Source organism: Spea bombifrons, chromosome 2, assembly GCF_027358695.1.
Source record: "Spea bombifrons isolate aSpeBom1 chromosome 2, aSpeBom1.2.pri, whole genome shotgun sequence".
Classification (NCBI taxonomy): Eukaryota; Metazoa; Chordata; class Amphibia; order Anura; family Pelobatidae; genus Spea; species Spea bombifrons.
This window is the reverse complement of record NC_071088.1, coordinates 137,607,472-137,679,560: the sequence shown is the minus strand read 5'-3', so window position 1 is coordinate 137,679,560 and position 72,089 is coordinate 137,607,472. Positions and strand designations below refer to the sequence as shown.

At 42.5% G+C, this 72,089-nt stretch overlaps 6 protein-coding genes and 9 non-coding genes across 17 annotated transcripts in view; 2 read left to right on the top strand and 13 right to left on the bottom strand.

Annotated features, from left to right (window-relative positions):
* Positions 1-2,196, top strand: part of PCF11 (PCF11 cleavage and polyadenylation factor subunit) — a 12,277-nt gene extending 10,081 nt beyond the window's left edge. For 2 of the 3 annotated variants that reach the window (XM_053456685.1, XM_053456683.1), the window contains 5 exons: positions 102-257; positions 543-635; positions 739-774; positions 1,305-1,585; positions 2,061-2,196. In XM_053456685.1, the coding sequence (XP_053312660.1) occupies positions 102-257; positions 543-635; positions 739-774; positions 1,305-1,529 (510 nt within the window). In that variant the 3' untranslated portion in view covers positions 1,530-1,585; positions 2,061-2,196. Of the gene's footprint in view, positions 1-101; positions 258-542; positions 636-738; positions 775-1,304; positions 1,667-2,060 lie in introns of those variants that run through there. The other variant, XM_053456684.1, reaches the window with a different exon arrangement.
* Positions 2,197-33,575: 31,379 nt separating this feature from the next.
* SERPINH1 (serpin family H member 1) lies at positions 33,576-36,796 on the top strand. The gene is made up of 5 exons (XM_053456674.1): positions 33,576-33,630; positions 34,775-35,454; positions 35,552-35,650; positions 35,877-36,109; positions 36,345-36,796. The coding sequence occupies exons 2-5, from the start codon at positions 34,809-34,811 to the stop codon at positions 36,645-36,647; spliced, it is 1,281 nt and encodes a 426-aa protein (XP_053312649.1). The 5' UTR covers positions 33,576-33,630; positions 34,775-34,808; the 3' UTR covers positions 36,648-36,796.
* Positions 36,797-41,949: 5,153 nt separating this feature from the next.
* Positions 41,950-42,095, bottom strand: LOC128476006 (small nucleolar RNA SNORD15). Its single transcript, XR_008347036.1, has one exon. It is a non-coding gene; the product is annotated as a small nucleolar RNA SNORD15 (small nucleolar RNA).
* A 41-nt stretch (positions 42,096-42,136) lies between these two features.
* LOC128475402 (40S ribosomal protein S3-B-like) lies at positions 42,137-42,433 on the bottom strand. The gene has a single exon (XM_053457898.1). The coding sequence runs from the start codon at positions 42,402-42,404 to the stop codon at positions 42,141-42,143; it is 264 nt and encodes an 87-aa protein (XP_053313873.1). The 5' UTR covers positions 42,405-42,433; the 3' UTR covers positions 42,137-42,140.
* A 72-nt stretch (positions 42,434-42,505) lies between these two features.
* LOC128476011 (small nucleolar RNA SNORD15) lies at positions 42,506-42,650 on the bottom strand. The gene has a single exon (XR_008347041.1). It is a non-coding gene; the product is annotated as a small nucleolar RNA SNORD15 (small nucleolar RNA).
* Positions 42,651-42,878: 228 nt separating this feature from the next.
* Positions 42,879-43,023, bottom strand: LOC128476010 (small nucleolar RNA SNORD15). The gene has a single exon (XR_008347040.1). It is a non-coding gene; the product is annotated as a small nucleolar RNA SNORD15 (small nucleolar RNA).
* A 1,786-nt stretch (positions 43,024-44,809) lies between these two features.
* On the bottom strand, positions 44,810-52,086 carry LOC128475401 (40S ribosomal protein S3-B-like). Its single transcript, XM_053457897.1, has 3 exons — positions 51,942-52,086; positions 45,375-45,583; positions 44,810-44,848 (listed from the first exon to the last, which is right to left on the bottom strand). Exons 1-2 carry the CDS (start codon positions 52,006-52,008, stop codon positions 45,375-45,377), a joined length of 276 nt encoding a protein of 91 aa, XP_053313872.1. The 5' UTR covers positions 52,009-52,086; the 3' UTR covers positions 44,810-44,848.
* LOC128476005 (small nucleolar RNA SNORD15) lies at positions 45,183-45,328 on the bottom strand. The gene has a single exon (XR_008347035.1). It is a non-coding gene; the product is annotated as a small nucleolar RNA SNORD15 (small nucleolar RNA).
* LOC128476013 (small nucleolar RNA SNORD15) lies at positions 45,738-45,882 on the bottom strand. Its single transcript, XR_008347042.1, has one exon. It is a non-coding gene; the product is annotated as a small nucleolar RNA SNORD15 (small nucleolar RNA).
* On the bottom strand, positions 46,111-46,255 carry LOC128476008 (small nucleolar RNA SNORD15). Its single transcript, XR_008347038.1, has one exon. It is a non-coding gene; the product is annotated as a small nucleolar RNA SNORD15 (small nucleolar RNA).
* A 1,205-nt stretch (positions 52,087-53,291) lies between the features above and the next one.
* LOC128475400 (40S ribosomal protein S3) lies at positions 53,292-57,569 on the bottom strand. The gene is made up of 7 exons (XM_053457896.1): positions 57,446-57,569; positions 56,469-56,599; positions 55,742-55,835; positions 54,888-54,982; positions 54,425-54,612; positions 53,887-54,095; positions 53,292-53,362 (listed from the first exon to the last, which is right to left on the bottom strand). The coding sequence occupies exons 1-6, from the start codon at positions 57,473-57,475 to the stop codon at positions 53,887-53,889; spliced, it is 747 nt and encodes a 248-aa protein (XP_053313871.1). The 5' UTR covers positions 57,476-57,569; the 3' UTR covers positions 53,292-53,362.
* On the bottom strand, positions 53,695-53,840 carry LOC128476004 (small nucleolar RNA SNORD15). The gene has a single exon (XR_008347034.1). It is a non-coding gene; the product is annotated as a small nucleolar RNA SNORD15 (small nucleolar RNA).
* LOC128476014 (small nucleolar RNA SNORD15) lies at positions 54,254-54,398 on the bottom strand. Its single transcript, XR_008347043.1, has one exon. It is a non-coding gene; the product is annotated as a small nucleolar RNA SNORD15 (small nucleolar RNA).
* On the bottom strand, positions 55,936-56,080 carry LOC128476007 (small nucleolar RNA SNORD15). Its single transcript, XR_008347037.1, has one exon. It is a non-coding gene; the product is annotated as a small nucleolar RNA SNORD15 (small nucleolar RNA).
* An 8,342-nt stretch (positions 57,570-65,911) lies between the features above and the next one.
* Positions 65,912-70,473, bottom strand: LOC128473926 (NACHT and WD repeat domain-containing protein 2-like). The gene is made up of 2 exons (XM_053456147.1): positions 70,285-70,473; positions 65,912-69,655 (listed from the first exon to the last, which is right to left on the bottom strand). The coding sequence occupies exons 1-2, from the start codon at positions 70,471-70,473 to the stop codon at positions 65,912-65,914; spliced, it is 3,933 nt and encodes a 1,310-aa protein (XP_053312122.1).
* Positions 70,474-72,089: the final 1,616 nt, after the last annotated feature.

Below are 72,089 nucleotides of genomic sequence, written 5' to 3'. Positions count from 1 at the left end.
TCTAATTCAATAACCGTTTGTGGTTATTGTGTGATGTGGTTGTAGATGCTTGTATTTTTTTTCTGTAGATTAATTGTATTTATTCTTTTTCCTCCCCACAGGACTGGATTGAATTTGAGGAAATTGCAGATTTGGAGGAGAGGGCCAAGAGCAACTTTTTTGAAAAGGTACACGAGGAGGTCATCTTAAAAACTCAAGAAGCTGCCAAAGAAAAGGAGTTCCAGAGCGTGGTGGCCGGACCCGCAGGGTCTGACGAGGTAGGTGTCCTTCGGGTATACGTGTGTGTATATATAATGTATATGTATATAATTAGATGGTAAGTGGGAGGAGTTACATTATGATTTTGTAATGCTTTGTGTTAATAGTTAAGTGCTCCCCATATCTGTTCCTAGTCTTGCTCCTTGGATCCCGTAACCTTTTTATTCGGGGGGGTGCTGAATATTGGCCCCCCGGCTGTCCTCTCGTGCCCGGGCCGTGCGGGTATCGAGTGTCGGAGAGAACGGTTTCTGTCGCCTGACTTGGTTGCTTGTTTTCCTCCCCAGCTTTGTGACATCTGTCAGGAGCAGTTTGAGCAGTACTGGGATGAAGAGGAGGAGGAATGGCACCTCAGAAACGCCATGCGCGTCAACGACAAGGTAACGATCGCGAGTTCCAGGGGGGGTGCGGATATTTAAGAGCTGGATTTCTCTCAGGGGGGGTCCTCTTATTTATCTAAAATATGCTTTTATCTCTTCACAGATTTATCACCCTTCGTGCTACGATGATTATAAAAACGTAAGTTTGCTTTTCTCTCTATCAGTAGTTTGTATAACAAGGCGTTACATCCACAGATACCGCAGTGTGATTGCCCGTTATGGCAGTATACACGGTGCTTTAGGCTGCTTAGGGGCCACAGCTTCCTCATCCTTACAATAAAGCCGTTTCATCCCTCCCCTGGCTGCTTTAATCGGCTATCAGCTGCAGAAATCCATCGCGCGTCCTGGACGATGCCGGCTGATATCGCGATCCACGTCCTGTTCGGCCGGCTTAGCTCGATTTATAAAACATTTAATCTGCTGAAAGGGCAACCTGGCAGGAATTCCTGTGAATTGTATGATGAAGCTTTTATATCGCTGCTGTATTTCTAATCGGATTATTGAAGCAACTCCCGTGTTGCTTGCCTTGTGCTTCAGTGCCATTGTGTTACCCTCTGCTGCCCTTCCGTCATTGGCGCGTTTAGTCGTTTATTTTGAAACTTTGGTGCCTGGTCTTAAAAAATAAATAAATAAATAAAAAGTAAAAAATGAAACGGACTTTCTTTGCAGACGTCGTCGTTTTTGGATAACACGCCATCGCCTAGTAAAACTCTGCTGGAAAACCCGCTCAATGCCATGCTAACCTTGGTGAAGGAGGAAGAGCCGGAGCCTTTGCCGGCCGTCACCGTGAAGGAAGAGCCATCGGAGGCGCCCGTCACGAGCTGCAGCGAAAGCATCCCGCTCCTCGCCGAAATCAAACCGGAGCCCGCCGAGTCCGACGCGCCGCTGCATTAGCCGAGTCTGCCAAGGCCGACGGCGTTCCTGGAACTGAACTGGGGCAGGGTCCTCAGGTATCATTCGGTTACTGAATACATTTTCGTATTTGAATTTTGTATACCTGCACAGTTTCATGTGTGAATTTTTTTTTTTTTTTTTCCCTATTTTTTTTTTTTTCTTGTAAAATTTGTGCAGTTAAAAAAGATGAAATTGTATTTAAAAGAGGACTTGTACAATTTTCACTTGAACTGTAAATTCTAAATAAAATATTTTTGATATAAATGGAGTGTAATGTTTATGCACGCCATAACAAGCTATAAAAAAAAAATGCGTTTCTTTAATATTTAGGTTTACAGTGTCTTTACTAAAATTCTGAATAATAAAAAATAAAATTGCTGACCTAAGTTGACAGAATAGGCATTTTTTTGATTTATAAAACCTTTAATGAGATCTACATACTATATATATAACCAAAAAAAATTGAAAAGGGTGTTTTTTGTGCGGAGGAACAAGCCTTTTTTTTTTTTCATTTGTCTTTTTTTTTAATAGATTGTAGGTTCAGAGATTCAGGACTGCAAAACATTAAAGAATTTTCTCAAGTATTTGCTTCTGAGTGCGTTAGGCGCCATCTATACTTCAGTTGTTATTTAAGAATTTATTCAAATAAACAGAATAAAATTCCCAATTTATTGTTGTTGTTTTTTTTGTTTGTTTGTCTTGTGTAAAGGTGTAGCACTAAACACCGAGGGTTACTTTGTGTTGTGAGTCCGTGGGTGTACGCGAGGGGTCTGTATTGAGATATTTGGGTGCGTTGCCATAGGAACCCAGGTTTGCTCCATTTTTACCAATTTTTGGGTTGGGGCGCTTAACGTTTTAACAATTTCAGGTTTGCTGTATAGAGATGGGGGAAGGGCTGGAAAAATGGGGGGGCAAGGTTTTTTCTATTGCATGTGTTTTTTGTTTTTTTTTTCTTGCTCACCAGTCAGTGGCTCAGATAGGAATAGCACATCTAAAGGAACAACATGTCCCATGATTCTCAGTCATGCTTAAGACACCCTGGGAATCATGGGAAATGTAGTTCGCTAAGGGACTGATTTGCATAGAATTATAGGCAGGGATATGGCACGTCATTTACAAATGGAAGCGGCGTCGGGTGAGCGCGACCCATGTGACCTGCGCAACAGCAGTGTTGTGAGCTTCGGACGTATACTGTGATCCGGCCGCATCTGAGGATGCTGAAGCGGGGGATGGTGTTTCGGCCGTGGAGGTGGATGCTGGGATTCGCCCCTGGTGCAGGCGGTGATGCAGCTGCGGATGCTGGGATTCGGAGGTGTCATAGGGGTTGATCTGAGGTCTGATTACAGGACGACCTTGATTATAAGATGAGGTTGATTTTTCATAAGGTTTTTTCCTGGAGAAAACCTCAACTTATGAACGGGCAAATACGGTCTATTACATGAAAACCCGCACGGTTCAGCATTTCCACAAAGTCTTCCTTTTATCTGTTAATAAATAAATGTATCATTTCTCTGGATTTTTCTTCCCCGGAGCCGTTTTCATTCAAATTGTGAAATTACGGAGAAGTTAGAACCGTGACCGCCGCGGTATTAAGCGGATCTGTCACTTTTACACATTTTATAATTTTATGCAGTAAAACAACCCGGAAGCTATTAAAAAAAGAAACGCAAAGATATAAGAACTCCTCCCCCCACCATGTGTATGCAGCTGTCCCAACTCCCTGTTCTCCGGATCTGCAGTATTATTCCTCCCCATAAAGTTGTTGATTGATTCAGGCAGCCACTTAACAGGGAGGAATAATACTGTCTAAAACTGATAAAGCTGGCTCTGCCACAGCCTGCCACGATCCCAGTTTCCGAGAGGTGAAACCGTCCCTTCTCTTTTCAACCAAAAATAATTAGGTTAAAAAAAGAAACACAAACTGGGGGGGGATTTAATGAATCTGGAGATTCTAGAAGCCGTGAAAATCACACTCTGCAGGGTTCGATGTGCTGCTGCGGTGACAGACTGAGTGCGTAGCGGCCACCATCGCCGGGTAGCCGGTCTGGGCTTGCATATGACATTCTATCTCACACACTGGGCCACGCGGGACATTTGCTGCTTGCTGGCTGGGGATCTCGGCGTAAAATGCAGAGACTTCAGATCTTTTACTTTATTTCCCTTTTCTTCCTTTTTATTATTTATTCTGATGCCAAGGGCTCCTGGGGGGCGGCGGCACAGATAATGCTGGGGCCCCTGCAAGACTTATGGTGGGGCCACCAAGCTGTTTTCTTCCCATATAAGGCTTGTTAGAACTGCACCAAGCCACGCCCACTTTGCCTCCTAAAGAGTTACATAAGCAGGTTTTCCATATAAGGCATGTTAGAGCCACACCCACTTTACATCATAAAGCGTGGGTGTGTCATAATAGGCGGAGCCTGCAGTGTGTCAGCTCAGAGGTAGGCGGAGGATCATCTGAAGACTGAGCTCCTGACTGATGTTTGTGCGGATCTGTGATTCCTCCCCGATCAGGAAGGATTGTTTTGCTTGGAATCCATGACAACGTTTTCTCCTCCAAGTTTTTCGCCTTCCTCTGAATCACTAGGCAGGCATTTTAAGATCAGCCAATCAGTTACTTGGACGGTCTGGAGACATTTTATATTTTCTATTTATATCTTTTTATATACTGACAGTAATGCGCTATTATATAATAAATAAAACACCCTGTATAATGCATATATTATTATATACTGAGAGTAATGCGCTATTAAATGCATTATACAGGGTGTTTTTATTTATTATATATTATTATATACTGAGAGTAATTGGCTATTGTATGCATTATACACGGTGTTTATTATATATTATTATATACTGAGAGTAATGGGCTATTATATGCATTAAACGGGGTGTTTTTATTTATTATATATTATTATATACTGAGAGTAATTGGCTATTGTATGCATTATACACGGTGTTTATTATATATTATTATATACTGAGAGTAATGGGCTATTATATGCATTATACAGGGTGTTTATTATATATTATTATATGCATTATACAGGGTGTATTTATATCTTATTTTATACTGAGAGTAATGGGCTATTATATGCATTATACAGGGTGTTTACCCGAGTTACAGAAGCAGGTTTTCCATATAAGGAATGTTAGAGCCACACCCATGTTACATCATAAAGCTGTCTTCTGAGGACAGCTCCTGACCAATGTTTGTGCGGATCTGTGATTCCTCCCCGATCAGGAAGCTCAGGAAGGATTGTTTTGCTTGGAATCCGTGACGACGTTTCCTGCCTTCCTCTGGATTACTAGGCAGGCAGTTTAGGATCAGCCAATCGGTTACTTGGACGGTCTGGAGATCTTTTTATATACTTAGAGTTTATATATATATGTGTGTATACTTGGTTTCCCCTGACCCCGTTACTTGGTTTCACCTGACCCCACTACTTACCCGGTACTTGGTTTCCCCTGACCCCGTTACTTGGTTTCACCTGACCCCACTACTTACCCAGTACTTGGTTTCCCCTGACCCCGCTACTTACCCAGTACTTGGTTTCCCCTGACCCCACTACTTACCCGGTACTTGGTTTCCCCTGACCCCACTACTTACCCGGTACTTGGTTTCCCCTGACCCCGCTACTTACCCGGTACTTGGTTTCCCCTGACCCCGCTACTTACCCGGTACTTGGTTTCCCCTGACCCCGCTACTTTGTCACAGACTCCCTAGTCTCCCCTGCAACTGGGCTCAAACACCCTGCTTGTGCTATCTTTGCCTTTCCACAAATCCATTATACATCTATCATACACACAAACATTCACATCATTCATTCACACAATCATTTATTCTCTCACTCATTCACACTCTTTATTTCAATATTCTTACCACCCCCTCACTCGCTATCTACCCTCTCCCCCCTTTGTGAGCGTGAGGCCTCTGTCTCCCTGCTCTGCCGCGGTGTGCGCTGCTTCACTGCCGAGCCCCGGTATATGATGTCATATTCTGGCGCCCAGTATGAAATACCGCGGCCGAGTTAGAAGCTTCACGGAGGAGAACGAGGGACTCCGAGCGGTTGCTGAAAACTTCTCTCTCCTCCGTGTCAAAAAAAGGTTTCAGTTCCGTGACAATGCATCGTCCCGGAATGAGGCTGTCCGGGACCCAGGACTTGAATCCGCATTGCAGTCCCACATGTGGTCACCCTGATTATATATGTTATTATATAGTGATAGTAGTATGCAGTATATAAAATGTATTATGAATTTTATTCTTCAGAGAATTTTTATATGTGATATATATATGTATGTATATGTATCTGTATATGTGTATATATATCTATATATAATGCAGGATATTATTTATATACTGATATTTAATATGCAACTCCATTATGTGTTTATTCTGGGTATTATACGGAGTGTATTGTGTTATATGTATTATGCAGGGTATTATATATGTTATGTATTGAAAGTATTTTACTATATGTATTCTACCCAGTATTATATTTATTATGTATTTTACTGTTTACTCAGAGTATTCAGCTATATGTATTATGTTATATACAGAGAGATATAGATAGATAAATATAAATAAATATAGATAGATATAGAAAGATATAGATAGACAGATATAGATACATAGATAGATAGACAGATAGATATAGATAGATATAGACAGATAGATATAGATAGACAGACAGATATAGACAGACAGATATAGATAGATATAGACAGATAGATATAGACAGTCAGATATAGATAGATATAGAAAGACAGATATAGATAGATATAGACAGACATATAGATATAGACAGACAGATATAGATAGATATAGACAGATAGATATAGACAGATAGATATAGACAGATAGTTATAGACAGATAGATATAGACAGATAGATATAGACAGATAGATATAGATAGATATAGACAGACAGATATAGATAGATATAGACTGATATAGACAGATATAGACAGATAGATATAGACAGATAGATATAGACAGACAGAAATAGACAGACATAGACAGACAGATATAGATAGATATAGACAGATATATATAGATAGATAGATATAGATATAGACAGATATAGACAGATATAGACAGACAGATATAGATAGATATAGATAGATATAGACAGATAGATATAGACAGACAGATATAGACTGATAGATATAGACAGACAGATATAGATAGATATAGACAGACAGATATAGACAGATAGATATAGATAGATATAGACAGATAGATATAGACAGACAGATATAGACAGACATAGACAGATAGATATAGACAGACAGATATAGACAGATATAGACAGATAGATAGATATAGACAGATATAGACAGATAGATAGATATAGACAGATATAGACAGATAGATTTAGACAGATATAGACAGACAGATATAGACAGACAGATATAGACTGATAGATATAGACAGACAGATATAGACAGATAGATATAGATAGATAGATATAGACAGACAGATATAGACAGATAGATATAGATAGATATAGACAGATAGATAGATATAGACAGATAGATATAGACAGACAGATATAGATAGATATAGACAGACAGATATAGACAGACAGATATAGACAGACAGATATAGACAGACAGATATAGACAGATAGATATAGATAGATATAGACAGACAGATATAGACAGACAGATATAGACAGATATAGACAGTTAGACATAGACAGATAGATATAGATAGATAGAAATATATACATATAGACAGACAGCTATAGACAGACAGATATTGACAGACAGATATAGATAGATATAGACAGATAGATATAGATAGATATAGACAGATAGATATAGACAGATAGAGAGAGAGAGATATAGACAGTTAGACATAGACAGACAGATAGATATAGATAGATATAGACAGATAGATATAGACAGATAGATATAGACAGACAGATATAGATAGACAGATATAGACAGACAGATATAGACAGACAGATATAGACAGACAGATATAGATAGATATAGACAGATATAGACAGATAGATATAGACAGACAGATATAGATAGATAGACAGATAGATATAGACAGATAGATATAGATAGACAGATATAGACAGATATAGACAGATAGATATAGACAGATAGATATAGACAGACAGATATAGACAGATATTGACAGACAGATATAGACAGATAGATATAGACAGACAGATATAGACAGACAGATATAGACAGACAGATATAGACAGACAGATATAGATAGATATAGACAGACAGATATAGACAGACAGATATAGACAGATATAGACAGACAGATATAGACAGATAGATATAGACAGACAGATATAGATAGATATAGACAGACAGATATAGACAGACAGATATAGACAGATATAGACAGACAGATATAGACAGATAGATATAGACAGACAGATATAGACAGATATAGACAGACAGATATAGACAGATAGATATAGATAGATATAGACAGACAGATATAGACAGACAGATATAGATAGATATAGACAGATAGATATAGATAGATATAGACAGATAGATATAGATAGATATAGACAGACATATAGATATAGACAGATATAGACAGACAGATATAGATAGATATAGACAGACAGATATAGACAGATAGATATAGATAGATATAGACAGATATAGACTGATAGATATAGACAGACAGATATAGATAGATAGACAGATAGATATAGACAGACAGATATAGACAGATAGATATAGATAGATATAGACAGACAGATATAGACAGACAGATATAGACAGATATAGACAGACAGATATAGACAGATAGATATAGACAGACAGATATAGACAGATAGATATAGATAGATAGATATAGACAGACAGATATAGATAGATATAGACAGATAGATATAGACAGATAGATATAGACAGATAGATATAGACAGATAGATATAGACAGATAGATATAGACAGATAGTTATAGACAGATAGATATAGACAGATAGATATAGACAGACAGAAATAGACAGACATAGACAGACAGATATAGATAGATATAGACAGATATATATAGATAGATAGATATAGATATAGACAGATATAGACAGATATAGACAGACAGATAGATATAGACAGATAGATATAGATAGATATAGATAGATATAGACAGATAGATATAGACAGACAGATATAGATAGATATAGACAGACAGATATAGACAGATAGATATAGATAGATATAGACAGATAGATATAGACAGACAGATATAGACAGACATAGACAGATAGATATAGACAGACAGATATAGACAGACAGATATAGACAGATATAGACAGATAGATAGATATAGACAGATATAGACAGATAGATTTAGACAGATATAGACAGACAGATATAGACAGACAGATATAGACAGATATAGACTGATAGATATAGACAGACAGATATAGACAGACAGATATAGACAGATAGATATAGATAGATATAGACAGACAGATATAGACAGACAGATATAGACAGATAGATATAGATAGATATAGACAGATAGATATAGACAGATAGATATAGACAGATATAGACAGACAGATATAGACTGATAGATATAGACAGACAGATATAGACAGATAGATATAGATAGATATAGACAGACAGATATAGACAGACAGATATAGACAGATAGATATAGATAGATATAGACAGACAGATATAGACAGATAGATATAGACAGATATAGACAGACAGATATAGACTGATAGATATAGACAGACAGATATAGACAGATAGATATAGATAGATATAGACAGACAGATATAGACAGACAGATATAGACAGATAGATATAGATAGATATAGACAGACAGATATAGACAGACAGATATAGACAGATATAGACAGTTAGACATAGACAGATAGATATAGATAGATAGAAATATATACATATAGACAGACAGCTATAGACAGACAGATATTGACAGACAGATATAGATAGATATAGACAGATAGATATAGACAGATAGATATAGATAGACAGATATAGACAGACAGATATAGACAGACAGATATAGACAGACAGATATAGATAGATATAGACAGATATAGACAGATAGATATAGACAGACAGATATAGATAGATAGACAGATAGATATAGACAGATAGATATAGATAGACAGATATAGACAGACAGATATAGACAGACAGATATAGACAGACAGATATAGATAGATATAGACAGATATAGACAGATAGATATAGACAGATAGATATAGACAGACAGATATAGACAGATAGATATAGACAGACAGATATAGACAGATATTGACAGACAGATATAGACAGACAGATATAGACAGACAGATATAGATAGATATAGACAGACAGATATAGACAGACAGATATAGACAGATATAGACAGACAGATATAGACAGACAGATATAGACAGACATAGACAGATAGATATAGACAGACAGATATAGACAGACAGATATAGACAGATATAGACAGATAGATAGATATAGACAGATATAGACAGATAGATTTAGACAGATATAGACAGACAGATATAGACAGACAGATATAGACAGATATAGACTGATAGATATAGACAGACAGATATAGACAGACAGATATAGACAGATAGATATAGATAGATATAGACAGACAGATATAGACAGACAGATATAGACAGATAGATATAGATAGATATAGACAGATAGATATAGATAGATATAGACAGACATATAGATATAGACAGATATAGACAGACAGATATAGATAGATATAGACAGACAGATATAGACAGATAGATATAGACAGACAGATATAGACAGACAGATATAGATAGATATAGACAGATATAGACTGATAGATATAGACAGACAGATATAGATAGATAGACAGATAGATATAGACAGACAGATATAGACAGATAGATATAGATAGATATAGACAGACAGATATAGACAGACAGATATAGACAGATATAGACAGACAGATATAGACAGATAGATATAGACAGACAGATATAGACAGATATAGACAGATAGATATAGACAGATAGATATAGACAGACAGATATAGACAGATAGATATAGATAGATAGATATAGACAGACAGATATAGACAGATAGATATAGACAGACAGATATAGACAGATAGATATAGATAGATAGATATAGACAGACAGATATAGACAGACAGATATAGACAGATATAGACAGATAGATATAGATAGATAGATATAGACAGATAGATATAGACAGACAGATATAGACAGATAGATATAGACAGACAGATATAGACAGATATAGACAGATAGATATAGACAGATAGATATAGACAGACAGATATAGACAGATAGATATAGATAGATAGATATAGACAGATAGATATAGACAGACAGATATAGACAGATAGATATAGACAGACAGATATAGACAGATATAGACAGACAGATATAGACAGATATAGACAGACAGATATAGACAGATATAGACAGATAGATATAGACAGATAGATATAGACAGACAGATATAGACAGATAGATATAGATAGATAGATATAGACAGACAGATATAGACAGATAGATATAGACAGACAGATATAGACAGACAGATATAGACAGATATAGACAGACAGATATAGACAGATAGATATAGACAGACAGATATAGACAGATATAGACAGATAGATATAGACAGATAGATATAGACAGACAGATATAGACAGACAGATATAGACAGATAGATATAGATAGATAGATATAGACAGACAGATATAGACAGATAGATATAGACAGACAGATATAGACAGATAGATATAGATAGATAGATATAGACAGACAGATATAGACAGACAGATATAGACAGATAGATATAGATAGATAGATATAGACAGACAGATATAGACAGACAGATATAGACAGATAGATATAGATAGATAGATATAGACAGATAGATATAGACAGACAGATATAGACAGATAGATATAGACAGATATAGACAGATAGATATAGACAGACAGATATAGACAGATAGATATAGACAGATATAGACAGACAGATATAGACAGATAGATATAGACAGACAGATATAGACAGATAGATATAGACAGATATAGACAGACAGATATAGACAGATAGATATAGACAGACAGATATAGACAGATAGATATAGACAGACAGATATAGACAGATATAGACAGATAGATATAGACAGATAGATATAGACAGACAGATATAGACAGATAGATATAGACAGATATAGACAGACAGATATAGACAGATAGATATAGACAGACAGATATAGACAGATAGATATAGACAGACAGATATAGACAGATATAGACAGATAGATATAGACAGATAGATATAGATAGATAGATATAGACAGATAGATATAGACAGACAGATATAGACAGATAGATATAGACAGATATAGACAGACAGATATAGACAGATAGATATAGACAGACAGATATAGACAGATAGATATAGACAGACAGATATAGACAGATATAGACAGATAGATATAGACAGATAGATATAGACAGACAGATATAGACAGATAGATATAGATAGATAGATATAGACAGACAGATATAGACAGATAGATATAGACAGACAGATATAGACAGATAGATATAGATAGATAGATATAGACAGACAGATATAGACAGACAGATATAGACAGATATAGACAGATAGATATAGATAGATATTGACAGACAGATAGATATAGACAGATATAGACAGATATAGACAGATAGATATAGACAGACAGATATAGACAGATATAGACAGATAGATATAGATAGATATAGACAGACAGATATAGACAGACAGATATAGATAGATATAGACAGACAGATATAGACAGACAGATATAGACAGATAGATATAGACAGACAGATATAGACAGATATAGACAGACAGATATAGATAGATATAGACAGACATATAGATATAGACAGATATAGACAGACAGATATAGATAGATATAGACAGACAGATATAGACAGATAGATATAGACAGACAGATATAGACAGACAGATATAGACAGACAGATATAGATAGATATAGACAGACAGATATAGACAGACAGATATAGATAGATATAGATAGATATAGACAGACAGATATAGACAGACAGATATAGACAGATAGATATAGACAGACAGATATAGATAGATATAGACAGACAGATATAGACAGATAGATATAGACAGATAGATATAGATAGATATAGACAGATAGATATAGACAGATAGATATAGACAGACAGATATAGACAGACAGATATAGACAGACAGACAGATATAGACTGATAGATATAGATAGATATAGACAGACAGATAGATATAGACAGACAGACATAGATAGATATAGACAGACAGATATAGACAGACAGATATAGACAGACAGATATAGACAGATATAGACAGATAGATATAGACAGACAGATATAGACAGACAGATATAGATAGATATAGACAGACAGATATAGACAGACAGATATAGATAGATATAGACAGATAGATATAGACAGATAGATATAGATAGACAGATATAGACAGACAGACAGATATAGACAGATAGATATAGATAGACAGATATAGACAGACAGATATAGATAGATAAAGACAGATAGATATAGACAGATATTGACAGACAGATAGATATAGACAGATATAGACAGACAGATATAGACAGATATAGACAGATAGATATAGATAGATATAGACAGACAGATATAGACAGATAGATATAGACAGACAGATATAGATAGATATAGACAGACAGATATAGACAGACAGATATAGACAGATATAGACAGACAGATATAGACAGATAGATATAGACAGACAGATATAGACAGACAGATATAGACAGATAGATATAGATAGATATAGACAGATAGATATAGACAGATAGATATAGATAGATATAGACAGATAGATATAGACAGACAGATATAGACAGACAGATATAGACAGACAGACAGATATAGACTGATAGATATAGATAGATATAGACAGACAGATAGATATAGACAGACAGACATAGACAGATATAGACAGACAGATATAGACAGATAGATATAGACAGACAGATATAGACAGACAGATATAGACAGACAGATATAGATAGATATAGACAGATAGAGATAGACAGATAGATATAGACAGATAGATATAGATAGACAGATATAGACAGACAGATATAGACAGACAGATATAGATAGATATAGACAGATATAGACAGATAGATATAGACAGACAGATATAGACAGACAGATATAGACAGACAGATATAGATAGATATAGATAGATATAGACAGACAGATATAGACAGACAGATATAGACAGATAGATATAGATAGACAGATATAGACAGACAGATATAGACAGACAGATATAGACAGACAGATAGATATAGACAGACAGATATAGACAGATAGATATAGACAGACAGATAGATATAGACAGATATAGACAGACAGATATAGACAGATAGATATAGACAGACAGATAGATATAGACAGACAGATATAGACAGATATAGACAGATAGATATAGATAGATATAGACAGACAGATATAGACAGACAGACAGATATAGACAGATATAGACAGACAGATATAGACAGATAGATATAGACAGACAGATATAGACAGATATAGACAGACAGATATAGACAGATAGATATAGACAGACAGATATAGACAGACAGATATAGATAGATATAGACAGATAGAGATAGACAGATAGATATAGACAGACAGATATAGATAGATATAGACAGATATAGAAAGATAGATATAGACAGACAGATATAGATAGATATAGACAGATAGATATAGACAGACAGATATAGATAGATATAGACAGATATAGACAGACAGATATAGACAGACAGATATAGACAGATAGATATAGACAGATATAGACAGACAGATATAGACAGACAGATATAGACAGATATAGACAGACAGACAGATATAGACAGACAGATATAGATAGATATAGACAGACAGATATAGATAGATATAGACAGACAGATATAGATAGATATAGACAGATAGATATAGATAGACAGACAGATATAGACAGATAGATTTAGACAGATATAGACAGATAGATATAGACAGACAGATATAGACAGATATAGACAGACAGATATAGACAGATAGATATAGACAGATATATACAGATATAGACAGACAGATAGATATAGACAGACAGATATAGACAGACAGATATAGACAGACAGATATAGATAGATATAGACAGACAGATATAGACAGACAGATATAGACAGATAGATATAGATAGATATAGACAGATAGATATAGACAGACAGATATAGACAGACAGATATAGACAGACAGATATAGACAGACAGATATAGACAGATAGATAGATATAGACAGATAGATTTAGACAGATATAGACTGATAGATATAGACAGACAGATATAGACAGACAGATATAGACAGATAGATATAGATAGATATAGACAGATAGATATAGACTGATAGATATAGATAGATATAGACAGACAGATATAGACAGATAGATATAGACAGATAGATATAGATAGATATAGACAGACAGATATAGACAGACAGATATAGATAGATAGACAGATAGATATAGACAGATAGATATAGATAGATAGATATAGATAGATAGACAGATAGATATAGACAGATAGATATAGACAGACAGATATAGACAGACAGATATAGACAGATAGATATAGATAGATATAGACAGACAGATATAGACAGACAGATATAGATAGATATAGACAGATAGATATAGACAGACAGATATAGACAGACAGATATAGACAGATAGATATAGATAGATATAGACAGACAGATATAGACAGATAGATATAGATAGATATAGACAGACAGATATAGACAGACAGATATAGACAGACAGATATAGATAGATATAGACAGATAGATATAGATAGATATAGACAGATAGATATAGATAGATAAAGACAGACAGATATAGACAGATAGATATAGACAGACAGATAGATATAGACAGACAGATATAGACAGACAGATAGATATAGACAGATAGATATAGACAGACAGATAGATATAGACAGATATAGACAGACAGATAGATATAGACAGATAGATATAGACAGACAGATAGATATAGACAGACAGATATAGACAGACAGATAGATATAGACAGATAGATATAGACAGACAGATAGATATAGATAGATATAGACAGATAGATATAGATAGATATAGACAGACAGATATAGACAGACAGATATAGACAGACAGACAGATATAGACAGACAGATATAGACAGATATAGACAGATAGATATAGATAGATAGATATAGACAGATATAGACTGACAGATATAGACAGACAGATATAGATAGATATAGACAGACAGATATAGACAGATAGATATAGATAGATATAGACAGACAGATATAGACAGATAGATATAGACAGACAGATATAGACAGACAGATATAGACAGACAGATAGATATAGACAGATATTGACAGACAGATAGATATAGACAGATAGATATAGATAGATATAGACAGACAGATATAGACAGATATAGACAGACAGATATAGATAGATATAGACAGATAGAAATATATACATATAGACAGACAGCTATAGACAGACAGATATAGACAGATAGATATAGACAGATAGAGAGAGAGAGATATAGACAGTTAGACATAGACAGACAGACAGATATAGACAGATAGATATAGATAGATAGAGAGAGAGAGATATAGACAGTTAGACATAGACAGACAGACAGATATAGACAGACAGACAGATATAGACTGATAGATATAGATAGACAGATATAGACAGACAGATATAGATAGATATAGACAGACAGATAGATATAGACAGACAGATATAGATAGATATAGACAGACATATAGATATAGACAGATATAGACAGATAGATATAGATAGATATAGACAGATATAGACAGACAGATATAGACAGACAGATATAGACAGATATAGACAGACAGATATAGATAGATATAGACAGACATATAGATATAGACAGATATAGACAGACAGATATAGATAGATATAGACAGACATATAGATATAGACAGATATAGACAGATAGATATAGATAGATATAGATAGATAGATATAGACAGATAGATATAGATAGATATAGACAGACAGATATAGATAGATAGATATAGACAGATAGATATAGATAGACAGATATAGACAGATATAGACAGATAGATATAGACAGATAGATATAGATAGACAGATATAGACAGACAGATATAGACAGACAGATATAGACAGACAGATATAGATAGATATAGACAGACAGATATAGACAGATAGATATAGACAGACAGATATAGACAGATAGATATAGATAGATAGATATAGACAGACAGATATAGACAGACAGATAGATATAGATAGACAGATATAGACAGATATAGACAGATAGATATAGATAGATAGATATAGACAGACAGATATAGACAGATAGATATAGATAGATAGATATAGATAGACAGATATAGACAGATATAGACAGATAGATATAGATAGATAGATATAGACAGACAGATATAGACAGACAGATATAGACAGACAGATATAGATAGATATAGACAGATAGATATAGACAGACAGATATAGACAGACAGATATAGACAGACAGACAGATATAGACTGATAGATATAGATAGACAGATATAGACAGACAGATATAGATAGATATAGACAGACAGATAGATATAGACAGACAGACATAGATAGATATAGACAGACATATAGATATAGACAGATATAGACAGACAGATATAGATAGATAGATATAGACAGATAGACAGATAGATATAGATAGATATAGACAGACAGATATAGACAGATAGATATAGATAGATATAGACAGACAGATATAGATAGATATAGACAGACAGATATAGACAGACAGATATAGACAGATAGATATAGATAGATATAGACAGACAGATATAGACAGACAGATATAGATAGATAGATAGATATAGATAGATAGACAGATAGATATAGACAGATATTGACAGATAGATATAGATAGATATAGACAGATAGATATAGACAGACAGATATAGACAGACAGATATAGATAGATAGACAGATAGATATAGACAGATAGATATAGACAGACAGATATAGACAGATATAGACAGACAGATAGATATAGACAGACAGATATAGACAGATAGATATAGACAGACAGATAGATATAGACAGATATAGACAGACAGATATAGACAGACAGATATAGACAGATAGATATAGACAGACAGATATAGACAGACAGATATAGACAGATATAGACAGACAGATATAGACAGATAGATATAGACAGACAGATATAGATAGATATAGACAGACAGATATAGACAGATAGATATAGACAGATAGATATAGATAGATATAGACAGACAGATATAGACAGATAGATATAGACAGACATATAGATATAGACAGATATAGACAGACAGATATAGATAGATAGATATAGACAGACAGATATAGATAGATATAGACAGACAGATATAGACAGATAGATATAGACAGACAGATATAGATAGATATAGACAGACAGATATAGACAGATAGATATAGACAGACAGATATAGATAGATATAGACAGACAGATATAGACAGATAGATATAGACAGACAGATATAGATAGATATAGACAGACAGATATAGACAGATAGATATAGACAGATAGATATAGATAGATATAGACAGACAGATATAGACAGATAGATATAGACAGACATATAGATATAGACAGATATAGACAGACAGATATAGACAGATATAGACAGATAGATATAGACAGACAGATATAGATAGATAGATATAGATAGATATAGACAGACAGACAGATATAGACTGATAGATATAGATAGACAGATATAGATAGATATAGACAGACAGATATAGATAGATATAGACAGACAGATATAGACAGACAGATATAGATAGATATAGACAGACAGATATAGATAGATAGATATAGACAGATATAGACAGACAGATATAGACAGATATAGACAGACAGATATAGACAGACAGATATAGACAGACAGACAGATATAGACAGACAGATATAGACAGACAGATAGATATAGACAGAAATAGACAGACAGATATAGATAGATATAGACAGAAATAGACAGACAGATATAGACAGACAGATATAGACAGACAGATATAGACAGACAGATAGATATAGACAGAAATAGACAGACAGATATAGACAGACAGATATAGATAGATATAGACAGATAGATATAGATAGATATAGACAGACAGATATAGACAGATAGATATAGACAGATATAGACAGACAGATATAGATAGATAGATATAGACAGACAGATATAGACAGATAGATAGATATAGACAGACAGATATAGACAGATAGATATAGACAGACAGATATAGACAGACAGATATAGACAGACAGATATAGACAGACAGATATAGACTGATAGATATAGACAGACAGATATATATAGATATAGACAGACAGACATAGATAGATAGATATAGACAGACAGATATAGACAGACAGATATAGACAGACAGATATAGATAGATATAGACAGACAGATATAGATAGATATAGACAGACAGATATAGATAGACAGATATAGACAGACAGATATAGACAGACAGATATAGATAGATATAGACAGACAGATATAGACAGACAGATAGATATAGACAGATAGATATAGACAGAAATAGACAGACAGATATAGACAGATAGATATAGATAGATATAGACAGAGAGGTATAGACAGATAGAGAGAGATAGATATAGATAGATATAGACAGATAGACATAGACAGACAGATATAGACAGATAGATATAGACAGATAGATATAGACAGACAGATATAGACAGACAGATATAGACTGATAGATATAGACAGACAGATATAGACAGATAGATATAGACAGACAGATATAGACAGACAGATATTGACAGACAGATATAGACAGATATAGACAGACAGATAGATATAGACAGATATAGACAGACAGATATAGACAGATATAGACAGACAGATATAGACAGATAGATATAGACAGACAGATATAGATAGATATAGACAGATAGACATAGACAGACAGATATAGACAGATAGATATAGACAGACAGATATAGATGTAGATAGATATAGACAGAATGATATAGACGGATATAGACAGACAGATATAGACTGATAGATATAGACAGACAGATATAGATAGATATAGACAGACAGATATAGACAGATGGATATAGACAGATAGATATAGACAGATATAGACAGACAGATATAGATAGATAGAAATAGATAGATATAGACAGACAGATATAGACAGACAAATATAGATAGATATAGACAGACAGATAGATATAGACAGATAGATATAGACAGACAGATATACACAGATATTGACAGACAGATATAGACAGATAGATAGATAGATAGATAGATAGATAGATAGATAGATAGATATAGACTGGTAGATATAGACATATAGATATGTATGCACGTAACTATACGTATCATGCAAGGTATGATATTTATCATGTATTTTATTATATATTGAATGTATGTTGCTGTATGTATTATATGTATAGTGAGAATATTCCGCAGTATTATGCTGGTTATTATAGCAGAATACTCTCACACTGTATATAATGTGCATTATATAATGCAATGTACATTATGCAATGTATTATATTTATGTATCTGATTAGAGATATTATTATATACTGACAGTATTCATGTTATTAAATAGTATTAATAGTGAACATACAGAAGATGTGCCTGTGACCGGTAAACATGCGTGTAAAACGTGTCTGATTTAATCTCAATGTTTTTTGCTTAAATAGAAAGTTATGAAATAAAGGAAAGCCAGAGCCAAGGTCACGTGATTTCACCTCTGGCCCTTGGACCGGTCCACCGTATGAACCATTAGCTGGAGAACGATGTGTTAAAACAATAGCACCTGCTCACTATTTCCCCCCCAATGTAAGACAAGTTAAAGCCACGCCTTGATGTGTTTTTCCCCCCCATATAAGGCTTGTTAGAGCCGCACCAAGCCACGCCTACTTAATAGGACGGAGTTATATAAGCCGGAGCTGGCAGCGTGTGAGCCCAGAGGTAGACAGAGGATCTGGAGTTATTTAGACAATCAGCGCCTTTATTGTCAGAGTTCGGGGATCTCAGGCAGCACAACACATTATCAGCTGCTGACTAATGACTGTGTGGATCTGTGATTCCTCCCCGATCCAGGGAAAAGTAGCCGATCGCCTATTCAGGGGGTCAGGAAGGAATTTTTTGCTTGGAATCCAGTGACAATGTTTTGTCCTCCAGGTTTTTTCGCCTTCCTCTGGATCACTAGGCAGGCAGTTTAGGATCAGGCTGTAGGGTAGTTTTAGGGTCTGGGGGATTTTTTTCCTTTTAGGGCTGTTTTATTGCCTTGAAGGTTTTTTTCCCCTCCCATGTTAGTGAAGTATTTCCTGTTCTGTTTTTTTTCCCTATTATTATATTAAAATTCTAATAAAACATTTTAAAAATGTTAAAAACGTCTTGTCTTCTTATTTGAATCTGTCTTTAATACAACAGACGTGTGACATTATGATGTCATAGCACTTCTTACATGTCTCGGTCACACTGCTATTGCAAACATGGATGTCGGCGTCAAGAAAGGTATTTGCCCCCCCAGCAGAAGGTTTGTGGGTGGAGCTAAGTCACCCACCAATGAGATCGAAGCCAGCGCCGCCTTCATGGTTTTTTTTGTATTAATGTGAATAAAAGCCTTTATCAATATCCTAAACGAACGACTGGGCTCGATCCCGAAGCGCATCACACCTTCCCCGATAAATCCTGCGTCTGTTTTTATATTCATACGAATTTCTGGCCTAAAATCAGGATCGTCGTGGCCAGAAAAGCAAAAAAAACAACGACGTACCTCCCAAGTGTCTCGATTTTCATTGCACTGAGACCTGCAAGGTACTCTGGGTGGGCGTTTTTTGGGCCTTTTTATGGAAATAAATAAAATAGACAATCTTAACTCCTCGGCATCCATGTGTACTGGATAAAGAGATCAGAGCTCAGCAGATAATATACGATAGAATCTTATGTGATGGGAGTGGGAGTAATCGGTACACTAAAAACTCATCATACACGGGACGCCTGAAGCCACAATTTAACACAACTAATCCTTTTTAATAAGATACGCAGATTGAAATAGATTAAATAACACCAAACCTTTACTTTTCCTCACTTATTTCTGGACTAGAAAGTTTTGTCCCCTGAAGTAACTACAAATTCAGGAGGGCGTTTCATCTCTAGAGAAGTAAAAATTAAATAGTTCTATTTATTCCTACAGAAAGTAAAGGGCCAGGAAACAGATGACCAAACACACCCCAGGACAGGCTCTGCCACACCGACACCCAAACACACACCAGGACAGGCTCTGCCACACCGTCACCCACACACACCAGGACAGGCTCTGCCACACCGACACCCAAACACACCCCAGGACAGGCTCTGCCACACCGACACCCAAACACACACCAGGACAGGCTCTGCCACACCGACACCCAAACACACACCAGGACAGGCTCTGCCACACCGACACCCAAACACACCCCAGGACAGGCTCTGCCACACCGACACCCAAACACACACCAGGACAGGCTCTGCCACACCGACACACACCCCCAAACACACACCAGGACAGGCTCTGCCACACCGACACACACACCCCCAAACACACACCCCAGGACAGGCTCTGCCACACCGACACCCAAACACACACCAGGACAGGCTCTGCCACACCGACACCCAAACACACACCAGGACAGGCTCTGCCACACCGACACCCAAACACACCCCAGGACAGGCTCTGCCACACCGACACCCACACACACACACCAGGACAGGCTCTGCCACACCGACACACACCCCCAAACACACACCAGGACAGGCTCTGCCACACCGACACACACACCCCCAAACACACACCCCAGGACAGGCTCTGCCACACCGACACCCAAACACACACCAGGACAGGCTCTGCCACACCGACACCCAAACACACACCAGGACAGGCTCTGCCACACCGACACCCAAACACACCCCAGGACAGGCTCTGCCACACCGACACCCACACACACACACCAGGACAGGCTCTGCCACACCGACACCCGCATCAGGATGGTTTAATCTGCACAAAGCATAAAAAATGCTTTCCACACTGCTTTTGTTTGTGTATTGATGCCCCAGCCAGGCCCCACTTTAGTATTAATGTACCCCCACACCCTTGAGTATTGCCCCATGTGCATTTGTGCCCCCAGCCAGCTCCCTTTGTGCATTTATGTGCATTTATGCCCCCACACCCTTGTGTATTGATTTTTATGTACCCGTGTGTATTGTAAACAGCCGTCCAACCACCCACCCCTTTTTGTATTGATTTATGTGATGCCCCAAGCAACCTGTTGTGTGCTTATAACCCCCTTTTTGTATTAACTTGCCCCCCCCTTTTCAATATGGGTCCCCTTCTACCAATCAGAGAAGGGCTTCTTCCCCTGCAGACCGGTCTCCTCTGACATGCTCTTCTCCCCGTCACGAGGAGCGGTTTACGTGTGAGCCTCATTAAGGCGCTGGGCGGCATGTGAAAGGGCCAGCTGGGGGGACCAGAGATCTCTCTTGTAACCGGCCCATTGAGCAGCAGCACATTTTGGGGCCTGATCACCCAAGAGGACAATCTGCCCCCATGTTTTGCTTAGCGGAGACTACCGGCCAATGGACCATACCGCCCCCCCCCCCGCACTAGGTCTAGGCCAGTATGTATCATTATTAAGAATTTGCATAAACCTTTTTTCAATCAAAAGCTTTAGTTAATTCCCTGTAGTTTCTTTTAATAGTCAGCAGAGGGCAGCATTTGGGCACAAATGTCGTCATTTCTTCGGGTTCCCCCGAAGCTGTTATTTAAAGACCCATGCATTTCACTAACTAGTTACTCATGGGTTATTGTGCCCTAAATTCTGTTTGTCCATAGTTCCAGGCAGGTGTGCATGCGCAGGCGGAGCATCTGCACAGAAAGCATGCGTTCTTTAATTCGGATTGTGTTCATTTTAACCATGGTCGCCGCCCCACTTGACGATCATGTTTTTATTATTATAAATTCTGTTATAGAATGTCCAGTGTCCAAAGTGTCATAGAATTCTGATTGTATTTTAGAATGGCCGCTATCCTGCTCCAAGTGTCAAAGTATTCGATTGTTCTATTTTAGAATGTGCTGTGTCCAAGTGTCTCGGAATTCTGATAATGTTCTAATTTAGAATGTCCAGTATCCCAAGTGCTATTATTATTATTATTATTAATTTATTTATTATCATCATCTTTTATTTATATAGCGCCAGCAATTTACGCAATGCTTAATACAATACATATATTTAATGGGTATGACAAGAAGAGAATAAACTGATACATTAGGTGGAGAGAGCCCGAGAATTCTGATTCTATTTTAGAATGCTCGGTATTCCTCAGAATTCTGTAAGTGTTCAGTTTTAGAATGCTTGGTGTCCTAGCTTAGTGTAGTTTTCACATTTTGTTTTAAAATGCTCCCTGTCTCAAGTGTCAGAGAATGATTTCGCTGTCTTTATGTTAGAATGCTCTGTGTCTAGGCGTTCCAGAATTCTTATAATGTCCAAGTGTGTCAGAATTCTGATATTGTTCTATTTTGGATTGGCCCGGGGTCCAAGTGTCTTAAAATTCTAAAAGTGTTCAAGTTTAGAATGCTCGCTGTGACGTGTTAGAAAATGATTTTACTGTTTAGAAAGCCCAATGTCCAGGTGTCTCAGAATTCCGATGGCATTGTCTTTTAGAACACTCTGTGTCCAAGTGTACTAGAATTCATATAATGGTTTATGTTAGAATGTTTGTGTCAAAGTGTTCCAGAATTCTGATACCGTTCTATTTTAGAATGCCCGCTGTCCCAAGTGTCATAGGTGGTATCATATATATATATATATAGAGAGAGAGAGAGAGAGAGAGAGAGGGCGCCCTGTGTCAAAGTGTTCGCAAATTCTAATAGTGTTTTTTTTTTTAGAATGCTACGGTAGGTGCCCAGGTGTCTCAGAATTCTGAAAGTGTTCTATTTTAAAATGTTTAGCATCCAAGTGTTACAGGATACTTAAAATGTTGTGTTTTCGAATGCTTAGTGTCCAATGCATAGATTGATTCTAAGACCTGTATAGGTAAACTGCAAGCTAGGCCCTTTGGGCCCCACAGACATCCACATGGCCCCAGTGAGCGAGTGAATGAATGTAAATGTGTTTAGGGGTAGAAATGGGGCAGGCCTACGACATCAATGCCTGGCTTAGTATATAGTGATCAGGGTTATGCTGCACTACTGTCAAAGTCTGGCTTAGTGTATAGTGATAGGAGTTATGCTGTGCCACCATCAGTGTCTGGCTCAGTATATAGTGATATAGTGATACAAGGTACTGTACCATATCGGCTCAGAAAATGTTATTTATTTCAACTTTTTTTGTGGGTGTCTTCACTTTTAAAAGTGTTTATGTGTGTGTGTGTGGGGGGGGTGACACAGAATCCACCCCGGGGGGGCAAATTCTCTAGATTGGCCCCTGATTTTTGTTTATAGTAAATCTATAATTAGATTATATGATCCAAAAAATGGTCTCTAAAGAAAACCCCTCTTCTCCTGAAAAAAAAACAATATATAATTTATGTGGATTCAGTAAAAGAGAGAGAAGAAAATGACAGCTAAACGCAAACATCACAAACGCTTAAACAGCCTCGGCCGCGAAGGGTACAAAAAACAGCCCGATCCTCTAGGGGTTAAATCCATTATATAATTTTATAGTAAATTTATAAAACACCAAAGTGAAATTATTTACATTAATAAAGTACGGGAGTGATAATACGATTAATGCGTGTTAAGGCATACTGAGACAGAAGAAGAAGAGGGTGCTGATCTTGTGAGCTTACAATCTAATCTATTAGGAGGCTGAAGGGGAATGAAACCGGAGGAGAGCGGATGCTTGAACGAGGGGGGGGGGTCAGAGAAGTCAGTGGCCAGAGATTTCGAAGTTAGGGAGGACACACGGCTTCTTCAAGATGCTGGCTGAGGGTATTAGGAGGATAGATTGTAAGCTTCTCTGAGCAGGTGGGGTTTTAGTTTCACCCCCCAAACGTTGCGAAGTACAGACCGTGTATTCTTAAACACAGAGGAAATCTCAGTTATTTATAATTCCCGTCCGGCGCATGTTTTGGTGGGAGGCGGGCGCCCCGCACAGCTGGCTTCCTTTACGTGGCTGTAAGACGTCTCTCTTCTTGCATCATTCTTCTCATGGACTTTTCCAGAATTCTGCAGCCCCGGGGGAACCTGCGAGATTCCAGAAACCACAGCTGGGTCCGGCGGCTGCCGCTCTGCACTCTCAGCACACTCAGCACACTCAGCACACTCAGCACACTCAGCACTCTCAGCACACTCAGCACACTCAGCACTCTCAGCACTCTCAGCACACTCAGCACTCTCAGCACTCTCAGCACACTCAGCACACTCAGCACACTCAGCACTCTCAGCACTCTCAGCTCACTCAGCACTAAATACCTGCCATAGTAGATCGCATGCGGGATGAAGTATAATTCAGCCCATTATTTATATAGCGCCATCATATGCTGTAGCGCTGTACAATGGGTAAACGGGATATAACAAGTAGGGCAAAGTAGGGAAAGAACAAGTGAAGGGCCCTGAGCAGGAGCCTACACTCAAAAGGACATCCAGTCGCCCGTTTCTGCTGCTGTAAAGACTCAAACCTTAATCAGTCGTTGGTCTCGTCTTAGATTCAGGAGCCGTATGTCTATCCCATGCATGTTTAATACCCTCACTGTATTACCCTCTACCACTTCTGCTGGGAGGCTGATCCACCATCCTCTAAAGTACAGATTCACTAAACAGTTACACAGAATGAGCTGTCAGCTTTTTCATTAATGGCAGCATTATAAAAGGCATTATTGATTTACATAGCGCCATCATATCCCGTAGCGCTGTACAAGTGCAGTGAGCCTCATCGCTTTGGGATTTTCATAAAGTCACACACCATACACTGACACGCTGACCACTGACACTTGGCGTGGGCTGTAGATGATGTGGCTACCACGTGTAGAGTTTCCAGAATATTTTGGAGACCCTCGGAGATCTTGCGTTATGTATGACGTCATGTGTGAGCGAGGAGAAGCGGGAAGGGTTAATCGAGGGCGTGCGTGTCGGCTGGTTTCACAGAAAGCCCCTTTGCTGGGGAATTTGGGTAAATATTGTTTCAGGATCCCGCAGAATGCGGAGCTTCCAAGCGCCTCGTTAACAAGGCCGGGCCTCGAGACCTCCCTCCCAGAATGTACATGTCAGAGACAGTCATGTAGACTCACGTGCAGACACACATGTGAACGCACATGTGTACATACATACAGCGAGAGCATGCATTCAGGTAATCTGGTGTGTGAATGCCCAGGAAGGCGGGGAATGAATCATTCTGCGTCTATACCCTGGGAGCTCATTCATAACTAGATGTTCATTCTCTACAACCAGAGGGTCAGGGGCTGAGATGGAATGAGAGGGTGGTAGATAAGTGGAACAGCCTTCCAGCAGAAGTGGTAGAGGCTAATACAGCGAGGGAATCCCATGCATGTTTATTACCCTCTACCACTTCTGCTGGGTGGCTGTTCCATTTCTCCACCACCCTCTCACTGTATACTTCCAATGTCCTTTACAATATATATATTTAGTAAGAACCATCAACGATGCAATTTTAAACAAAAATGATTATTTGTCATGTCCAGAAATCTGAAAAACCTTGAATTTTAAAAACCTGTGCTGTAGATTGTAAGCTTTTGAGAACAGAGCGCTTCCCCCACCCTTTCTGAACGAAACAGGTGCTGCCTCTCAGTGGAATATTTTGATGTTTCATAAAAAAAAATATTAAAATACTAATAATAAATGATAAAAATTTGCTCTGAATCTACAAAAATATCGAATCTAGAAAGTTTATGCATTTCGTTCCATTCCTTTTTTTTTTGTAGGGGGTGTTGCCTTATTGCGTAATCTGAGCTGCCGGGGGGGGGGGTGGGGGGGTCTCAGCCCCCAAGCTATATGTTAAAGACATTATTGATGCACGTGCAGAAACACATGTATAGACAGCCTTCCTATTGGATGATGACACTCTCCTCTGATTGGCTGAGCTCTGTGCCACATAGACAAGCAGGGCTGTTGTGTTCTGTGACTCTGCTTCATGTAAAAAGATGTTTCTGGAACTTTAAGATAGTGAAGCATTGTTATCTTGGGGTCCAGGCGGCCCAGCCGCTCCAATCAGCAACATTCTAATATTTCTGATTTACGGAAAACAATTGCATTGAACAAACAACAAACAATAACAACAACAACAACAATAACAACAACAATAACAACAACAATAATAAGAACAATATTAATAACAATAACAACAACAATAACAACAATAATAATGGTAAAGGCGCGCAGGTCTTGATAATAAAAGCATTTGCAGAACGATGTTCAGAGAAGTTCGACTCTTCGACATTTCTATCTGTCCGTTTAAGTATATTTGTTATGTATTTGTTAGCCTTTTTTGGATATAAAGATATTTTCATAACAAATTACCAGTAAAATATAACTAAAAACAGTATATAAAAAGAAAAAATGCATTGAATTACATTCGAGTTTTACATTTTATACATATAGATATAATACACACACCCCCCCCATTCAAAAATGTCCTCGTTTTGACAGAAAATCACATTTTGTCCATGAAAATAACATGAAATGGATCAGAAATCCAGCGCAGACGGGGTTAATGTTGTAAATAACGATTGTAGCTGGAAACAGATTTTTTTTCATGAAATCTCTTCATAGTTGTACAGAGACCCTTTATCACTCCCATCACTCCTGTGCTCCAATGGCCCTTTATCACTCCCATCACTCCTGTGTTCCAATGGCCCTTTATCACTCCCATCACTCCTGTGTTCCAATGGCCCTTTATCACTCCCATCACTCCTGTGCTCCAATGGCCCTTTATCACTCCCATCACTCCTGTGTTCCAATGGCCCTTTATCACTCCCATCACTCCTGTGTTCCAATGGCCCTTTATCACTCCCATCACTCCTGTGTTCCAATGGCCCTTTATCACTCCCATCACTCCTGTGCTCCAATAGCCCTTTATCACTCCCATCACTCCTGTGTTCCAATGGCCCTTTATCACTCCCATCACTCCTGTGTTCCAATGGCCCTTTATCACTCCCATCACTCCTGTGCTCCAATAGCACATTGTGTTTAAGTTTAAAAGGCTAATTGATGCTTAGAAACCCTTTTGTAATTATGTTACGGCCAGAAATTCCCTGTTTTCCATGACCCCAAGCTATTGAGCGGTGGAGTGTATATAATATATACATTAAAGCCTCTGCCGCTCGGAGGGCTGAACTCGGTGGAGTGTCTGGGCGATGCTGGGAATGTAATCTTTCTAGTACTTTCTTCAAGGGAATTCCAGCATCCGCTCTGCATACAGAGAACGTGTAAAAGCATGAGGACAATACACAAAGGCATACCTGCCAGCTGCCCTGATTTAGCTTACTCGGTCCCCTAAATCCCTGATCCCCCCTCTCTCCCCCCCAATGCCCCTCTTTTCTAGGAGCTCAGAATGTTTGCTGGGTATGAGGGGATCGCAGGGTTCTACAGCCCTAAAAGCCCCGATAATGTGTATAGAAACAGCAGGGAACGGCTTTATAAATTACACGGGGTGAATAAATGGTTCTTTATTAAAGCTGTAAATATATTAGAATCCTCATCACCTTTTGTTGAGTCTAAATTATTTTAGACGCTAAACTAATCTCGGTCCCACTGGTGGATCTGTCTTGTGTGGGTGATCCACCAGGGGCCAGGAGTCAAGCTCCAGATCCTCTAGTGACTGCGTTATACTATATCCACAGATTTGGGGCCTCGGAACGGAATGCTTGGTTTGTAAATTCAAATGAAAGCCACAAATCTGCAAAAGATAATTATTGGGTATTATTAATTATTATTAATTATTATTATTATTATTTATTTTCCTTCACTGAAAAAGCTTAAAGTTCATACATTCCATGAAATTGGTGTGGAAAAAAAGCTTTTTTTTGTGTCTTTTTCTCTCTGAACCGTGCAGATGCCCAAGTCTCCCTGACTTTAAATCTTTATTATTTAGTGATTTATATAGCGCCATCATATTCCGCAGCGCTGTACAACTGGACATAACAAGAAGGGCATCACTTAACAGCTCGGACAGAAACAAAGGGCGTGGAGGGTCCTGCTCAAAGGAGCTTACAATCTAAAAGGAGTTAGGGGTATATTTCGCAAACTAACATAATCTCATTTATTTACAAAATGACCAGCAATAGAAAGACATTATTAACCCTTCTGTGAGTTTATACGTCCATAAAAGCAGTACCCCCCCCCCAATTACAATGTCTATCCCCCTGAAAGTAAACTAAAGGGGTAAAGGGACTTAAAGTCAGATCGATGTTAACCCTTTCCGTGCCAGGGATCCTCAGCCCCTTCTGGCTTTGATTGCTGGGAGTCGGGCTCCTTGTGGTCTATGGGAACTCTTTCCTTGGGAGGAGGAGATCCGCGTCCCGTGCAGCATCCCACACGCCTTGCACAGGCTAGGACGACGTGGCAGTCCAAGGGGGGAGGGGAGGGGACCCGGACCCTGAAAACTTCCAGAAAACTCACTCCCAGGGTCTAGGGTGAAAATGTGCAAATTCGAGAACTTTTACAAAAAAAAATAAAAAAAAAATTCCCGAAAGTTGTTTTTGAGGTTAAATTTAAGAAAAAGCGCATAAAAAAAAAAAGTCAAGTGATGGACGGCACAGATAAGGAGATTTTAAGCATTTTTGGACTTTCCAGTCATGCACAGATGGGTTGAGGATAATGGGAATTGTAGTGGAAACGAGTGCTACAATTATTTCTTATGCTGAGGAATTACGCATGGAGGTAAAGCCGGGCCTTAGCTTAAAACACAAAAATATGCATTTCCATATAAAACCAAATAGCTTTTTTTTCTGTATAAACTGCCACGTCTACATATATTTAACAATTATATCAATTCTTCTAGTGACTTCTACCCACATTTCATAATATCGACTAATTACCTCACTATATTAGACAATATCCTAATATTTTTAGTGTTTTTGCCTAAATAAGAATTTTAATAGAACAAACGATACATTTTAGAATGCTAAAGTTAGTTTGATAACGGTTAACCCTTAAGGAGTTATATCCTAGTGATATAAAGGTTTATGTTGTATTAAGCGCAGCGTAAATTGTTGGCGCTATATATATATATATATATAAATAGATAATTAATAATAATAATAATTACGGCCAATAGGAATGCATTAACGTAATGGAAGTCCAGGTTTGTTAATCAAAAGACAAGATGATAATAATGAATTTCCCTTTTTTTTTGTCTTTTGTCTCAAAACACGGGTCCTTGGAAAGGTTAAATCGTATGGGTTTCTGCGTGACAGAATGGGAAGGGGGGGGTTAAAGTTTTACGCCCTCAAGCGTAATCTAGAAGTTTCTGTTCAGGATTTTAAGTATTTTTGGGAGGTGTTCAAATAAAACAGGGGGCTGCTAATGGCAGAGACCCGTTTGCCACCCTCTTGGGGAGGTCAGAATTGGGACACATGGGTTTAACGCCCTGACGACACATGCCACCCCAGCTTGGGGTATTTGGAAAGCAATATAGTGGGGGGGGGGCAAAGTTTAAGGGACAGAAATGAAGCAATTCTGGTGTGGTCACCATAGCAACAGATTACATGCCCCTAGTTTCATTTTGAACAGATTTGTTCTTTATATATAATGTCTCTAAAATGTTATGTTAAAGATTCTTTTTTAAAATGTGACATAAGATTTCTCAAGAAGCCTCTTATTCCTGCAACCTTCCCATCTCAGGGTCCATAACTGCCAACTGCCCCTGGTCTGAAGGCGCAGTGCCTGGCACAGTCCCTCACTGCATTTAGCACAGACATTTGTGCAACTTTGCATTTTAAATAAGAAAAGAAGATCAAACCCCCCAATTATCAGAGCGATTTAAAGGGCAATGAAACAAACATGGCGAAGTGTTTGAGGAAGCAACAGAATTGGGCTAAACCCAATAATAAGTGTGTAACGGCTTCATTAGATAAGATCTTTTTATACTTATTATAATCAGTGCTTTAATTTAGGGAGGGAAGGGGGCATTTTAGGAATGAGTTCATCGAATGGAAACATTGTTACTGTTATCTGTTTATAAACAAACCCTAATGCAACAATGTATCACAACAGTGACCAGCAATGAATACATACAGCATTCTGGCACAGAAGGGGTTAAAAGGCACCTCTTATTAGCTCTTTGCATGGCAGCAAACTGGTTAACTGATGCTGGGAACTGATTAGTTGGGGCAGAGGGATCTGGCCAAATGCCCACACGATGAGGGTCCTAGGACCCAGGGGCAGGATCCCCCCCCCACAGCACAGGGGTGTGAATTTGGCAGAGGAGGGGATTTGGGAGAGGAGGAGATTGAGGGGGAGACTTCGGAGTCCCTCATTTAAATAAACTTTTTCCAAACTTCCAGAACTTTCTGCTGCAGGGTATATAGAGCCAGCTTTTGGGATCAGAGTCACAGACAGCAGACAGAGAGACAGCAAGGAAGAGAGATCTCAGAGAGAGAGATCTCAGAGAGAGAGAGAGACCTCTGCTCCAGACCTCTGAAGGCTTTGTAGGTAAGAGCTTTAATCTGAGGGGTATCTGGGGCTATGGGGGTGCAAGAGGGGGTGCACTGCTTGTTTTTATTCCCTCTTAATGGGCTTTAACTGGATCTAAATCCAGTGCTTAATGGTGCAACTGCCCCTGTGGGTTCATAATTAACCCCTGATGGTTTAAAGTCACTTAAATTGCCTCTGCATGTGTTCAGTGGTCATTGAAGTGTATGTGTAACATGATGAGTGTAAGAATGGGTGGCTGTTCCCAGGTGTGTTGGCAGCTATGATGTGCCCCCCCATTGCAATGTTCATGTCATCTGGAAATCCAAAGCAGTTTAGCAGCCATTTTTACCCTTTGTGATCTGCAAGGTCTGGTTGCTTATTTCTGGTTCAATGCACAAACCAATCGGTGTTTTAGGACTAAAGATCCAGAAATCCAGGAAAAAAAGTCAAATAATCAGTTTCTGTGCAATGTGTGCCATGACTTTTAGGACTTGTTAGGTTAAAATGCTGTGGTGGGGTTATGCTGTTTTCGGTTTTGGGTCTGATTGAGAATTCACCGTTACTTGCTCCTTCCTAAGATCCCTCAGATTCTTAAATCTCAGATACTAAGATGGGGCGGGGAATGGGGCGTCTGCCTCTGCAGCTATGAAAGGGTTAAATTGCTTGGCATCATGACAGCCCCCTGCCACATCAGCACAGCTCACCCACTCTGCACCCCCCCACCAGTCAAACATAATCAGTATTAACAGATACATTGTTACTGAGAACAATGGGACACTCCATAATATTGGTCATTTCTCCATTTTTGGATAAAATAAATATATAACAATAATATTACAAACTAAAGAGATGGGATGATGGAAACATAATGACCGTTTAAAAAAAAAAGCAAGAGGCTGAGCTAATACCATTGTACAGCACCGCGGTATATGATGGCGCTAAATAAATCATTAAGTAATATTATCTAATGTGCTGTTGTGGTCTGGCTCAACACAGGCTTAATGCATTAGAAAAAAAATAGTTCTGGAGTATGATATTACTTATTTTCACATACATTTAACTTTTTTCCCTAATTGCATTGATTATATTCCATAAAATATATGTAGTTATTGAAACCTTGCGCCCCCCCCCAGTAACTGGTTGCTTTGTGAAGAAAAATAAAAAAGGTTTAGGAGGAATCTACTTTATTTATCTGTTTCTTTCAGAATGAAAATAACAATCAAGTGCAATATGAAAGCGTTCCAAGGTATCTTTTGTGTAAAGTTTAAAACGAACCCCTTGCGATGCTGGGTGGAAAGATTAACTGCTGTGATATCTCGATGTCATATAATAATAATCTTATTATTCTGGGTATTTGATAATATTTATGGTGCAATCATTTCAATGTTTTTTTTTTTTTAAAACAGAACATTTGGTTTTGTACGAATTATAGAACGTTTAATAGAAAATTAAGGTGGTGACGCCCCAGCATAGCGCCAGAAGGGTTAAATAAAAGCGCAAGAATGCCAGCATTGTTACTCATTGTCCTCGCAGAACTGTAGCCCCGGGGTAAGAGTTAGGGAGCAGGGTGCGGTTCTGACTTCGGAAAGGTCCCAACTTGTTTAAAACTTTAAAAAAATGACATCACGGATCCAGTAATCATTCCAGGACTGCACATTCATTAACCCGAGGATTCACTTGAGTCGTCCAAACATGCAGATTTTTAAGGTTTTTGTCCAGCTTGGAGGAGAGAAGGGGGGGGGTGGAGTAGAAACCTAAAAATACATGAAGTACAGGAGGGCATTTATTCCAAAGGAGGAGAAAAGTTACAACAAGAGACCGGAATCTAACACTAGAGGGTCAGAGACTGAGATGGAATGGAAGGAAGTTTTATTTTAGAGAGAGGGGGGTAGATAAGCAGAACGGCCTCCCAGCAGAGGTGGTAGAGGGTAATCCAGTGAGGGTATTAAACATGCATGGGATAGACATACGGCTCCTGAATCTAAGACGAGACCAACGACTGATTAAGGTTTGAGTCGATTCTTTAAATGGAAGTAACAAACCCTCTCTGTGTTGAGGCTACACAGTGCTTAGAACACGAATTATCTCCTCCCCCCCTACACCACTGAGAATGAAACCTGCCCCTAGGAATGTGAATGTGGGATGTACCATGGGCAGACCAAAAGTGGGTGGCAGCCAGCGTTCCAAATACAATGCATTTGTTTTAGTTTTAATGAGACGCAGCCAGCAATTATAATTTACTTTCATTTCTTAATTTTTTTCTTTGTGTTTTCAATCAAGATCTTTTAGTCTCCTCTTTGGCTACAGTGGTGTTTTTTTTTTATTATTATCATTATATATTTAGTGAGTTTGTCCCGTTACATAACCCTGTTTCTCTCCTGTTTTCGCAGCGCTGCCGACGAGCTTCCTACTAATAAAGTCGCCATGTGGATGATGAAGGTCGTAGCCCTTGGCTTCCTGCTTGCGGTGAATGCGGCGGTCGATAAGAAGCCGCCGGCCGACAAGAAGCCAGCGGAGGCGAATAAACCGGCCCAGGCTGTGCCAGAGAAGAAGATAAGTGAACATGCCAACACGCTCGCAGACAAGACCGCGGGACTTGCCTTCAGCCTCTACCACACCATGGCAAAAGATAAGAAGATCGACAACATCCTCCTTTCCCCCGTGGTGGTGGCTTCTTCCCTCGGACTGGTTAACCTGGCCGGCAAAGCCAGCACCGCCGCGCAGGCCAAAGCCGTCCTGAGCGTCGACAAACTGAGCGACGATCACGTCCACGCCGGGCTGTCGGAGCTCCTCAACGAAGTCAGCAACTCCACCTCGCGTAACGTCACCTGGAAGATGGGGAACCGGCTGTACGGACCGAGCTCCGTCAGCTTCACCGACGACTTCGTGAAGAACAGCAAGAAGCACTACAACTACGACCACTCCAAGATCAACTTCAGGGATAAGAGAAGCGCCCTCAAATCCATCAACGAATGGGCCGCCCAGGCCACCGACGGCAAACTCCCCGAGGTGACCAGCGACGTGGAGAAGACAGACGGCGCTCTCATCGTCAACGCCATGTTCTTCAAGCGTAAGTTCCTCTGGTTGGCGGCGTCCCGCGCGTTCCCAAGTCGGTGTTCCATTTTTTTTCCGACGCCTAACGCTTTTGTTCTTTGTGGTGTTTGCAGCTCACTGGGATGAGAAGTTCCACCACAAGATGGTCGACAACCGCGGCTTCATGGTGACGCGCTCCTTCACCGTGGCTGTTCCCATGATGCACCGCACAGGTGAGTCCAGAAGCCATCAGATACAAAGACCTCTTCATTTCCAAAAATTTCGTTTAAACAGATCCTTGGCTTTTTGTTTAAAATATTTAATAATCAATTTTATAATTTATTTTTTTACATTTTTTTTTAATTTTTTTTTTTCACTTTTTTAAAAAAGTTTGTAATTTTTTTTTTTTACGTTTTTTTAATTATTATTATTATTTATTATTTTTTCTATATTTTTTAGGTCTCTACAATTACCACGAGGATGAAACAAACAGCCTCCAGATTTTGGAGATGCCCCTGGCGCACAAGCTGTCCAGCATGATCTTCATTATGCCGTATCACGTGGAGCCTTTGGAGAGGGTCGAGAAACTTCTGACCAGAGAGCAGGTCAAGACGTGGGTCGGAAAATTCCAGAAGAAGGCAGTAGCCGTTTCCCTGCCTAAAGTCAACCTGGAAGTCAGCCATGACCTGCAGGTGAGTCCAGCACAGCAACTACTACTCCAATTCCTATATATTAAATAAATAATAAAATAATAATTCTCTAGAGAGAAAACTTCTTGGTCATGAAGCTTCTGGTGTAGCAGAATTCCTGCTGTCTGCACTGATGGTCTCAGAATGTTTTTTTGGGGGGGGTTCTCCCAAAATACACATTTTGTTATAAATGGTGCGGATTGGTGATAGACTGGGGCTCCTTTTTTTTCCGTTCCAGAAACACTTGGGTGACCTCGGTCTGACCGAAGCCATCGACAAGTCCAAGGCCGACCTCTCCAAGATCTCCGGCAAGAAGGACCTCTACCTGGCCAGCATGTTCCACGCGGCCGCCCTGGAGTGGGACACCGACGGAAACCCCTTCGACGCCGACATCTACAGCAGGGAAGAGCTGAGGAGCCCCAAACTCTTCTACGCCGACCACCCCTTCGTCTTCCTCATCAAGGACAACAAGACGGACTCTATCCTCTTCATCGGCCGACTCGTTCGACCAAAGGGGGACAAAATGCGCGACGAGTTATAGTATCTCCTAAAGTATTTTTTATGGGGGGGAGGGGGGGTCTGGGTAGCTCTAAATATATTTTTTTCTAAGCGAAGGGTGCTGCGTCGGAGTACATCTATCTATGTGTCGGACGCCTCAATCTGTCGACGGAACATTCCAACCACGTAAAAGCCGTTCCTCTTGGAGGGCGACCCTAAAACCTTCTTATTTAGCAGCAAAAAAAAAAGACTTGCTACAACTTAACAATGAGGGTCAAAGGTCGCTGCGTAGAAGGCGGGATAGCGCTATCTGCGCTAGAGTGGTGCGGTACGCTCAACAGCGTTGCCTTCAAAGGGTTAATTATTGACAATGACCTTAAATGGACTTATTTGGCATTGGCATTAACCTGTTGAGTGCCGGGCGGTAGCAATGCCTAATATTTAGCGCGTTGATCTGCTGCCGCTTGGTCCTCGATAAGGTCCGGGTCCGACGGTCATCCAAGTAATCCTTCCACATGCAGGAAGCTGGGCTTTTTTTTTGTTTTTTTAACCCTTTCTTGAGGAGGGTTTTTTATGTTCGTGGCCCCTGGGTGCGCGCAGAGCGATGGTGGTTTGACTATGCTGTCTCTCGGCACTAGGTTTAGTGCCGTTTGGAATATCTGAGGATGCGTGATGTACGAAAATGACTATAAGGGGATTTTGATTTACTTTCACCATGTGGATTCACAAAATCTTTACTTTGTAAAAGTTACAAGTTTGAGGAAAAAAATGTGTGTTTTTTTTAAATTTGTTTGCAATAAATGTGTAAAAAAAACCTATGCTTCGTGTCTTTATTTGGGGGAACTAGAGGCCTATCCCAGCGTCTACCACTTCTGCATGGAGGCCGCTCCACTTATCTGCCACCCTCTCAGTAAAGTTCCATTTCCTTGCATCACATGTAAGCTTGCGGTTTTCCAGCAGGTGGACGGTGCGATTAAGAGATCTCCGGATCAGAGACCCCCCCCACTCACCGGCACAGGCTCCATTGTGAGATTACTCTGTGCTTAAAATGCAGCGTGTCAGGATATGATGTCATATCCTGTTGCCCGGCGTAGAGCATGGCGGAAGTAAGAGGCGGTGGCGGCTGAGGCAGAACGCACCACAGCTGCTTTCCCTTTGAAGATGTCAGAGAGGTCCAAGAAGATCCGGATCTTTTGGCTGGGAAGGGATGGAAGGGGGGGCCCCTCTGGGGAATGTGGCCCCGTAACACAAAAATCTGGGGGGTGCCCTGTAGAGCGCCTTCGTCTCATCTCCATATCTTCAGAAGACGTGGAAGCGCTGGATCCTCCAGCTTCAATAGAGAACCAGATGCAGAGAACCCTTCTTCCTCCTCCCCTCTCATTGTCTTCCCCTCTCTCTCCCTCTCCTCTCATTGTCTCCACTCTCTCTCCCTCTCATTGTCTCCCCTCTCCTCTCATTGTCTCCCCTCTCCCTCCCCCCTCATTGTCTCCCCTCTCTCTCCCCCCTCATTGTCTCCCCTCTCCCTCCCCCCTCATTGTCTCCCCCCTCCCCCCTCATTGCCCCCCCCATTGCCCCCCCCCTCATTGTCTCCCCCCTCTCTGTGCTATAAATATTTTTACTGTTGATTCAATCCAGCCACCTGGAGCTCCCACCCCTCCCTGGCCACTGATAGCCCCTCCCTTCATAACACCCTCACCCCTGTAACCCAAACAGCCCCGCCCTGGTTATGTGAATCCCTCCCTGTATCCTAGATAGCCCCTCCCTGTTTGACTGTTAACCCCTCCTTGCATATCGGTGTGCAGGCCGGGCGGTGCGGGGCCGCGGGTGCGCAGGGTCCTAGCGGTGTGGGACATTGGATGGGTTTCTTTTACCACAAAACTGCTGCATTTCCTGCGCATGCGTGAGTGTGTGGGGGGATAATATCTATATATCATATGTCATCAAACAAAACGGCTGATGTGGCCCCCAGACAAGTGACGGAGGGCCCTCCAGCAGGCCGTGCCCTCTCCCCCACCTCACCGTCCTGTTATGCAGTGTACAGGGATTGGAATGTCTCCGCTCCGGGCCGTACCATCCGCACGCTAATACGGGAGCAAACGCCTGGAATGTCGGGGTTTTTTTTTTGGGGGGAGTTGGAAGGAAATTAGTCATGTGACGGGGTGTGTCCAACTGCATGCCGGCGACGCGTACTAACTATACATTATACAGGGCGTCACACTGGTTTGACTATACATTATACAGGGGCCGGTCACTGATGTATCTATACATCATACAGGGGGCCGGTTCACTGATTTATCTATACATTATACAGGGGCCGGTCACTGATGTATCTATACATCATACAGGGGGCCGGTTCACTGATTTATCTATACATTATACAGGGGGCCGGTCACTTATTTATCTATACATTATACAGGGGCCGGTCACTTATTTATCTATACATTATACAGGGGGCCGGCTCGCTGATGTATCTATACATCATACAGGGGGCCGGTCACTGATTTATGTATACATTATACAGGGGCCGGCTCGCTGATTTATCTATACATCATACAGGGGGCCGGTTCACTGATTTATCTATACATTATACAGGGGCCGGTCACTGATTTATCTATACATCATACAGGGGGCCGGCTCGCTGATGTAACTATACATTATACAGGGGCCGGTCACTGATTTATCTATACATCATACAGGGGGCAGGCTCGCTGATTTATCTATACATCATACAGGGGGCCGGCTCGCTGAGGTAACTATACATTATACAGGGGGCCGGCTCACTGATTTATCTATACATCATACAGGGGGCCGGCTCGCTGATGTGACTATACATTATACAGGGGCCGGTCACTGATTTATCTATACATCATACAGGGGGCCAGCTCGCTGATTTATCTATACATTATACAGGGGCCGGCTCGCTGATTTATCTATACATCATACAGGGGGCCGGCTCGCTGATTTATCTATACATCATACAGGGGGCCGGCTCACTGATTTATCTATACATTATACAGTATGTATTATATTTTATATTATACACAGATGCAGTTATCTAGATCGCAAGCTTCTTGGGTAAGGATGATTTTATGACATTCCTAATATAAAGTCTGTAGATCTCTTAAACTTGTGAAAAATAATTTTTTTTTATATCTAAAAATCCATAAATAAAAGATGAAGAAACCCTAATTACAAGAATTTATAAAACTTACAGAAAAGCTGCTTTTTTTCACGTGTTTTCAGCCTTTTTTTATTATTAAATGCATTTTCTTTTATTATTGAACCTGATTCTTGCTCATCCTTGTTTTTAGTAGAAAAATTATCTCGCTTTAAATTAAAATATCAGAAAATATTACAATGTGTCCTTATAAATCCCCAAAATTCTAATTGCAGGAAAAATGGCATTTTTTGCTTTTCTTCTAGTTAATAAAGCGATGCCTGGCTGTGGAAGTGGTTTCTTCTTCACTTAAACCCCTCGGGGGTCTCAATGCCTACAATCTATTTATATATATATACCGTATCGAGTTATATAGCGCCATCCTATTCCGCAGCGCTGTACAACGGGCAAACAGTCCAATGTATAAAGAGGTTCTTAGGGGATCGGGTTGTGACATCATCACGATGTAAGGAGTCTCAGGAAACCCTGAATGAGGTTTATTACACTAAAGTTGAAGCATTTTGCGATAGAGCCGCACATGCGCTAAGCAGCGAATACCATTCAAAAAAAACATCCGCCGCATAAATATTGGTGATTCCGTCACACTATACGGCCGTATATCGCTTTGCCGGCCACTACGGCAAGGTACCCCACGTTTGGCAAGTCCTAACTTTTTATGGCTATATTGTTGAGTCTGTGGGACTGCACGCATTTCAACCTAAAAGAGACTCAAGCGATTTACAGCCTTCTCTGGGTATTCGCCGTATTATTTTGTTTTGTATGTTTTATTGGTCACCCGGGAATCTGAATGTTCATGCTTTTTAGGTCTGTGCCTCTATTCTGTACATTTGTTGCGATGAGCATTTACACCCTGACTGGGTCCTCTGTGTTCCTTCTATGGGTTTTCTCGAACTCCTCTTGAGAATGTGTGCTTGGATAAGGTATAAAGTATATAAAAAAAAAAGTCAAAATCTCCAAAAATAGGTTAAGGAAGTTAATGTGCAGGCCAGTGCTGCCACCTGCTGGTAGCTCTTTGTAATGACGTCCTATAAATATTTTTAAAATACTGTGCTGTATCAAATATCCCCCCCCTTATTCAAGATTCTTTTCCTAAAGACTAACCCCCTGCATTGCTGAGCCCCCCCATGCTACGACACTGAGAAGAATTTGTTTATTTAATTGTATTCGTATAGAAAGTTGTAAAGTGATCGCCTCGTGACCAGCCTGGGTGTAATAACTGATGGAAGGTACATAACCCAACAAGGAGATAAGGGTGGGTGATGTAGAGGTTTGCTTGAACCGGCCGCCTGGCACATTGGGCAAACGCCTGGTGAGCTGCTGGTCGATAGCGCGCCCCCCCTCACTCCCCCGATCTCCAGCGACTGCACTATGCTTACGGAGCTCGCAGCCGAGCATAAAAACTGCCGATATATAATATGTGAACAAAGTGGACCAAATCCCGTAGGTTTGTCTTCTGCGTAACCCACATGACCCAACGCTTACCCCGAATCCGCATTACGATCCCAGCGACGTTCCCTGTAATGCTGAGCGAGCACGTTGGACATTAGGAAGAATTCTCTGAAATCATTCTTCGGGTTCAGACTGGGGAGCAAAGCCGCGCTCCTTTCATTACCTTAACGGCCGAGGAGATTCCAGTTACCCCGCGGGCTGTTACGGCTCTCCTGGAGCACAAACTGCCCGCCCTACGATGCCCTTTAACACCCAAACCGCAGATCCCAGCATTAAATCGCCAGCGCAGCGGCCGTCTTCCCAGAAAAACCACCAAGAAGCACGGTTTGTTTTTTTAAAGTTTTTTTATTTTACAGATTTTTGTATCCAAACTCCGCGGATCCCATTTCCAGCAACCTATAAAAAACAGAACATAACCGTCAGCACCAAAGGCACGGCACTAAATCCTTAAAGTCGAAGGTAGTAGTTAAGTGGAGCAGGCTTTCAGCATAAGCGGTAGATGTAAACCCAGTGAGGGAACCTAAACATGTATGGGATTGGTGTAAAGATTTCCTAACACTAAGGTGAGACCCAGGGACCAAAATAAGGTTTAAGAAAGTAGAATCCATTAATTACAAGGCTGAAACTAAAAAATGCTCAGATTAGGAAGAATTATCCACTAGAACCGGGTATCCAGCAGAAAAGAATCGAAAGAAACAAAACCACCCAAAAAACATTTCCTTCTCAGACAAATGCCTCGGGGTCTTCAAACGAAAGGTAAGCTCTACTCAGCGGGTTCATATCCACGGCACAAAACGTGACGCCGACACTGACCGCCGGCAGAGGATTTACCCATTCAGACTCGTCATCGCATCATCACCGAAGGGAGGCAGGGGGCGCCGTGGTGTAACGGTTAGGAGGGTCACTTACTTATGCGGTGGGCACAGGCTGGGGCATGGCAGGAGGCTGCGGCGGCTGCTGCTCGGGCTTGGTTCCTTTCTGCTCGGAGATCGGGGTGGTCGGGAGGATCTCTTCTTTGGGCTCCACGATGCTGACGTGATCAGGAAGGGGCTTCTTGGGGCCGATCTTCCCACTTGGGTCCCAGGGCAACATAATCTTGACTTTGATACCAAGAACACCTGCAACGTTACAGACCTCGGTCAGCCAACAGATACCAGAGCTTTGCGACCTCATAGCGAACCTCGTAGACAGCCCGACAGCGAAGATCAGGTCAGGGAACAACACGGGAGGCTCGCTTGGCCTCTAATAAACCCGGGGGGGGGGGGTAAGTTTGCCCTTCTCAGACAAATGCCTCAAGTTCAATCAGTATCCAAGGCAAAACCCGCAGAGCAGCCGAGTCCAGGGTCACAGAACGTGCCGCCGGGCAGAGCGCTCCGCAGAGAACACCCGCTCTGACTCGTCATCGTATCATCACCGAAGGGGAAACCCCGAAGGGAATCACTCACCATCAATAGCCAACGCTGCCCTCTGGGAAGCCGAACCTCTTCTGGACCACTGCAGTCAGCTCACGGATACGTCGGCCCTTCTCACCAAGAACGTTTTGGGTCCTAAAAGGAGATTTAGACGATATGAGGATACGTGGAGGAAAAGCCAGGTGACGCAAGCAGCCAATCAGAGGAGGATGTGATTGTAACGGCCGCGCTCTGCCCTTCTCAGACAAATGCCTCAAGTTCGATCAGTACGGAGGGCAGCGCCGGCAGAGCAACCGAGTCCAGAGACACAGAACGTGCCGCTGAACAGAGCGCTCGGCTCCAGGCTCCCTCTCTGACTCGTCATCGTATCATCACCGAAGGGCGAGCGGCAGGACGGCGGGAGACACGCGGTGGATTCAGGACAAACGCCGTAGAAAGTCGCGTAACAGGAAACCCAAAGATGGCCGCAGAGGAGATGCCAACCGCATTATTATTATTATATCCCTCGCATTAAACACAGCGAGCTGCAGCTGTCAGCCCCAAAGAGACCAAACGGGGCGATTCCCAGCTACTTAAACCCGTGAAAGCACAATAACGGCCACTGCCAGCCATCTGCAATGGCATAAAGAATGGGCAACGGTCACATGAAGCATATCTGCCAGTCTCAAGCATGGCAGCCTGGAATTCCTCCATTCTTTGCGTTTCTATCGGCGCTCCCGATCCCTTTTCTCAAACGCCGATAAGTTTCACCGCGCAGAAAGCGGCGTCTCACCTGGTGGTGAGGATGATGATCTCGGTCCTGGTTGGAGTGACTCTGACCTCCACACCGGAGTAGCCATCTTCGGGTCAGGAACTCGTTGAGCTCGGCTTTAAAGATGCCGTCGGCAACAAACTGGAGAGACGGAGAGAAAGCGAGTGAATGAATATCAGCGGATCATTGTTTCACTAAAGCAGCTGCTACCGCAAAACAACTCTGTGCCACAGAGCTTACACTTTAATAAACCAGCGACCTGCCATACCCGACGGCTTGTCTACTGACATCAGTTTGTGCATCTGATAGACATCTCACAACTACTGCCTGACAAACGCAGACAACGCGACACAAGTGTCACGCACAACGGGCAAAAGAGCTTGCAATAAAGGCTTCACATAGAGAGCACCCAGGGGCCACATACAGAAGTGAAGGGGCCGGTATCTAAAGCGTCACAATCCCTGCTTGGCCCTTATTGTGTTATATAGCGCCATCATATTCCATAGCGCTGTTCAACAGGTAGGATAAAACTAGCATACATTCGACTTACAGAAACAGGCGACTAACAGATCACGTGACTTAATGGCCAGTGGGTAAAGGAGCTTACAATCTAAACTGCAAGCTTCCTAAAGGTAAGCCGTGCAATAAATGCAAAGTAAACCAGGCGAAAGAGCTTGCGATCTAGGAGCCGCCTGCAGCGAGCATTAAACACAACGGCTAGAAGAGCCGGCGATCTAAACTCTATTACAGTCATAAACCCTGCTATATAATCACCCATCAGCCCCGGAGCCCGACATCCCGGGCAGCCCAGGCCCAACTCAATCCCCTCCAATCCTCCGCAGCCCCGGCTCCAAAATCTCGGTGCTCGGATTATTTCTCTCCATTGACTCCCTGATCGTTGTTGGGCTCGCGCAGCCTCTGTAAGCGAAGAGGAGGAGGAGGCGATCTGCAGGACAACAAACTTCTTTTATTTCATTAATGCGGCCAACATAACAGCAGTTTTCCTCTCCATGCGATGAGAACAAAATTAGCAAAGCGACCCAAATCCCGCAGGTTTGTCTTCTGCGTAACCCAGAAGACCCAAAGCTTACCCCGAATCTGCGTTACGATCCCAGCGACGTTCCCTGTAATGCTGAGCGAGCGCGTTGGACATTAGGAAGAATTCTCTGAAATCATTCTTCGGGTTCAGACCGGGGAGCAAAGCCGCGCTCCTTTCATTACCTTAACGGCCGAGGAGATTCCAGTTACCCCACGGGCTGTTACAGCTCTCCTGGAGCACAAACTGCACGCCCTACGATGCCCTTTAATACCCAAACCGCAGATCCCAGCATTAAATCGCCAGCGCAGCGGCCGCCTTCCCAGAAAAACCACCAAGAAGCACGGTTTGTTTTTTTAAAGTTTTTTTATTTTATAGATTTTTGTATCCAAACTCCGCGGATCCCATTTCCAGCAACCTATAAAAAAAACAGAACATAACAGTCAGCACCAAAGGCACAGCACTAAACCCTTAAAGTCGACGGTAGTAGTTAAGTGGAGCAGGCTTTCAGCATAAGTGGTAGCTGTAAACCCAGTGAGGGAACCTAAATATGTATGGGATTGGGGTAAAGATTTCCTAACACTAAGGTGAGACCCAAGGACCGAAATAAGGTTTAAGGTCTTACAGAAAGTAGAATCCATTAATTACAAGGCTGAAACTAAAAAATGCTCAGATTAGGAAGAATTATCCACTAGAACCGGGCCTCTAACGGAAAAGAATCAAAAGAAACAAAAACCACCCAAAACCCATTTCCTTCTCAGACAAATGCCTCGGGGTCTTCAAACGAAAGGTAAGCTCTACCCAGCGGGTTCATATCCACGGCACAAAACGTGACGCCGACACTGACCGCCGGCAGAGGATTTACCCATTCAGACTCGTCATCGCATCATCACCGAAGGGAGGCAGGGGGCGCCGTGGTGGTAACGGTCAGGAAGGTCACTTACTTATGCGGTGGGCACAGGCTGGGGCATGGCAGGAGGCTGCGGCAGCTGCTGCTCGGGCTTGGTTCCTTTCTGCTCGGAGATCGGGGTGGTCGGCAGGATCTCTTCTTTGGGCTCCACGATGCCGACGTGATCAGGAAGGGGCTTCTTGGGGCCGATCTTCCCACTTGGGTCCCAGGGCAACATAATCTTGACTTTGATACCAAGAACACCTGCAACGTTACAGACCTCGGTCAGCCAACAGATAGCAGAGCTTTGCGACCTCATAGCGAACCTCGTAGACGGCCCGACAGCGAAGATCAGGTCAGGGAACAACACGGGAGGCTCGCTTGGCCTCTAATAAACCCGGGGGGGGGTAAAGTTTGCCCTTCTCAGACAAATGCCTCAAGTTCAATCAGTATCCAGGGCAAAACCCGCAGAGCAGCCGAGTCCAGGGTCACAGAACGTGCCGCCGGGCAGAGAGCTCCGCAGAGAACGCCCGCTCTGACTCGTCATCGTATCATCACCGAAGGGGAAACCCTGAAGGGAATCACTCACCATCAATAGCCAACGCTGCCATCTGGGAAGCCGAACCTCTTCTGGACCACTGCGGTCAGCTCACGGATACGTCGGCCCTTCTCACCAAGAACGTTTTGGGTCCTAAAAGGAGATTTAGACGATATGAGGATACGTGGAGGAAAAGCCAGGTGACGCAAGCAGCCAATCAGAGGAGGATGTGATTGTAACGGCCGCGCTCTGCCCTTCTCAGACAAATGCCTCAAGTTCGATCAGTACGGAGGGCAGCGCCGGCAGAGCAACCGAGTCCAGAGACACAGAACGTGCCGCTGAACAGAGCGCTCGGCTCCAGGCTCCCTCTCTGACTCGTCATCGTATCATCACCGAAGGGCGAGCGGCAGGACGGCGGGAGACACGCGGTGGATTCACGACAAACGCCGTAGAAAGAGAGAATTCTTACCTGGGAATTCCTTTTCCTTGTCCATTTCCAGGTGGCACATGAGAAGTAGGCTCCGCCTACCAGGTAGGGCAGGAAACACTATAAAAAAAGGATACCTCCCCCTTCCTCCCCAGTGTGGTTAAAAAGAAAGACTCAGACAAATAATAGCAAAACCCAAATACATTTTAATGGGCGGGAAAAAAGTGTGCCACCTGGAAATGGACAAGGAAAAGGAATTCCCAGGTAAGAATTCTCTCTTTCCCTTGCCATTCCAGGTGGCACATGAGAAGAATTAGCAAGATAGGGAGGGAAGGATTCCAGTCTGAAGGACACGACGACCAAATTGAGACTCGTCTGAGAGATGAAGGTTCAGCCTGTAGTGCCTTACGAACGTATGGATCGACCTCCAGGTCGCTGCCTTGCAAATGAGAGACGGAGACACCCCGGAGAGTTCGGCCCAGGAAGTTGAGACGGATCTGGTCGAGTGAGCCTTCAGGCCGGAGGGAGGTACTCTTCCCGCGGAGACGTAACATAAAGCGATAGCGTCCTTAAGCCAGCGGCTCACGGAAGCCCTGGATACTGATCTGCCCTTGCGGGGCCCCGCAAAGGACAGAAAGAGAGAATCGGATTTCTTCCAGGCCGACGTACGTGAGAGATATGACAGGATACATCTCCGCAGGTCTAGCGAATGGAGTTCCAGTTCTTTGGGATTCTTGGGATCCGGACAGAGTGTAGGTAGGACGATCTCCTGATCCGCATGAAAAGGGGAGACCACTTTAGGGAGAAACTCTGGAGGCAAACGAAGGATAATGCAGTCCGGCAGAATCCTGAGAAAAGGTTCAACTCTGGAGAGAGCCTGGATTTCGCTCACCCTCCTAGCGGAAGTGAGGGCTACGAGGAGGACAACCTTGTAGGTGAGCAGCTTAAGAGAGGTATCTACTAGAGGCTCAAATGGAGACAAGGTGAGTTGATGCAATACGAGATTAAGGTCCCAAGGAGGGACCGACGGCCGGATCCTAGGGCGAAGTCTACACATTCCCTTAGAAAATCTGGAGATCCACGGATGAGAGGCCAGATTGAAATCCAAGAAGTTACTCAGTGCTGAGATCTGGACCTTGATAGTAGCAGGTTGAAATCCTTTATCAAAGCCATCTTGAAAAAAGTGCAGCACCTCGCGGATAGATGGAGTGGATACTTCATGCACATTGCACCAGGCGATGAATGTCTCCCAAACCTTTTGGTACTTGGTGGCCGTAGAAATTTTGCGGCTGGAAAGAATGGTGTTCACCACAGATGCAGCTAATCCTTTGGAGGACAAGATCTCCCTTTCAGAAGCCATGCAGAGAGGTTGAATCGGAATGGATCTGGGTGGAGAACAGGACCTTGAATGAGAAGATCCTTCACCTGAGGAAGAAGCAAAGGTTCGTCTATGGCCAAGGTGGTAAGGTCCGAGAACCAGATCCTGCGAGGCCAGAAAGGAACAACCAGGATGACTTTTTGAGGGTTTCCCCGAATTTTCCGGAGTACTCTGGAGATAAGGGGAAGCGGAGGAAAAACGTAAGCGAGGTCGAAATCCCAGGTCTGCGAGAGTGCTTCCAGCGCTCTGGGATGACCGACTGGTGAAAGAGAAAAAAACTCCTTTACCTGAGCGTTCAGGTGCGTGGCCCTCAGGTCTATCTGAGGAGTGCCCCATTTCCTTGTTATGAGGGCGAAGACTTTTTTGTTTAAGGACCATTCTCCTGGAGGTACTGATTTCCTGCTGAGGTAATCCGCCTCCTGATTCAGAGACCCCTTGATATGAACCGCAGAGAGTGTGCAGAGATTGAACTCCGCCCATCTGCAGATCTGAGCAGTCAGGGTCTGCAGGCGTCTGCTTCTGGTGCCACCTTGTTTGGAAAGGTAGGCCACCACGGTGATGTTGTCTGAAAGGATCCTGATGGACTTGTGCCGCAGGATTGAAGACCAGAACCTGAGAGCCCTCCAGACCGCCAGTAGTTCTAGAAAATTGATGTGTAGGCTTGATTCTTGGGGAGACCAGAATCCCTGGGCAAAATGGCTTCCCATGACGGCACCCCAGCCTGTCAAACTGGCGTCGGTGGAGATTACCACCCAATCTCTCGTCTGCCAAGGGAGACCCTGCGAAAGATTCTTGGTTGACAGCCACCAACGGAGTGACTCCCGAACGAGGGGAGAAAGCCGGACCTTCTTGTGTAGGGATGTCTGGGAGCGATCCCAGTGATCCAGTAAAAATTGTTGAAGGGGTCTTGCGTGAGCCAGTGCCCAGGGAACCGCCGGGATGGAGGAAGTCATGAGACCGAGCAAGGACATGACGGATCTGAGGGACACTGACTTGTACTGCAGGACTGTATGTGAGAATTCCCGTAACCTTAGGATCTTGTCCTGCGGGAGAAACGTCTTCTGTACTTCTGAATCGAGGATCATTCCCAGAAAAGACCGACGTCTGTTTGGCAGAAACTTTGACTTTAGGGGGTTCACTAACCATCCCAGTTTGTGGAGCGTCCTGAGGGAAAATTCTAGATGAGATTGGAGCAATGATGCCGAAGCTGCTATCAGGAGCCAATCGTCCAGGTATGGGACCACCTTTATGCCTCTTTGCCTCAGGAAGGCCACGACGACTGACATGAGTTTTGTGAAGATTCGTGGTGCTGAAGCAATCCCAAAGGGAAGTGCCCGAAACTGAAGATGCCGAATCCCTTGAGGTAGTGGAACGGCCAGACGGAGGAATCTTTGGTGGTCTTCTCTGATGAGGACATGTAGATAGGCGTCTCGCAGGTCTATAGTGACCATGAAGTCCCCCGATGAAACAACCTCCGTGGCGGACTTCAGGGATTCCATCCGGAACCTGTTGTATCTGATGCAGGCATTTACCAACTGTAGATTGATTATTAGTCTGAATTTCCCGGATGGTTTTGGTACGACAAAGACGTGGGAATAAGTTCCCTCTCCTATTTCTTGAAGAGGCACCGGGACCAGAGCCCTTTCGTGAATAAGGTTGTTGAGTGTGGAGAAGAATCCCGCTCTTTTCCAAGGATCTGTGGGAGGCATGGACAGCAGGAATCGCTGGGCAGGTAGGTGAGTAAACTCCGGAGCATAGCCTTGATTGATGATGCGAAGAACCCAGGGGTCTGAGGTGATCTCTTCCCAGGCATGCAGGAAACCGGATAGCCTGCCCCCTACCTGAAACCTGCTGGCGTCAAAACTTCCCTGATTTGCCGTCCCTGCCTCTGCCTCTTCCTCTCTGGAATCTGCCTCTCGCGTAGGGTTTACCCCGAAAGGACTGGTACTCTTGATAGGATGTTGAGGGCCTGTAGGACTCCCTGTCTCTTGGAGCTCTGAAATAATTGGACCTGAAACGCGGTGGTCCCTTCCTCTGAGGTAACCAGTGCTTATCACCCGTGGTGGATTCCAGAATCGTGTCAAGGTCGCTGCCGAAGAGGTGGTTCCCCTGGAACGGAATGCTGCACAGCTTGTGTTTGGAGGCGTTATCTGCAGACCATGACTTGAGCCAGAGCGCTCGTCTAGAAACCGCAGAAAGTGCCGTAGCTTTAGCAGATGTACGGACAGATTCAATGGAAGCATCGGAGATGAAGTCAATAGCTAGGCAGGTGTCGGACAAGTTTCTTGCGACCTGCTCAGACCCTGGGACAGCTGCCAGATCTTCCACCGCTTGTAGGAGCCAGATCTTAATGGCTCTAGAAGTTGACGCTATTGCAATGGCTGGACGAAAGTTCGCCGCTGCTGCCTCAAAAGCCCTATTGGCGGCATTCTCAGCCCGCCGGTCCATGGGGTCTTTGAAGTGGGACGCGTCCTCCATCGGAATGGCTGTTTTCTTCGTAGCCTTGGCTACTGCGGTGTCTACTTTCGGGACTTCCCAGGCCTCAGAATCCTTGCCATCAAAGGGAAACAGCTTTTTGGTTCTGGAAGACGTGAAGAATCTCCGGTCCGGATATTTCCACTGCTCCGTGATTATGGCCGAAAGCGAGTCGTGAACTGGAAAGGTCTGCGGCTTCCTAGAGTGACCCTGAAAAGGATCCGGTTTTGAAACTGGTATATCATCCTGTAGATTTAGAGTAGATCTGACTGCAGAGATTAGTTTCCCTGTTTCTTCGACTGGGAAGAAAAAGGTTTCTTCTTTAACTTCCCCCTCCTCATCCGAAGACTGGGGTTCATTAGACTTGTAGTCGTATTCAGAAAAGGGTGCCGAATAATCTTCCAGGGTATCTGGTAGAACATTTGGAGGACCCTGCTGGAAAAGATGATGCTGCGACACCGGCCCCTGAGCGGAGCTTGCCATGGCACGAAAACAGTCAAAGGTGGACTGCAGCTCCCCCTTCAACCAGGAGGTAAATTCTGAATTGGAAACATCTTTAGGCCGAGAGCAGGAGCTGCACATTTTGGCCGTAGGGTCGTGTAGGGTCTTTTTACAAGATGAGCAGGCTTTATGTTTCGTTTTCCCCACAGACTTCTTATGTGGGGAGGCCTCAGAAGGAATGTCTGGATTTTTGTCTGACATAACTGAGGAGAAAACACAAAAATTATAACATCAGAAAGCAATGGAATAGGCCATAGAAATCTCTCTCTAAACTAGGAGAGAAAACACCTACTTGAAAAGGCAATATACAGTCCTCAGGCACAGGCAGGCAAAAAAAGAGGAGTAAAAAATCCAATAAAACAGTACAGGTCGAAGAGCATGGAAAGATCTTACCCATTCTGGCGTTTTTATAGAGGCATTTAGGCGCCAAGGCCCGGAAACCGTCACATCCGGAAATTCCTCGTCAATTGACCTCTCGTGACCCCGGACGGAAGCCGGAGTAATTGCAGAGAGGAGATAATAAAACCGGGTGCCGAGAGATCGGCACTGCCGGCTAAAAGAAAACTGCTCGCGCCGGAGCGCTCTCCTGCCGCCGCACGCTGAGGATTCCCCCTCCCCGGGACGGAGAGAACCGGAGCCCGGGGATGTACGTCCCAGTGAGCCCCCTGGGCTGTGGGCAACGTATAACGAGGACTGAGCCTCGTGTTACCGCGATTACCGCGGAGTTTACAGCCTCCGAGGCTGCCGCATCACCCTGGATCCACCGGGACCACTACCGGGTGTCGGGAGAGAGGATGCCCCCCCGGGGCTCCAAGAAAACAAAAAAAGAGGTAAGCTTCAGCCTAACCGCTACCTGAGTAGGGCAGGAAACAACACTGGGGAGGAAGGGGGAGGTATCCTTTTTTTATAGTGTTTCCTGCCCTACCTGGTAGGCGGAGCCTACTTCTCATGTGCCACCTGGAATGGCAAGGGAAAGTCACATAACGGGAAACCCAAAGATGGCCGCAGAGGAGATGCCAACCGCATTATTATTATTATATCCCCCGCATTAAACACAGCGAGCTGCAGCTGTCAGCCCCAAAGAGACCAAACGGGGCGATTCCCAGCCACTTAAACCTGTGAAAGCACAATAACTGCCACTGCCTGCCATCTGCAATGGCATAAAGAATGGGCACATGAAGCATATCTGCCAGTCTCAAGCATGGCAGCCTGGAATTCCTCCATTCTTTGCGTTTCTATCGGCACTCCCGATCCCTTTTCTCAAACGCCGATAAGTTTCACCGCGCAGAAAGCGGCGTCTCACCTGGTGGCGAGGATGATGATCTCGGTCCTGGTTGGAGTGACTCTGACCTCCACGCCGGAGTAGCCATCTTCGGCCAGCTCACGGGTCAGGAACTCGTTGAGCTCGGCTTTAAAGATGCCGTCGGCAACAAACTGGAGAGACGGAGAGAAAGCGAGTGAATGAATATCAGCGGATCATTGTTTCACTAAAGCAGCTGCCTCCGCAAAACAACTCTGTGCCACAGAGCTTACACTTTAATAAACCAGCGACCTGCCATACCCGACGGCTTGTCTACTGACATCAGTTTGTGCATCTGATAGACATCGCACAACTACTGCCTGACAAACACAGACAACGCAACACAAGTGTCACACACAATGGGCAAAGGAGCTTGCAATTTAGGCTTCACATAGAGAGCACCCAGGGGCCACATACAGAAGTGAAGGGCCAGTCTCTGAAGTGTCACAATCCCTGCTTGGCCCTTGCGTTATATAGCGCCATCATAGTCCGTAGCGCTGTTCAACAGGTAGGATAAAACTAGCATACATTCGACTTACAGAAACAGCCGAATAACAGAGCACGTGACTTAATGGCCAATGGGTAAAGGAGCTTACAATCTAAACGGCCAGCTTCCAAAAGGTAAGCCGTGCAATAAATGCAAAGTAAACCAGGCGAAAGAGCTTGCAATCTAAGAGCCGCCTGCAGCGAGCATTAAACAACGGCTAGAAGAGCCGGCGATCTAAACTCTATTACAGTCATAAACCCTGCTATATAATCACCCATCAGCCCCGGAGCCCGACATCCCGGGCAGCCCAGGCCCAACTCAATCCCTTCCAATCCTCCGCAGCCCCGGCTCCAAAATCTCAGCGCTCTGATTATTTCTCTCCATTGACTCCATGATCATTGTTGGGCTCGAGCAGCCTCTGTAAGCGAAGAGGAGGTGATCTGCAGGACAACAAACTTTATTTAACGCAACCAACATAACAGCAGTTTTCTTCTCCATGCGATGAGAACAAAATTAGCAAAGTGGCCAAAATCCCGCAGGTTTGCTGCGTAACCCAGAAGACCCAAAGCTTACCCCGAATCTGCATTACGATCCCAGCGACGTTCCCTTTAATGCTGAGCGAGCGCGTTTGACATTAGGAAGAATTCTCTGAAAGCATTCTTCGGGTTCAGACCGGGGAGCAAAGCCGCGCTTCCTTTCATTACCTTAACGGCCGAGGAGATTCCAGTCACCCCACGGGCTGTTACAGCTCTCCTGGAGCACAAACTGCACGCCCTACGATGCCCTTTAATACCCAAACCGCAGATCCCAGCATTAAATCGCCAGCGCAGCGGCCGCCTTCCCAGAAAAACCACCAAGAAGCACGGTTTGTTTTTTTAAAGTTTTTTTATTTTATAGATTTTTGTATCCAAACTCCGCGGATCCCATTTCCAGCAACCTATAAAAAACAGAACATAACAGTCAGCACCAAAGGCACGGCACTAAATCCTTAAAGTCGACGGTAGTAGTTAAGTGGAGCAGGCTTTCAGCATAAGTGGTAGCTGTAAACCCAGTGAGGGAACCTAAACATGTATGGGATCGGTGTAAAGATTTCCTAACACTAAGGTGAGACCCAAGGACCGAAATAAGGTTTAAGGTCTTACAGAAAGTAGAATCCATTAATTACAAGGCTGAAACTAAAAAATGCTCAGATTAGGAAGAATTATCCACTAGAACCGGGCCTCTAACGGAAAAGAATCAAAAGAAACAAAAACCACCCAAAACCCATTTCCTTCTCAGACAAATGCCTCGGGGTCTTCAAACGAAAGGTAAGCTCTACTCAGCGGGTTCATATCCACAGCACAAAACGTGACGCCGACACTGACCGCCGGCAGAGGATTTACCCATTCAGACTCGTCATCGCATCATCACCGAAGGGAGGCAGGGGGCGCCGTGGTGGTAACGGTCAGGAGGGTCACTTACTTATGCCGTGGGCACAGGCTGGGGCATGGCAGGAGGCTGCGGCGGCTGCTGCTCGGGCTTGGTTCCTTTCTGCTCGGAGATCGGGGTGGTCGGCAGGATCTCTTCTTTGGGCTCCACGATGCTGACGTGATCAGGAAGGGGCTTCTTGGGGCCGATCTTCCCACTTGGGTCCCAGGGCAACATAATCTTGACTTTGATACCAAGAACACCTGCAACGTTACAGACCTCGGTCAGAAAACAGATACCGGAGCTTTGCGACCTCATAGCGAACCTCGTAGACGGCCCGACAGCGAAGATCAGGTCAGGGAACACCACGGGAGGCTCGTTTGGCCTCTGATAAACCGGGGGGAGGGGGGGGTAAGTTTGCCCTTCTCAGACAAATGCCTCAAGTTCAATCAGTATCCAGGGCAAAACCCGCAGAGCAGCCGAGTCCAGGGTCACAGAACGTGCCGCCGGGCAGAGCGCTCCGCAGAGAACGCCCGCTCTGACTCGTCATCGTATCATCACCGAAGGGGAAACCCTGAAGGGAATCACTCACCCTGCCTGAGCAGCACGTGGCGCACGGCCGTGTCCACGTAGTAATTCACGGGGTCTCCGCTGTGGATCATGAGGCCGTCGACGAACTTCATGGACTTGGCTCTCTGACCTCGCAGCTTTCCGGACACCACAACCTCGCAGCCCTTGGCCCCGCTCTCCATGATGAAGCGCAGAACTCCATAGCAAGCCCTGAAAATCCCACCAACAAGGACTAAGACCAACAAACCAGGAACATTCTAGACTGGACTGTCACGCTCGCACACTCAGGCCGTCAACAAGCACAACAAACCGGCGCATGGGAAATAATCCTTCATAGTAACGCAAGAATCTATCACCCAAAAGGGGTAAAAAACCCAACATTTAATGTTAAATAGCGTCTCAGAATATAAAATTACCCCCCCCCGCACACAGTACTCACACTATTACATATAACCACACGAGTGCACTCCAGAGCGCTCACTCACCTTCTCACAGCCAGACCCCCCAGAAGCTTGTAACGCAGGGACTCTGCTTGGGCGATGGCGCACAGACCCCTCGTGGCGACTTTCTCAGCGTACAGCTAGAAACAAACGAGTCGTTACTTACAGCCCGCAGCTCATTACAGCCATCTCCATCCAGACGATTGTTTCTTAATGCACAGGGTGTGCGAGATCTGCCCTCGGCGGCCCCTTTTACCCCGACTGCCATCAATACCAACAAGCGTTATTAACACCAGCAAGGTGCAACCCCAGACCATGCCTCCCGAGACCCAAAAGCGCACACCCCACAATGGCGGTGCTGATCAGCGCATGGAAAAGCGGCACCGGCAGTACGCGGGATGTTTAAATGCCCCGAAGGTAATAAACTTCATGATGCGGGAGCCGCGCTTTAAATGTGCTGCTCAGGAACACGTGAAATCTGCCAAAGTGAACGCATGTTTAGTGAACACGTCCCAGGCGCTAGAGGCAGAAACCATTTGGTTTAAGGATTTCTGGTAAGAAAAAAAAAAAAAGGGGGATCCTAAATTTTAAAATCTGGAAATACAAGAAGCTTCCACGCGATCCCACGCAGTAACGAATCCATAACACTGACGTCGCAGCCGTTCGTAGAATGGTTACCTTTGCAGATAAACGAAGGGGAAAACCCCCCAAACAGGCCATCGGGAACGCACTCTCAGAAATAAGCTACTGAATACTATTGGCGGTTATTCACTAGGTTTAGGGCGAGATCCGCCGGACAAACAGCTTTACAAAGCGGGGTCACCGTTTGGGCCGCAAACATCCAAGCAGGAAAAAAAGTAAATTTCCCTAAACATGGGATTTATCACCCCAAAGCTTACCTCAACGCTGCCCTCTGGGAAGCCGAACCTCTTCTGGACCACTGCGGTCAGCTCACGGATACGTCGGCCCTTCTCACCAAGAACGTTTTGGGTCCTAAAAGGAGATTTAGACGATATGAGGATACGTGGAGGAAAAGCCAGGTGACGCAAGCAGCCAATCAGAGGAGGATGTGATCGTAACGGCCGCGCTCTGCCCTTCTCAGACAAATGCCTCAAGTTCGATCAGTACGGAGGGCAGCGCCGGCAGAGCAACCGAGTCCAGAGACACAGAACGTGCCGCTGAACAGAGCGCTCGGCTCCAGGCTCCCTCTCTGACTCGTCATCGTATCATCACCGAAGGGCGAGCGGCAGGACGGCGGGAGACACGCGGTGGATTCAGGACAAACGCCGTAGAAAGTCACGTAACAGGAAACCCAAAGATGGACGCAGAGGAGATGCCAACTGCATTATTATTATTATTATACCCCCCGCATTAAACACAGCGAGCTGCAGCTGTCAGCCCCAAAGAGACCAAACGGGGCGATTCCCAGCTACTTAAACCTCTCAAAGCTCAATAACGGCCACTGCCAGCCATCTGCAATGGCATAAAGAATGGGCACATGAAGCATATCTGCCAGTCTCAAGCATGGCGGCCTGGAATTCCTCCATTCTTTGCGTTTCTATCGGCACTCCCGATCCCTTTTCTCAAACGCCGATAAGTTTCACCGCGCAGAAAGCGGCGTCTCACCTGGTGGCGAGGATGATGATCTCGGTCCTGGTTGGAGTGACTCTGACCTCCACGCCGGAGTAGCCATCTTCGGCCAGCTCACGGGTCAAGAACTCGTTGAGCTCGGCTTTAAAGATGCCGTCGGCAACAAACTGGAGAGACGGAGAGAAAGCGAGTGAATGAATATCAGCGGATAATTGTTTCTCTAAAGCAGCTGCCTCCGCAAAACAACTCTGTGCCACAGAGCTTACACTTTAATAAACCAGCGACCTGCCATACCTGACGGCTTGTCTACTGATAGTTTGTGCATCTGATAGACATCGCACAACTACTGCCTGACAGACAATGCGACACAAGTGTCACACACAATGGGCAAAGGAGCTTGCAATTAAGGCTTCACATAGAGAGCACCCAGGGGCCACATACAGAAGTGAAGGGGCCGGTCTCTGAAGTGTCACAATCCCTGCTTGGCCCTTGTGTTATATAGCGCCATCATATTCCATAGGGCTGTACAACAGGTAGACGGGATAGAACTAGCATGCATTCGACTTACAGAAACAGGCGACTAACAGAGCACGTGACTTAATGGCCAATGGGTAAAGGAGCTTACAATCTAAACGGCCAGCTTCCTAAAGGTAAGCCGTGCAATAAACGTAACGCTAACCAGGCGAAAGAGCTTGCAATCTAAGGGCCGCCTTTAGCGAGCATTAAACACAACGGCTAGAAGAGCCGGCGATCTAAACTCTATTACAGTCACAAACCCTGCTATATAATCACCCATCAGCCCCGGAGCCCGACTTCCCGGGCAGCCACTCGGCAGCCATGTCGGCCCCGCAGCCCAGGCCCAACTCAATCCCCTCCAATCCTCCGCAGCCCCGGCTCCAAAATCCCCCGGCCGAGCAGAACACTGAGCGGCCGCGGATCAGGAACCTCACCCGAGGGATATTTTACAGGGAAAGCCTCCGCCGGCAGAGAAATTCGGCGGGTCGGGAGCTTACCTTCCTCTTCTTGGAGATTTGCACCGCCATCTTGCTCCGTGCTGCCGAAAGGAAAGGGAAAGCGCTTCCGGCGGAAGTGTCTATATAGACATGACAGCGGCAGGAAGGAATGATGCCGAGAAGGACCGTGATGGCTCATGGGATATGTAGTTTGATAGCGTAGACCGTGGTCAATAGCCGTCATTGGCTTATTTGCCATCATTCTGTCTCTACTTGCGTTTACCATGCATAGCTGCCTAGAGTCTCGATTTGGTCGGCATAATCCTAACTGTTTAGTTTCTCAAGACTACTTTAAATGATGATGATGATATGTGGGGACTGTCAGGTCTGCCCCTGAGTCTCAAGGGTTTTACCCCAGTCTCAGGGTTAGTGGGCAGAGTCTCAGCCTTTTCACCCCAGGCTCAGGGTCTCTGTGTGAATGGGCAGATTGATTGTCAGGGTTTTTACCCCAGTCTCATGGTCAATGGGCAGATTATCAGGGTTTTTACCCCAGTCTCAGGGTTAATGGGCAGATTGTCAGGGTTTTTTCCCCCCGTCTCAGGCTTAATGGGCGGATTGTCAGGGTTTTTTACCCCAGTCTCAGGGTCAATGGGGAGATTCTCAGCCTTTTCACCCCCGTCTCAGGGACTCTGTGTGAATGGGCAGATTGTCAGGGTTTTTCCCCCCTCTCAGGGACAATGGACAGATTCTCAGGGTTTTTACCCCCGTCTCAGGGTTAATGGGCAGATTCTAAGGGTTTTTAACCCCGTCTCAGGGTTAATGGGCAGATTGTCAGGGTTTTTATCACATTCTCAGGGTCAAAGGGCAGATTGTCAGGGTTTTTACCCCAGTCTCAGGGACAATGGACAGATTCTCAGGGTTTTTACCCCAGTCTCAGGGTTAATGGGCAGATTCTAAGGGTTTTTACCCCCGTCTCAGAGTTAATGGGCAGATTGTCAGGGTTTTTATCCCAGTCTCAGGGTCAATGGGCAGATTGTCAGGGTTTTTACCCCAGTCTCAGGGTTAATGGGCAGAAGTTGCTGAGCTGTATATAAAGTGCTGCCCCTGCAGGCTGTGGGCTGTATTACTGAGTAACTGATTCCCTCTGCAGAGGTTATACATCCCACATCCAGCAGGGGGCAGCACTGCATATATTCAGCTCAGCACGATGGAAAAAAACGTGCGTCTTGGGAGAAATGGACAGCGTGGTCACCCAAATATATATTATTTATTATTTATACTCATTTTATTAGCCCAAACACAGGGACGATACTAATTTGGTGGTAGTAGCCACACGCTTTTGTCCCTGAATTAACCCCTTGACCCCCTCCAAATTCCAGCTCTGGTTTGGACCGTGTGCTTACAGCCAGAAATACATGAAGGGGGGTGCGCATAAAAGAGCATTGGTGCCCCCAGTGGCCACCTAGCGTATCCGTCATGCGAAAAAAGGGGAAAAAAACCCAAAATGCACCAATGCGTAAATAGTTTTGTGACATTCCTGGATGCGTCATTTTTCTAATCAGGCCATAAAACAACACCGTGCCTAAATATTTGCTGAGCCATTGCTTTAACCCTTTAAAGACCACATTTTTTCCCCCTTTTTTTGTTATTTTTTACCATACGTTTGTTAAACCATGATTCTCTTTTTCCGTATCCATCCTGTATATATTACCCTATATTGATTTTTTATAATATTTCCATTGTATTTTTTTTAATAATTCCCTACTTGCGGTGGTAGGGCCAAAGGACTCTTTTTTAAGTTTTTTATTTTGTTTAACTTTTTTTATTAGTATTAGTAGTTTTTTTTGGGACGTACTAAACAGCATATTGGGGATGATGGGATGATGGGATGATTGGCTGCAATACTCAGCACTATCAATAGGTGTCAGTATACTTTTTACACTCATGGTAAATCAAAGTATGTTCTTTTTGGTAGTTCTTGATACTAAGTTGCAACGAATACATTGCAAAAAGAAGCTGCAAATGTTTAACTGTTTACTTGCTGAAATATATACAGTTTTATAACGGAATCATGGTAAATTATATAGAAATAATAAAAACATTTTAAGTAATCAACATATTGATATAATATGGTACATGTATGTGCAAACACCATATTTTACCTGTTTTGATTGGCACAATATGGGAATATATATTATTATTATTTTTACATGGGGATTATGGGTGGAATATTATAGTTACACATGCTAAGGAACATTTTTGACCCATTTCTGATAAGAATATGGGTATAATTATTTTTTTACATGGGGAATATGGGTGGAATATTATAGTTACACATGCTAAGGAACATATTTGACCTGTTTCGGATAAGAATATGGGTATACTCATATTTTACATGGGGAATATGGGTGGAATATTATAGTTACACATGCTAAGGAACATATTTGACCCATTTCTGATAAGAATATGGGTATAATTATTTTTTTACATGGGGAATATGGGTGGAATATGATAGTTACACATGCTAAGGAACATATTTGACCTGTTTCGGATAAGAATATGGGTATAAATATTTTTTACATGGGGAATATGGGTGGAATATCATGGTTACAGATGCCAAGGAACAAATTTGACCCATTTCTGATAAGAATATGGGAGTATTATTATTTTTACATGGGGATTATGGGTGGAATATTATAGTTACACATGCTAAGGAACGTATTTGACCCATTTCGGATAAGAATATGGGTATACTCATTTTTTTACATGGGGATTATGGGTGGAATATTATAGTTACACATGCTAAGGAACATATTTGACCTGTTTTTGATAAGAATATGGCTATAAATATTTTTTTACATGGGGATTATGGGTGGAATATTATAGTTACATATGCTAAGGAACACATTTGACCTGTTTCCTGATAAGAATATGGGTATAATTATTTTTTTACATGGGGAATATGGGTGGAATATTATAGTTACACATGCTAAGGAACAAATTTGACCCATTTCTGATAAGAATATGGGTATAATCATTTTTTTACATGGGGATTATGGGTGGAATATTATAGTTATACATGCTAAGGAACATATTTCACCCATTTCTGATAAGAATATGGGTATAATTATTTTTTTACATGGGGATTATGGGTGGAATATTATATTTACACATGCCAAGGAACATATTTGACCCATTTCTGATAAGAATATGGGTATAATTATTTTTTTACATGGGGAATATGGGTGGAATATTATAGTTACACATGCTAAGAAACATATTTGACCTGTTTTTGATAAGAATATGGCTATAAATATTTTTTTACATGGGGAATATGGGTGGAATATTATAGTAACACATGCTAAAGAACATATTTGACCCATTTCTGATAAGAATATGGGAGTATTATTATTTTTATATGGGGATTATGGGTGGAATATTATAGTTTCACATGCCAAGGAACACATTTGACCCATTTCTGATAAGAATATGAGAATATTATTATTTTTACATGGGGATTATGGGTTGAATATCATGGTTACAGATGCCAAGGAACAAATTTGACCCATTTCTGATAAGAATATGGGAATATTATTATTTTTACATGGGGATTATGGGTGGAATATTATAGTTACACATGCTAAGGAACATATTTGACTCATTTCTGATAAGAATATGGGTATAATTATTTTTTTACATGGGGAATATGGGTGGAATATTATAGTTATACATGCTAAGAAACATATTTGACCTGTTTTTGATAAGAATATGGCTATAAATATTTTTTTACATGGGGAATATGGGTGGAATATTATAGTAACACATGCTAAAGAACATATTTGACCCATTTCTGATAAGAATATGGGAGTATTATTATTTTTATATGGGGATTATGGGTGGAATATTATAGTTTCACATGCCAAGGAACACATTTGACCCATTTCTGATAAGAATATGAGAATATTATTATTTTTACATGGGGATTATGGGTTGAATATCATGGTTACAGATGCCAAGGAACAAATTTGACCCATTTCTGATAAGAATATGGGAATATTATTATTTTTACATGGGGATTATGGGTGGAATATTATAGTTACACATGCTAAGGAACATATTTGACTCATTTCTGATAAGAATATGGGTATAATTATTTTTTTACATGGGGAATATGGGTGGAATATTATAGTTACACATGCTAAGGAACATATTTGACCCATTTCTGATAAGAATATGGGTATAATCTTTTTTTTAAACGGGGATTATGGGTGGAATATTATAGTTAAAAATGCTAAGGAACACATCTGACCTTTTTCTCATAAGAATATGGGGTAGCTGTGCAAGGTACTCAGCCACACAGGGCAGGGTAGCCAAGCGTGGTAGTCAGCAGGCAGCAGGGTACAAATGAAAATGCTTAGAGAAATAAATAAGAACTTTTGCAATGTTTTGGCCATATAAAAATACATTATGGACAATGATTCGATCTTAATTAGGTAATTAATGAAACCGGTGGAAATGGTGCACTATGCCACACCTCGGACACTATATATTTACCGGCATAAGAAAAGAAAAAACAATCCTCTTTAGAAGTGATGGCTTAATGGCCAATTACAATGAAAAATATATCAAAACATCATAGTGCAACTATGCTATTCCACCATTATTCCCAATGAAAAATATTAATTATAGCCATATTTCAATCAGAAAAAGGTCCAATGTGTTCCTTACCATGTGTAACCATGATATTGCACCCATAATCCCCATGTTGAAACATGATAGCCATATTCTTATCAGAAAAAGGCCAGATATTAGAGTTAGCATGTTCAACCATGATATTCCACGCATAATCCCTTTATATGACAATAATTATACCCGTTTACTTAAAAGAAACACATCAAATATGTTACTAGGCACGTGCAACCATGATATTCCACCCATAATCCCCATGTAAAAAATATCTAGAACTATATTCCTGTCAGAAACAGGTCAAATGTGTCCCTTTGATCATTCTATTCCTCCCATAATCCCTATGTAGAAAAAAATATACCAACATTCTTATCAGAAATGGGTCGAATATGTTACTAAGGGTGTGTAACCATGACATTTCACCCATAATCCCCATGTAGAAAAACATTTATAACCATTTTCTTAACAGAAATAGATCAAATATGTTACATGGCACATGCAATCATATCATAGTATCCATAATATCTATGAAAAAAATTAATCATACCCATTTTCTTACCAGAAACAAGTGAAATACATCACTAGCCATGTGTAACCATTATATTCCACCCATAATCCCCATGTAGAAAATAATTATAGCCATATTCTTAACAGAAACTTGTTAAATAAGGTACTAAACATGTGTAACCATACTATTCCATCCTTAATCCCCATGTAAAAATAATAAAATTCCCATATTCTTATCAGAAGCAGGTCAAATGTGTTCTTTGGCATTTGTAACCATGATATTCCACCCATGATCCCCATGTAAAAAAATATTTATAGCCACATTCTTATCAGAAACAGGTCAAATGTGTTCCATAGCATGTGTAACTATAATATTCCACCCATTATCCCCATGTAAAAAATGAGTACACCCATATTCTTATCAGAAATGGGTCAAATGTGTTCCTTGGCATGTGTAACTATAATATTCCACCCATAATCCCCATATAAAAATAACAATACTCCCATATTCTTATCACAAATGGGTCAAATATGTTCCTTAGCATGTGTAACTATAATATTCCACCCATAATCCCCATGTAAAAAAATAATTATACCCATATTCTTATCAGAAATGGGTCAGATATGTTCCTTAGCATGTGTAACTATAATTTTCCACCCATAATCCCCATGTAAAAAAATAATTATACCCATATTCTTATCAGAAATGGGTCAGATATGTTCCTTAGCATGTGTAACTATAATATTCCACCCATAATCCCCATTTAAAAATAATAATACTCCCATATTCTTATCAGAAATGGGTCAAATATGTTCCTTAGCATGTGTAAATATAATATTTCACCCATAATCCCCATATAAAAATAATAATACTCCCATATTCTTATCAGAAATGGGCCAAATATGTTCCTTGGCATGTATAACTATAATATTCCACCCATAATCCCCATGTAAAAAAATAATTATACCAACATTCTTATCAGAAACAGGTCAAATATGTTCCTTAGCATGTGTAACTATAATATTCCACCCATATTCCCCATGTAAAAAAATGAGTATACCCATATTCTTATCCGAAATGGGTCAAATATGTTCCTTAGCATGTATAACTATAATATTCCACCCATAATCCCCATGTAAAAAAATAATTATACCCATATTCTTATCAGAAACAGGTCAAATATGTTCCTTAGCATGTGTAACTATAATATTCCACCCATAATCCCCATGTAAAAAAATGAGTATACCCATATTCTTATCCGAAATGGGTCAAATATGTTCCTTAGCATGTATAACTATAATATTCCACCCATAATCCCCATGTAAAAAAATAATTATACCCATATTCTTATCAGAAATGGGTCAAATATGTTCCTTAGCATGTGTAACTATAATATTCCACCCATAATCCCCATGTAAAAAAATGAGTATACCCATATTCTTATCCGAAATGGGTCAAATATGTTCCTTAGCATGTGTAACTATAATATTCCACCCATAATCCCCATGTAAAAATAATAATATTCCCATATTCTTATCAGGAATGGGTGAAATATGTTCCTTAGCATGTATAACTATAATATTCCACCCATAATCCCCATATAAAAATAATAATATATATTCCCATATTGTGCCAATCAAAACAGGTAAAATATGGTGTTTGCACATACATGTACCATATTATCTCAATATGTTGATTACTTAAAATGTTTTTGTTATTTCTATATAATTTACCATGATTCCGTTATAAAACTGTATATATTTCAGCAAGTAAACAGTTAAACATTTGCAGCTTCTTTTTGCAATGTATTCGTTGCAACTTAGTATCAAGAACTACCAAAAAGAACATACTTTGATTTACCATGAGTGTAAAAAGTATACTGACACCTATTGACAGTGCTGAGTATTGCAGCCAATCATCCCATCATCCCATCATCCCCAATATGCTGTTTAGTACGTCCCTTTTTTTTTCTTTTGCGTGGTTTCCATGCAATGTGGTTAGAAATCCCCGTTCTCTTATAAATTTTTTTTGGGATGCCAGTCACTGGGCTCCCTATATATATTTTTTTATATCTACAAAAGACATGAATGAAGGCTGATAATTCTGTTATTACAAATAACTATGGCGCGCCTCTTTATAAATTACCCCCCCATAGTAATAATTCACAGGGTAAAGGTGACTCTGCCCAGCGCCGGTCATCATAAAGAATTCCGACCCAAATATAAAACCCTTTGCATTGTTTCCTGGTGGCCACATAGGATGCCAAGCTTGTTAGTGTTATCGGAACTCTTACCAGGTGAAATTTGGGTAATCATTTTTTTTATTGTAAAAAATAAGGTTTTATTTTTAAATTGTATGTATTCTCAGTACTAACAGCATTGCAGAGCATGGATGGTAACAGTTACCAAATTCACCACTAGGGGGCAGAGGTATACCATGCATACCAATGCATAGATTCGCATACAAAACAACACATGGAAACTCCTGTGGATGCATCTGTTATCGCTCCTCTTTGTTTTACTAACATTTTAATGAATTTTGACGGTAAAAATCAAAATATTTGCATTTTTTAACAGATCTATCTCTTCTGTTTGCAATGCATGGAACGCAAGGTAAACAAGGCTGGTATACAGAGATATACACATCCCACCGGCCTTGCCTAATAGACCATGGCGTCAGGACGTGTTTATGTTGGTGTATCTTGTCTTGCGGAATACTCAAGCTGTGCGGCTTATTGTGTTTTTAATGTAGATTCTGTTATTTTTTGGCAATTGCTTATTCACAGAGCACCGTGTATTTTTTGGGGCATCAGAAGCTACCAGACTCATTAGAAACATGTCTGGTATTAAATAATTATTTAAACACTTGATTAGATTGTAAGCTCCCAAGGACAGGGCCTGCTTCTCCATCTGTACTGGTATGTTGGCTGCTGCAGCTAAACAGGGCAGTAAAGCTTAGTCTCGTCTTAAATTCAGGAGCCGTATGTCTATCCCATGCTTGTTTATCTTACTGTATTAGCCTCTACCAATCCTGATGGGAGGCTGTTCCATTTATCTACCGCCCTCTCAGTAAAGTTTTAATAAATCACGTAAACAAAAGAGTATAGTAACCAGCTGTGTGCGGGTGGTGATGATGCAATGCGTTATCTCTTACATTATATAAGAGAATAACATTGTAACACAGCAAGAATCATAGCATTATGAACAAAAACTGCATTTATTACATATCAATATTTTGCATAATTACATAATTATGACATTTTATGAATGGCTGGATTCAGTCTTCTACTAATTCAGAGGATGGTGATGTGGGCAGACTTGACGGCCCTGATCTTACCCGCTGTCAGAATTGTATGTTTCTGGGGTGCAGCTGGACCATATAACGTCTGGGGACTGTTTGTGGAGACGTATTCCAACGGGAACGTTCCTGCGGACCCCTTTGTTTGTAAAAGAAGAAAACAGACCTTCCATCCTTGTGCGGCCCTCGCCCGCGTCAACTAAAGAATACAAGCCAATGGTGCCGTCTTCAAAGCCGATACAGACGGCGCGTCCGTCTTCAGAAACCATCATGGCACTCGGCATCTTACCGAGAGGGAACCGGCCGAGCTTTTCCCCGTTTCTGACGTTTATCACGTTAAGAACCGGGTTTGCGTGAAAGTCACAGTTACAGCCATCCGGTTTCACGTGACACGTGTAAAGAAAGTACTTGCCGTCGTCCGTTAGTCGTTGATGCAATATCGGGTTCGGAACGAAGAAGACGCCGAGTTTTCCATCTTGGGCGTTGAAGACATTGACCGTTTTATCGACCGTTACGACTACGACTCCCCCGTTTGACGAAACCTGGAGTAGCTTCCGTGGATGTGATAGATCGATGGGTAACCTGACCTGGTGGCAAACCGTGTCTTCTACCACATCCCACGTGTAAAGCTCGGCGCCGGAGGTTAGCACGACTACAAAATCTGGGTGGCTTTCCATGCACCGGAAGGCGTCTATACTACCCGACGGATCAGTGTCCCAGCGGAGCTGCTTACATACCGAACCTGACCACAGGCTGACCGCCAGGAGTTTGTCATCATCCAAACCAATTAGAAAGGTGCCTCCAGGAGTGATGGCCGCTTGGTGTAGACAAACACGGATGTTGCAAACTATGTTCCCCGTCGCTGGGTTCCAAACCCTGGTAAGGCCGTCTTCGCACATGCAGACCATAACGCCAGCGTTGGGAGTGACTAACATCCGGGAGACGGGGCCGCATCGAATGTACTGAACGTTCTCCCCGCTCTCCACTACCCAGACGAAGAGGTCCCCCGATGCCACCGACGTCACCAGGAGCTCCCCGGTTGCCGTTAAGGCCATCATAGCTACAAGATCGTTGTGTAAAAAACACGTTCTGATCTTATTGCGCGGGATATCCCATTTGCAAACTATTTCAGAGCCGTCGGCGGTGAAGGCAGCGATGCCCTGGGGACAGAGAAGTAACGACTCCACCGAGCGCCCGGTTTGTGACAAACATGTGGTGGAGACCACCGACTTCAAGTCCCACCGAAGCAGATATCTATTCGCCGTCGCCGCTATCAAGCTACCTAGTTGGGGGCACTTGGCGAACAGGGTAAATTCTCCGTGCCCCTGGCGGATCACCGAGAGGCATTGTCCGCTCTCCCTGCCCCAGACGAATATGGAGGAGCCTCCTTCAACAGCTGCGATGATTTCTTCACCGCTCTCCGATAAGACGCAGCAGAGAAATCTGCTGCCCCCCGGGGGCTCAAAACTGATTTTTTCCCAGGTCAGTACGTCCCACACGTCTATCGTCTTGGATCTGCCGATTAAAAGCCACCGTGTCGTGATTTCTGATGACATCATCTCATTGTTGACCTCGTCAGTGTAAATTTCGTCCACCAGTCGAGGTTCTGTTGGATCTTCGGTGTCCCACACCATGATATTGCTTGCCTTATCGATGATATAAACTAGGTGATCTTGTATATAAACATCCGATATTGGGAGCATCAGAAGATCAACATTAAGGTCAAACTGAAGGTCAAAACCCTTATTGTCGTAAATCAAAATTTTGTTTGTTTGTCCCAAAATGGTATATCTTGCGCTACTTTCACATCCAAAGAAGGTCACTACCTGGGGGAAAATGGTTTCATCAATGACTGCACCGGAACGAACGTTATAAATTCTGACCGTGGAAGAATTCTCATAGCATACAAACAGAGATGTGCTTACTAAGTGAATGTTTTTAGGAGTAAGCTCTATTTCTTGGGTTTTCCCATGTTTCATGTTTTTTATAGCACATACAAGCGTCCAAGAGGAGCAGTCGAGGATCGCGAACATGTGATTCTTGGTGACGAGCGCAAGGTGTCTGCCGTTGAGTTCCGCGATGGCGCGTTCGAGCGGCGCGTCTCCTGGAAGCTGATACCGGAACGTCAGGTTATTTGGCAGACCCCACGTCCAAATACCGCCATTCTCAAATACGACGATTAAGGAAGGCTTCGATTGCATCTCCAAGACGCTTACGACACGGGAAGTCTCTTGAAACCGAACTTTAGCGAGAACCGCTTGACTTAGCGGGGAACACAAGACGTTGAGGGAAAGGGGTCTTTTGGTGCCCTCACAGTACGTCTGCTTGACAAACTTCAATAGAGCCGGATACGTATGTACTAACGGCGCCATCTTGGACTGCAAGACAAACTCCATGCTGTCTGGATTCTCAATCAACACGCAACCGATCTCCTTAAACAAGTCGGAGATAACGTAGACTTCTTCTCTTCCGATTGACCCGGCTGCCTCTTCCATGCTTTGGAACAACAAATGGAGGAGTCCCGCTTGTATAAGTACTTTGTGATAAGGCACGGCCAACACAATGTCATTGAAGAGGTTGTCCAGCTTAACGCATTCTTTTAGATGGAAGGGAAGCTCATACGCCTTCCTCACATTCCCGGCTTCTATGGTTTGGTTCCTAGAATGTCTGGTAAAAAACCACGGCTGGGAAGGGAGTTGGCAGTCAGCGTAGATCTTGGCCGGGGTCCCGGTGGCAGCCGCGTTTAAGTCAGATCCTTCGTTTTGTTTATTGTCTACTGATATTGGCTTGGATCTCCCACAAGCCCATCGGCCACTAAAATAATGGCACATGTTTACATGCAGTGTATGGACCACTTCTGGCGAGCTTAGATATCTGCTATAGGTGACCTTCTGGTAGAGCTCATTGGTCCAACACAGCAGTCTAAAGCCAGTCACCGTTCTCCAAGAGAGGCAACTCTTCAAGTCCAGTAGGATGCTGGCAACCAACCAGTCCGGGACTCGTAAAGTGCCTACATTGGCATGTAAACGATACAACTGCGCAAGGACCTCGTCATCCGCCGACATCAGATCTATCAGCTCGGCTTCCCCGACGCCCGATCTCGACAGCGTTATGTAACTTACGGCTCTAGAGAGAACGGCATAACCGTATTTCACCTCCAGCTTCCGAAAGAATCTTTCAATGATCTGATAGGTGTCTCCTCCCAGGGATCGGTCGTCGACTTCTTGGTGGGATTTCCACTCAATGACTTCCTTGAAGAGCATTAACACCTGCAGAGGAGACGGGTCGGACCCCAGGGACCGATTCACAAACAGCTGCTGCCCAGAAGTGATTTTCCGGTTTCGCTGCGCCAGGGCGGACTTCAGACTCTCGTTACACTCTTTTCTCGAAGGCTTTATTTGAAGAAACGAAACCCGGCGTGGGCTCAGAGACTTTACCAAGTCACAGTCTTGTGTCACAGACAGGATGACTTTGGTGAATCGAGGAATCGGACTTGGCAGCCACTGGAAATCTTGAAGGTTGCCGTCAGACCGCAAGCGATCGACGGCATCCAGTATCAGAACCAACGGTCTTTCCTCGGTTGATACAGAAAGAGCGTCGGCAAAACATTCCCTAAGGTCCTCCGTGTCCGCGGGATGGCTTAGATGCGGTGCTTGGTAAACGTCGGCAACCTGTTGGCACAAGCAGCTCAGAAGTCTCTGCAGAGTGACAGCTTCTCCAATCACGGGCACAAAACGGACGATTAAAAACGGAGCCGAGTCCGGAAGCCAGAAGTGAACCTGAAGAGAAAGAGACGGGATAAGAAGATGTCATAATCCCAGTCTGGGGCAAAAGAACTTGGACAGAAGCACAGAAGCACAGAAGGATAGTCACTCGCATCACGATATAAAACATACAAACATCATGAAAGAAGCGTCCTGCCATTACAAGCGTAAGAGAAATAGCTGGTTGTTAAAGGTGACGTCCCACCTAGTGTGCCTAGTGTTGATCTAATAACTTGCATTTGCGCTAAAGCCGCAGGGCAGAGTATTAGCGAATAGATTGTAAGCTCACGTGCCGTGACGTCTTAAGGTTTGATCATTTTATTCTCAATTTAGCGTTATTGGTAATTTTCGCTGTTCTAATAACGCTACAGAATCTGCTAGAGCTCTATAAATAAATTGTAACATAACGCAATGTAATGAGAACAGGCGGGGGGGTCCAGCCAAAACCTTCCTTGGAGGCCTGGTAACTTTGATTATTCCCAAAGCATCAACAATTTGTCATTTAACCCCTTAAGGACAATGGGCGGTCCCTAAACCCATTGAAAACAATGCATTTGTCATTAAGGGGTTAACATAAAAGCCCCCGAACGGTACTTTCTCACTTGGACCGATCATCGCCGGGAAGCGCCAGCTTCGCCTTTTACCTTCTTGGCGCAAGAGGCCACGAGTGCCGTCTTGCCACAGCCCGGCCCTCCGTAGACCACCAATGGCCCCCGAGCTCCGTCGTGTACGATGTAGTCCTTAATGCTTTCTGCCTCTTTGGCCTCATATCGCTGGGGGTTGGCAAACGTGGCGCAGAGGGAGAGATGCTGCGAGGCCTCCTCTGCGCTCATCTTCTTCCACCGCCATGGGGCTCGAGGACAACTCCTCTGAATTAACCCCGCCAGGTCCGCGTAAAGCTGGCGGCAGAGCCCCGACACGTACCGCCGCTGCTTCTCCTCCGTGTAGCCGACCTTCACGTCGCACGTGGTGGTCGTACTGTAGACGTGCAGACCCCCCGCGCACGCCAAAGAGGGGAGCAGGGTGTCCCTGATGTAGCGGAGCTTCTCGGCGCCGCCGGGACGTGCCGTCGCCCCGTTTAGCGATCGCTCCCTCTGTCTTAGGATGGCTTTGTACGGGATTCTGTGTATGTAGCAGATACATTTCTCCAGCAGGTCATCGGGACGGCTCCGTAACGCAAACAACAACTCCTCCTCCAGAGCTAAGAAGAAAAAAAAAACATAAAAACAAAACATCTATATGTATTTCAATAAATATTTACATAATCATTTCATTTATAGGAGAATTAAACTTTTTGTTGCATTAAATCAAGTTTTTTTTCTCCCAATCTGAAATGACGTCTATGGGAGGGTTAAATATCCGTAAAGGTTGACTAAGTTCGTATCAAGGGGATCTGGACACACTTTAAGGGCGAGTTTAATTGAACCAATTGCTTTGATGACTGGGGGCTTCCTCTGATCTGATTGGTGAAGAGCCGTCCGTCTGACAGTTGATTTCTTTTTCTTTGGATTTCTGCATATGGATTAACCCTTTCCCGGAAGCCGGGATGCCCAAAGAGTCCCACTAGGCTCGGTTTGTCTTCTTACCGGAGTTGAAATATTTATCTGCCTGTTCGGATTTTAAAATCCCCGTCTCCACACACGAAGGAACGACGGCATCGAAGACCACCCTGATTGTGTGGAAAGGATCGCACAGCCAGTCTTTAGCGGGGTCTCCACTTCCAGTTCTGTTCTGCAAAGAGGAGAGGGAATTTATTTCGAAGGAGGAGAAAAGTTATAACAAGAGACGAGAGGGTGGTAGATAAGCGGAACAGCCTCCCAGCAGAGGTGGTAGAGGGTAATACAGTGAGGGTATTAAACATGCATGGGATAGACATACGGCTCCTGAATCTAAGACGAGACCAACGACTGATTGAGGTCTTTACAGCAGGAGAAGCGGGCGAGTATCTTGCGGGCACGTCTTGGCGTTATTATTACCTCCTCCATATCCAGCAGATTATAAGCCGGCGGCGTGGCGTTGTCATCGCGCAGGTACCACCGCTCCAGGACCTTCGTGCAGACTTTTTTCTCCCCGGCCACATGAAGAATATTCTCAAATTCTTCAGCGCTGATTTGTGTTGGTAAGCAGGGTCTGCCATATTCCTCCCCGATTAGAGCCTTGAAATACACAGAAACCACCAGGGTATGCGTGACAGGACGGGTCACTGAAACCAAGCCGCTCTCTTTTCCTTCTGTTCTATTCTTTCTTATCTCTTTTTCCACCTCACTTTCTTCTTTCCCTTTTTTCTTTTATCTTGCCTGCCTTTTACATTTTTCTTCCTCTAACTTCTATTCTGCACCCCGTACACGCATGTACACATACACATATATACACATACACATATATATACACATACACGCATATACACGAATACACACATACACATATATACACGCATACACATATACAC

Coding starts and splice junctions, on each gene's coding strand:
- LOC128473926 (XM_053456147.1), bottom strand. CDS start 70,473: ATGAGCGCAGAGGAGGCCTCGCAGCATCTCTCCCTCTGCGCCACGTTT. Junction 69,656..70,284: donor TGGCCTCTTGCGCCAAGAAG/GTAAAAGGCGAA, acceptor CTTTCTCTTCAG/GTTCACTTCTGGCTTCCGGA.
- LOC128475402 (XM_053457898.1), bottom strand. CDS start 42,404: ATGAGGTCGCAAAGCTCTGGTATCTGTTGGCTGACCGAGGTCTGTAAC.
- SERPINH1 (XM_053456674.1), top strand. CDS start 34,809: ATGTGGATGATGAAGGTCGTAGCCCTTGGCTTCCTGCTTGCGGTGAAT. Junction 35,455..35,551: donor CAACGCCATGTTCTTCAAGC/GTAAGTTCCTCT, acceptor TGGTGTTTGCAG/CTCACTGGGATGAGAAGTTC. Junction 36,110..36,344: donor AAGTCAGCCATGACCTGCAG/GTGAGTCCAGCA, acceptor TTTCCGTTCCAG/AAACACTTGGGTGACCTCGG.
- LOC128475400 (XM_053457896.1), bottom strand. CDS start 57,475: ATGGCGGTGCAAATCTCCAAGAAGAGGAAG. Junction 54,613..54,887: donor GGGGGTCTGGCTGTGAGAAG/GTGAGTGAGCGC, acceptor TGGGATTTTCAG/GGCTTGCTATGGAGTTCTGC. Junction 54,096..54,424: donor CCACGTGCTGCTCAGGCAGG/GTGAGTGATTCC, acceptor GTAACGTTGCAG/GTGTTCTTGGTATCAAAGTC.
- LOC128475401 (XM_053457897.1), bottom strand. CDS start 52,008: ATGGCTACTCCGGCGTGGAGGTCAGAGTCACTCCAACCAGGACCGAGA. Junction 45,584..51,941: donor ATCATCATCCTCGCCACCAG/GTGAGACGCCGC, acceptor GTAACGTTGCAG/GTGTTCTTGGTATCAAAGTC.